The sequence below is a fragment of the Aquarana catesbeiana genome, linkage group LG03 (genome assembly GCF_042186555.1).
Source record: "Aquarana catesbeiana isolate 2022-GZ linkage group LG03, ASM4218655v1, whole genome shotgun sequence".
Taxonomy (NCBI): domain Eukaryota; kingdom Metazoa; phylum Chordata; class Amphibia; order Anura; family Ranidae; genus Aquarana; species Aquarana catesbeiana.
This window is the reverse complement of record NC_133326.1, coordinates 674,738,868-674,810,956: the sequence shown is the minus strand read 5'-3', so window position 1 is coordinate 674,810,956 and position 72,089 is coordinate 674,738,868. Positions and strand designations below refer to the sequence as shown.

The 72,089-nt window shown below is 43.5% G+C and overlaps 1 protein-coding gene across 1 annotated transcript; it reads right to left on the bottom strand.

Annotated features, from left to right (window-relative positions):
* Positions 1–19,219: 19,219 nt before the first annotated feature.
* Positions 19,220–69,102, bottom strand: LOC141134085 (alpha-2,8-sialyltransferase 8E-like). The gene is made up of 9 exons (XM_073623671.1): positions 69,015–69,102; positions 64,254–64,547; positions 62,200–62,746; positions 44,538–44,618; positions 41,005–41,091; positions 35,127–35,271; positions 34,185–34,297; positions 21,753–21,839; positions 19,220–19,848 (listed from the first exon to the last, which is right to left on the bottom strand). Exons 1-9 carry the CDS (start codon positions 69,100–69,102, stop codon positions 19,389–19,391), a joined length of 1,902 nt encoding a protein of 633 aa, XP_073479772.1. The 3' UTR covers positions 19,220–19,388.
* Between the last annotated feature and the right edge of the window lie 2,987 nt (positions 69,103–72,089).

Below are 72,089 nucleotides of genomic sequence, written 5' to 3'. Positions count from 1 at the left end.
AGCCACTTGCCCTCAACATGGGGGGGTTGGTGCTTTGGGGCAGGGGGGGCCCTGCGCCCCCCTCCCCAAAGCACCTTGTCCCCATGTTGATGAAGACAAGGGCCTCTTCCCGACAACCCTAGTCGTTGGTTGTCGGGGTCTGCAGGCGGGGGGCTTATCGGAATCTGGGAGCCCCCTTTAATAAGATCCCGGCCCCCCACCCTATGTGAATGAGTATTGGGTACATCGTACCCCTACCCATTCACCTGGGGGAAAAGCCTTGTTTGCCTTGTTTTTCATTGCGTGCGGCCGTCTAGGATTGCTTTTTTTCCTCCACATACGAAAACTGTTTACTGTTAGGGGTACCCACAACTTTTGGAAATTTTATCAAGGGGTCATGGCACTAGAAGGGTTGAGAACCACTGCCCTAGAGGGTTAAGGTAGTGCTGTAAAATAATGGTGGCCACACAAAATATTGACACTTTGGGCCCAATTTGGACATTTTCACTTAAGGGTTGACCAGGACATTTTGATGATAGGCAACTCCTATCCTCATATTGATTAGTGGTTCCAAATTAACAATAACTACTGCAGTAGGGGCGAGGAGCGAGTGCCCCCCCCTGACCATACCAAGCCACATGCCCTCAACATGAGGGGGTTAGTGCTTTTGGGGCAGGGGGGGCCTGCACCTTGTCCCCATGTTGATGAAGACAAGGGCCTCTTCCCGACAACCCTGGTCGTTGGTTGTCAGGGTCTGCAGGCGGGGGGCTTATCGGAATCTGGGAGCCCCCCTTAATAAGATCCCGGCCCCCCACCCTATGTGAATGAGTATGGGGGTCTGTTCTGACTTCTCCATGCTCTCTGGCCTCTTCTCCCGCTGCCTTCTCCTGGTCTCCGGTTCTTCTCCCACGCCATTTTTTTCAATACCGAAGGGTCTGGTATTGTCTCGGGGAGGGGGGGGGGACCTCACGCATATTTTTAAAAAAATGTTCACAGGGTTCCCCCTTCAAGATGCTCAGCACACAAGTCGCACTGCAAGTCGGATCCACTTGATCCGACTTATGGTGCGAACTCTATTCAAATCGTTCGGCTCCCATAGGGAACCATTGATTTTGAATAGAGACAGAAATGCCAGACGAGGCTTAACACCGCGTTAAGCCTTGTTAATTCGCATTTAACACCTTTTGCTGGCGTCTGATGTTTTTACAGCTCTAGCGCTGGAGCCTCAGAACGCACTGGTTCTGTTTTTTTTTTTTTGCAGCTTAAAAACGGCTATGCCATTTACAGCTCAAAAACGCCATGGTGGGCATGAGGCTATAGACTAACACGGAGAGGCATTTTTAAGCTGCAAAAAAACGCTCAAAAAAAGCGGCTGTAAAAACATCCGTGTGTATGAGGCCTAAATATCTCTTAACACTCCACAAGTCACCTGGCTTTAGTTTTAGATCCTTCCAAACTTTTAGGATCTGGAATTGGGGAGAAAACACATAAATGAGTTTGTCAAAAACCTTAAAAGATCAGCAACATTCTCTGTGAGATCCGAATGGAGGACTTCAGCTGCTGAGACAAAATATAAGCAAGTGAGTAACACACTCCCAAACCAAATCCCATAGGGAGAGCGTCCAACATTCCCCTTAGGGGCTTGATAAAGTATAAGAAAACATTCAGGCAAAAGTTTTCTAGTTTCTTACTCTATTTTTTCCTCTACATTGTAGACAGTAGAGGGTGTAAAAATAAAAACCTCAAAACTTCTTGTAAGGACTCGCCTATAAAAATGATTTCCTCTGTTACTCTCTGTAGATTCTGCACTCTGAACTTACAAACTACTTCTGATAACACTTTTTACTGTGGCCTTTGCAGTAGCATTTGCCACTGGACATCCAGAAAACATGTCCATACAGACAAAATGCATACTTGTAAGATCCTAACTTGGGCATCTGTATATATATTTTTGTAATCTCTGGAAGGGATGTTCAGCTTTTGGTAACACCTTTGGTAACAGGTAAAACAAGAAGTGGTATGTTATAAAAACATCTGTGGAGAACCCTGGCTCTGTCCCATGCTCATTTACTAAGGCAGCCATAACTGCTTGTGACTGATGACACGGTCCATGTGTCAAGCTGGAGTGAAAAGAGTGGCTGGCAGACATAAATGATCACCTTTTCCAAAGTCCTATTTCATAAGAAGTTGCCCCCTGTGGACCACTTGTTCTTCTCGTTCTGGGGTCCTTAAAGTTGAATTATTAATTCCAGCTATACTAGGCCGGAACTAGGGTGGAATCTGTGAGTTGCACAGACCCAGCAATTTTTAATGTTAGTATGGCTACCTCAGCAAGAACCTGGAAGGCTGAAAACAGCCAATCAAATTAACTTAGCATGCTTGATTGGTTTACCTGCCGAACTAAAAACAAACTTCTGGCCCTTCAAATGGAACCAAAAGCTCTCTATATCTCGACTATCTATATAAATATATACTCTTTTTATAGCTCACAGGCTTTGCTAAAACATGGAGCTCTGCTTCTTGAGCTGGGCAAAAAGGATCCAATGACTTTGAATACAGAGTATCCTTCTGGGTGATAAACTGCATACTCAGTATAAAACCGGGAATAACTCTACAAAAATGAAATATCTGGGTCTTCAGGGAGTGTGTCCTGCACTGGGCTCAGAGCAGCTGATTCCTACACCATCAATTTAACACGTGTGACTTCCTTTGTCTCCAGCCTCCTCCAATAGAGGCAATAAGGTGGCTGGATTCAAATGTACGCATTTTTCATTGTTAGATTTGTACATAAACAAACTCAAATTTTGAACCTTTCATTAGACAAACATTTAGTTAGCTGTATATTTGCTGCGCAGAATGTCGGACCATTAAAAATTAAATATTTGACCAAAATAATGTCTGTAACTTTGTCTAATAGCACCTTTGCATAAAGCTACAGCTCTGATATATCGGGATGAACCCTTCATTACTGGGTCCAGCTTGCATAAATATATTACAATGGCTTGTTTTCTATCATGCTGTTTGTGTAAGAACTCCAGTTTCATGTTGCAAAAGACAACTTTTTCCTGGCAATATTATAATAAACGATAACAATACCCTGCGGTCATGCAGAGATGCCCATAAATCCAAAATATTCCTCTGCTTATACCACTGCACTCACAAGGAAAAGGGGCACATCATTTCACAATCCACACATTCTGCTTTGGATTTAAAAAAATAAATAAATAAAAAGAAAAGGACCAAGAATCTGTATGATGGACCAGAAAGCATCAAAAACTAAAACTATAAAACAACTGGCTGCAGGTGGCATCTATCCTAACAGGGTGTGTGGACTTGTTGTGATGGGTCTGTCATATTTAACCACTTGAGCCCCGGACCATTATGCTGCCTAAGGACCAGAGGTCTTTTTCCAATTTGGCACTGCGTCGCTTTAACTGCTAATTGCGCGGTCATGCAATGCTGTACCTAAATGAAATTTGAGTCCTTTTCTTCCCACAAATAGAGCTTTCTTTTGATGGTATTTGATCACCTCTGCAGTTTTTATTTTTTGCGCTATAAACGGAAAAAGACCGAAAATTTTGAAAAAAAATGATATTTTCTACTTTTTGTTATAAAAAAAATCCAATAAACTAAATTTTAGTCATACATTTAGGCCAAAATGTATTCGGCCACATGTCTTTGGTAAAAAAAATGTCAATAAGCATATATTTATTGGTTTGCGCAAAAGTTATAGCGTCTACAAACTAGGGTACATTTTCTGTAATTTACACAGCTTTTAGTTTATGACTGCCTATGTCATTTCTTGAGGTGCTAAAATGGCAGGGCAGTACAAACCCCCCCAAATGACCCCATTTTGGAAAGTAGACACCCCAAGGAAATTGCTGAGAGGCATGTTGAACCCATTGAATTTTTTTTTTTGTCCCAAGTGATTGAATAATGACAAAAAAAAAAAAATATTTACAAAAAGTTGTCACTAAATGATATATTGCTCACACAGGCCATGGGCCTATGTGGAATTGCACCCCAAAATACATTCAGCTGCTTCTCCTGAGTACGGGGATACCACATGTGTGGGACTTTTTGGGAGCTTAGCCGCGTACGGGGCCCCGAAAACCAAGCACTGCCTTCAGGATTTCTAAGGGTGTAAATTTTTGATTTCACTCTTCACTGCCTATCACAGTTTCAGAGGCCATGGAATGCCCAGGTGGCACAAACCCCCCCCCAAATGACCCCATTTTGGAAAGTAGACACCCCAAGCTATTTGCTAAGAGGCATATTGAGTCCATGGAATATTTTATATTTTGACACAAGTTGCGGGAAAGTGACACTTTTTTTTTTTTTTTTGCACAAAGTTGTCACTAAATGATATATTGCTCACACAGGCCATGGGCATATGTGGAATTGCACCCCAAAATACATTTAGCTGCTTCTCCTGAGTACGGGGATACCACATGTGTGGGACTTTTTGGGAGCCTAGCCGCGTACGGGGCCCCGAAAACCAAGCACCGCCTTCAGGATTTCCAAGGGTGAAAATTTTTGATTTCACTCTTCACTGCCTATCACAGTTTCGGAGGCCATGGAATGCCCAGGTGGCACAAACCCCCCCCAAATGACCCCATTTTGGAAAGTAGACACCCCAAGCTATTTGCTGAGAGGCATGGTGAGTATTTTTCAGCTCTCATTTGTTTTTGAAAATGAAGAAAGACAAGAAAAAACTTTTTTTTTTTTCTTTTTTCAATTTTCAAAACTTTGTGACAAAAAGTGAGGTCTGCAAAATACTCACTATACCTCTCAGCAAATAGCTTGGGGTGTCTACTTTCCAAAATGGGGTCATTTGGAGGGGTTTTTTGCCACCTGGGCTTTCCATGGCCTCCGAAACTGTGATAGGCAGTGAAGAGTGAAATCAAAAATTTACGGCCTTAGAAATCCTGAAGGCGGTGCTTGGTTTTCGGGGTCCCGTACGCGGCTAGGCTCCCAAAAAGTCCCACACATGTGGTATCCCCATACTCAGGAGAAGCAGCAGAATGTATTTTGGGGTGTAATTTCATATATTCCCATGGCATGTTTGAGCAATATATCATTTAGTGACAACTTTGTGCAAAAAAAAAAAAAAAAAATTTGTCTCTTTCCCGCAACTTTTCCAAAATGGGGTCATTTGGGGGGGTTCTGAACTGTCCTGGCATTTTATGCACAACATTTAGAAGCTTATGTCACACATCACCAACTCTTCTAACCACTTGAAGACAAAGCCCTTTCTGACACTCATTGTTTACATGAAAAAGTTATTTTTTTTTGCAAAAAAATTACTTTGAACCCCCAAACATTATATATTTTTTTAAAGCAAATGCCCTACAGATTAAAATGGTGGGTGTTTCATTTTTTTTTTTCACACAGTATTTGCGCAGCGATTTTTCAAACGCATTTTTTGGGGAAAAAACACACTTTTTTAAATTTTAATGCACTAAAACACACTATATTGCCCAAATGTTTGATGAAATAAAAAAGATGATCTTAGGCCGAGTACATGGATACCAAACATGACATGCTTTAAAATTGCGCACAAACGTGCAGTGGCAACAAAATAAATGCATTTTTAAAAGCCTTTAAAAGCCTTTACAGGTTACCACTTTAGATTTACAGAGGAGGTCTACTGCAAAAATTACTGCCCTCGATCTGACCTTCGCGGCGATACCTCACATGCATGGTGCAATTGCTGTTTACGTTTGACGACAGACCGCCGTTTGCGTTCGCCTTAGCGCGAGAGCAGGGGGCGACAGGGGTGCTTTTTTTTTTTTTTTTTTTTTTTTTTCTTTATTATTTTTTTGCTTTTTTATCTTATTTTTAAACTGTTCCTTTCATTTTTTTTTTTTTTTTAATCATTTTTATTGTTATCTCGGGGAATGCAAATATCCCCTATGATAGCAATAGGTAGTGACAGGTACTCTTTTTTGAAAAAATTGGGGTCTATTAGACCCTAGATCTCTCCTCTGCCCTCAAAGCATCTGATGACACCAAGATCGGTGTGATAAAATGCTTCCCCAATTTCCCAATGGCGCTATTTACATCCGGCGAAATCTAAGTCATAAAATGATCGTAGCTTCCGGTTTCTTAGGCCATAGAGATGTTTGGAGCCACTCTGGTCTCTGATCAGCTCTATGGTCAGCTGGCTGAATCACCGGCTGCATTCTCAGGTTCCCTGTTGAGACAGGAGAGCCAGAGAAAAACACGGAAGACAGTGTGGGGGGGGGCATTCCCTCCCACGGCTTGTAAAAGCAGTCTAGAGGCTAATTAGCCACTAGGATTGCTTTTACATGAAAGCCGACCGCTGGCTGAAAAGAATGATACCAAGATGATACCTAAACCTGCAGGCATCATTCTGGTATAACCATTCAAAGTCGTGAATGGCGTACCTGAAGACAAAAAAATGGTTAACAATGGTTAACAATAAAGCACAGTAAACAGTAAAGTATAAATAATTACATACCTGAAAAACAAACATGATAAAACATAATAACAATAACAATAACAATAAAACATTGCAGAATAGAATACAGTAAAAAAAGAGCAGAACAATAGAGAGAGAGAATAGAGAGAGAGAACAATAAAACGACAACTATTTTTTTTTATTTTATATATATATATTTTTTTTTACACTTTTTTTGTAACTAACTTTTATAACTGTAACCGGTTCCAGGTTCGGGTCTCTCAAAATGCGATGGCATCTTGGGAGACCCTGTGAAAGTGTGCCTAGTCTGTGGAATGCTGTACCCTACGCTAATACTCAACTAGTGCATGGTAGCGTTCAAAACATTCACCAATGCAAAGACCAGGATTGTCAGGACAGGAGGGACAATAATAGCGGGTGTCACGCCTATATCCGCGCTTGCTGCAGACACGACATCTTTTTGGGGGGGTTCGTTGGGTAGGGGTACTCGGGAGGACATAAAAATGCCTCTCATGCAGCCGACTGCATTTGGTTGGGGATGTGAATGGGGGAAGTACGGGCGCTGCAGAAGCGGTGTGTTCCCAATTAGGATTGGCGAATGCAGCAGGAAGGGCACTATGGGCATGACGGGCCTGTGTTTGTCTTCTTGGTGGCAGCGGGACACTACTTGTGCTTGCCACCTCACCAGCTTGAACTGCACTTATAGGACTCGCCACGTCACCAAGTGTTACTGCAGCGCTGGTTTGACTACGACCGGGGTGTACTAGGCCGCTGGTGCTTGCCAGTTCAATAAAAAGCTTCCAAAAAAACTGTTAGCGATCGCAGGGATCAGGCCTGACTCTGCAAACGCTGCAGTTATGCGTTTAGTGTTTTGTAAGTGACAGTGATCGATCGATACTGCACTTGGGTGGGCTGGGCTGGGCCGGGCGGAGGGGCAAAACGCAGGTGCTAGCAGGTATCTGGGCTGATCCCGCTAACACTGTGTTTTTGGGAACCCTAAACTGCTGGGGACGCTAGTATAGATCTGATCGGATCAGATATTGATCCGTTCAGATACTATACCACTAAAGGAGGCGTATGCTGTGTGCGTGGGTGTTAGTGGTACTGGCGCTAACCTGACGCTGCCTGGGGCCGGTGCTTGCTAGTTCACCAAAATGCTACCAAAAAAACTGTTAGCGATCGCAGGGATCAGGCCTGACTCTGCGAACGCTGCAGTTATGCGTTTAGTGCCTTGTAAGTGACAGTGATCGATCGATACTGCACTTGGGTGGACTGGGCTGGGCTGGGCCGGGCGGAGGGGCACAACGCAGGTGCTAGCAGGTATCTGGGTTGATCCCGCTAACACTGCGTTTTTGGGAACCCTAAACTGCTGGGGACGCTAGTATAGATCTGATCGGACCAGATATTGATCCGTTCAGATACTATACCACTAAGGGAGGTGTATGGTACGTGCGTGGGTGTCAGTGGTACTGGCGCTAATCTGGCGCAGCCTGGGGCTGGTGCTTGCCAGCTCACCAAAATGCTACCAAAAAAACTGTTAGCGATCGCAGGGATCAGGCCTGACTCTGCGAACGCTGCAGTTATGCGTTTAGTGTTTTGTAAGTGACAGTGATCGATCGATACTGCACTTGGGTGGGCCGGGCGGAGGGACAAAACGCAGGTGCTAGCAGGTATCTGGGCTGATCCCACTAACACTGTGTTTTTGGGAACCCTAAACTGCTGGGGACGCTAGTATAGATCTGATCGGATCAGATATTGATCCGTTCAGATACTATACCACTAAGGGAGGCGTATGCTGCGTGCGTGGGTGTTAGCGGTACTGGCGCTAATCTGACGCTGCCTGGGGCGACGCATATCACCGCCGGGTGACCGGGGGGCTAAACCTTTATTCGGTAATAAACGGCGGGTGCCCTGACACTATAAAAAATAAACAAACTAACCAGCGTCACCCGTAACAGTTATACGGTGATCAGTGGTGAAAGGGTTAACTAGGGGGCAATCAAGGGGTTAAAACATTTATTAGATAGTATATGGGAGTCCCTGTCGCTATAAAACGCTGACGGCGAACCTAAATATTTACCTCACTAACTAGCGTCACCAGCGACACTAATACAGCGATCAGAAAAATGATCGCTTAGTGACACTGGTGACAGGGGGTGATCAAGGGGTTAAAACTTTATTAGGGGGGGTTAGGGGGGTATCCTAGACCTACAGGGGGGTAATACTAACTGTCCCAACACTGTAACTGTCACAAACTGACACCAATGCAGTAATCAGAAAAAAAAAAACAAAAAAACAAAAAACTGCTGGTGTCAGTTTGTGACAGGGGGGGGGTGATTGGGGGGGGATCGGGGGGGCGATCGGGGGGGGGGATCGGGGTGTTTTGTGTGCCTGGCATGTTCTACTGTGTGTGTGTGTGTTGTGCACTCACTCACTTGTCTTCTCTCCTCGGGCCGGAACGGAAATTACCGAGCCGAGGAGAGATGACATAATTTCCTTTGCTGCTGTTTAGCATACAGCAGCAAAGGAATGTTCTCATTGGCCGGCGGCGATCGCGAGGGGGGGGCCATGAACGGATGGCCTCCCCCTCATCTCCGATCGCCGTGGGAGAAAAGACGACCGCCTCGGGCACCGGGGGGGGGGTCCGATCGGACCCCCCACCCGCGGAAGGCAAATCACGTACATGTACGTGATTTTGCCTGTCCGTGCCACCTTGCCGACGTAAATCGGCGTGAGGCGGTCGTCAAGTGGTTAAATTTTATTCATCATTACTCTCACATCATGGACCGCACATCAAGTTATTATCAGACCTTAAGATTTAATTTTTGTAGAAAAACTTCTTATGTATCCCATCCATCTTGGCTTTGTTAAATATTATGGCAGCTGTATTCCAAATAACAACCTCATCTTAATCTTTTTTTCTCTCAATAAGGGCTTATTGTATAAATGTAAAATTACAAAATTGTTATCTTAATCTAAACTAATCCCATTTTTAAAAATTTCCCCAATAACCTGGATTTCATTTCCAACCAAAGGTTGTCTAAACCAGTTTCAATATATCTATATTATTAATAAAATTGTTAAACTCATATTAGAAATGAATACTCAAATGATAATTTCCATATCACCCACTAATATATATCCACAGATAAATTTCCTTAAAGGGGGACATATTACTTAATTTTACTTAATTTCCCTTTTTTAAATGCACTGTTTCCACTATCAAAGGATATTCAATTTGTGTAATACACAGTTAAATGTAACCTTCATTTTACCATGTTTGAAAAACAGGTTCAAAAATAATTGTGATCACATTGTTTATCATTAGATTCGTTAACCCGGCACATTTTGTTAATAAATGTTTTGTCTAAAAAAAACGGAATGGTCATGGTGTCCTTCCAGCTTATCACTGACCTCTTATACCAACCACATTCTTTCATGAGAGCACAAAGGAGGGGGTCACAGGGTGTTACAGGGTGTACTCACTTTGTTTGCCAGCAGTTTAGACATTAATGGCTGTGTGTTGAGTTATTTTGAGGGGACAGCAAATTTACACTGTTATACAAGCTGAACACTCACTACTTTACATTGTAGCAAAGTATCATTTCTTCAGTGTTGTCTATAATAAAATAAAAATATTTACAAAAATGTGAGGGGCGTGCTCACTTTTGTGAGATACTGTATATATATCCTATGCTGTTCAAATCATCATTTCTTTTAAACAGAAAATACCACTTTTGGCCACTAGATGAGGAGGTAATTATGGTAAGAAATTCCTATGAGATTTGCCTCCATCTAGAGGCCAAATGCAGTATTTTCCATTTAAATCAATGAATTACATTCAAAGAGCACAGGATATACATTCTGTATTAGTAATACGTAAAGTACAGTACAGTTTACAGGTTGTGGAGGTCAGGAGTATGTAATATACAGTGTACATACTCCTGACTGTAATACTCTGTATGGCACATACTTCTGACTGAGCTGTATGTTATGTACTTATGGACACTGCACTCTGTAGGCTGTAAATTACATCACATAGTCTTTGCTACTGCACTTTGTACTGTAAAGTGTACATTTCATACTGGTGCTGCAGTCTGTGCCCATGCTAACCAGTCCCGTCATAGTGATGTCATTATGGCACTGCAGCCTTCAGGACCAGAAAGGTTCCTGCTACTGGACAGCCAATAGAAAGCATTCATGTAAACTAAGCAGAGACTAGAAAACCCAGAGATGGAACCTTCCACTCTGCAATGAAAAGAGAGGAGACTTGGAACTCAATGTATTACGTGACCATGGATTTAGTTATGTAAACAGAGCATTTAGATTTAGGAATATAAAAGCAGGTCCATTAGCTTGATGCCCAAAGATCATCTTTAATGCCCAACTCCAACTTGCCTCCCCCTAGGTCCCTGAACATCCACCTACATCTACATTTTAATAAAATAATGTATACATACCCTAATTACCTCTTTTTATTTCCTAATTCCAGCGTCCTTTGGCTGGTCACATGATGAGCATGGTTCGTCCTCTATCCAAGTAGTAGGGCTGTCCTTACAGCAGCATAGAGCAGCGCCTACATTTTGAGTTGTCACCAGAACAGTTATAGAGGGGAAATTTTCCAGTGGGGATACTTATTCCAGGGATTATTGTCTAAGTGGGTATTCCTCTTAGTTCCTATTGTGTTTACAGGACAGGAGATGAAGGGAAATTATTCCTCTTAGGTCCTGTTGCGTTTACAGGACAGGAGATGAAGGGAAATCTCCCCAATGGAGCACAGATGGCAAAAAATCTGATTGGGTTTTCACTCTTCCCTACTTTATCCAAAATCAGAAAAAAAAGGTTTGGGCTTTAGATGTAGTTTACTTTAGTCAGAATCCCCTTTAGATTGGAGTTCCCACTTAAATTAGTGTCCCTTCTTACATTAGTTCCCTCATACATCCCCTTAGATCAGTCTCTCATTACACTAGAGTCCTACATAGGAGTCCCCTCTTATATCTGAGCCCATTTTTAGATTGGAGTCCTCCTTAGATCATTTGGTAGGTGATTGGAAGGAGTTGCGAGAGAGCAGGCAGCTGACAGGAATCCTCAATAAGTGCACAGTGGGCCCCATCCCCCTTGGGGCCCGTGTGTGCTGCATTGCACCCATAGAGGATACGCCACTCATCCTGACATGTTTTGAGCTGGACACAGTGTTTTCTCAAATAATTCTTTGAGGTAGCGCTGTGCCTGGTGCAAAATATGTCAGGATAGAAGTTGCTCCTGCTGGCTGTTTTAATAAAGGAAGAATATTATTTTGCATCTCTGTGTGATATTCTTGTTGATGGTACAATTTAAGAAAATCTCACATGATTAAAGTACCTGTTTAGCTTTACAAACTTCACCCAGCACCCCTCCCTAGCCCTCCACCCCCATACACACAGCTGTGTCTTTGCCCCAACCCCCCCCCCCCACCACATGTCTGTACTTACTGTACCTCTTCTGATGCCTTTGGCCCTCCCCACGGTCTGTGGCCTGCCATGTAAAGATCTAGAGTGGGGTTGCCTAATGTCCCATAAACCCAAATGGGATATACTCATAAAAACTGGAGCAAACTTCAATAACAGTTTCTGAGACCTCATTGTGCAGGTGTGCAAAGCCGGCGCTAGATTTTTACTGGGCTAAAGATGGTGCAGGAGGCCACATCTGGCAAGGGAGGTAAGCGCAGACTTGTAGAATCACAATAGTGAGAGTGATATCTAGAAATTTACAAGTGTGTGGACAACCTCTACATTTTTGGAGAGTGAATGTTTCAGAAATTCATGGATAGGTGAATGTCTATTAGACAGTGCAAGTGTATCTCATTGGAAGAAACATCCAAAAAAAGAAAAAATAAAAACAAAAATTAAACAATATATAAAAAAGGCTAAACCCAAGTGAATGGAAAGTCTGGGATATTACAACAACATATCCATGCAGACATATAGATGCAAATCCGCATGTATGGCGTGGCTGTAAAAAACAGAAATTATAAACACAGGAATATGATGGAATGGCTGATGGACATATACATAATAAAAAGTCTATGCGAATTGACAGTTCTTGGAGGTACAAGATGTTCAAAACTTGTGTGTATGTCTTTCACCGCAAGGTATACAGTATGCCAGCATCCAGGGCCAAATCTTCTTACAAAACACACACTTCAACTGGGAGAAATGAAATGCCCTTACCAGAGATGTTGGACTCACTGGCCATTGGCAGTGAGTCATATAGGCTTGTACTGTCTAAGCGGTATAGTTAAAGTCGATTCCAATCCCGGAGAGGTGCTGGATAGGCAGGAAGGACCTCACAGCTTTAACGCTCCTAGAAGGGATGAAGGTGGGCCCAATGCTCCTGTTCTCGTTTTTCTTGATCAAGTTTCTTATCCGGATATGGGCTGGGGTCTTACATCAGGTTCCACTCGCTGAGCGGCAACCCCCCACCTGGTCTGGGGCGCACGTGCGACCGGTGAACCGCTCTCGCTGCAATTGGACACAGCGGGAGCCAATTAGCAAGCCCACCGGCCTCCTGCGATTGCTCCAGGGTTTGGAGCTCACTGGTGGCACGTGCGCCCCAGACCAGGTGGGGGGTTGCCCCTGAGCGAGTGGAACCTGATGTAAGACCCCAGCCCATATCCGGATAAGAAACTTGATCAAGAAAAATGAGAACAGGAGCATCGGGCCCCCCTTCATCCCTTCTAGGAGCGTTAAAGCCGTGAGGTCCTTCCTGCCTATCCAGCACCTCTCCGGGATTGGAATCAACTTTAACTCTACCGCTTAGACAGTACAAGCCTATATGACTCACCGCCAACGGCCAGTGAGTCCAACATCTCTGGTAAGGGCATTTCATTTCTCCCAGTTGAAGTGTGTGTTTTGTAAGAAGATTTGGCCCTGGATGCTGGCATACCGTATACCTTGCGGTGAAAGACATACACACAAGTTTTGAACATCTTGTACCTCCAAGAACTGTCAATTCATATAGACTTTTTATTATGTATATGTCCATCAGCCATTTCATCATATTCCTGTGTTTATAATTTCTGTTTTTTACAGCCACTCCATACATGCAGATTTGCATCTATATGTCTGCATGGATATGTTGTTGTAATATCCCAGACTTTCCATTCACTTGGGTTTAGCCTTTTTTATATATTGTTTAATTTTTGTTTTTATTTTTTCCTTTTTTGGATGTTTCTTCCAATGAGATACACTTGCACTGTCTAATAGACATTCACCTATCTGTGAATTTCTGAAACATTCACTCTCCATTGTTAGTACAAAAATGTAGAGGTTGTCCACACACTTGTGAATTTCTAGATATCACTCTCACTATTGTGATTCTACACCCCTCATGTAGATTTTTATCACAGTTATAGCGCTACACTTTATTAGTCTTATTGTTAGTGTTGGCTGCTTTTGTATTTGTATTTTAAGTTGGCGCAGCAGTTCCCTTCATCTAAGTGCAGACTTGTGCGTGGGGTGATACAACTGAGCAATAAGGGGGCTGGGGATGCAAAGGGGTTGTGCTTCATAAATAATACATATAGGGTGAAGGTTGGCAGAATGTATATCAAATATGCTTTACTAAATGGCATATATGGTGAATGTTTTGAGACTATAAAGGTAATATGCTTTCTGAAGGGAATATGGGGTGAATGTTTGGAGATGATAAATTCATCAAACAGTGTCCCAACTTAATTTTCACACATATACAGTGCCTTGAAAAAGTATTCATACCTCTTGAAATTTTCCACATTTTGTCATGTTACAATCAAAAATGTAAATGTATTTTATTGGGATTTTATGTGCTAGACCAACACAAAGTGGCACATAATTGTGAAGTGGAAGGAAAATGATAAATGTGGCGTTGTATTCAGCCCCCTTTACTCTGATACCCCTAACTAAAATCTAGTAGAACCAATTGCCTTCAGGAGTAGAGTTACCACCTCATCCCTTTAAAACCGATCACGTATTAGTTACACAGGTTCTGTGGCTGAATAAGGTGGTAATTAAACTCACTTGGTGCCTTATCTGCATTAAATTAGCCTCAGAACCTGTGCAATTCATATGTGTTCGGGTTTAAAGGGAGAAGGTGGCAACTCTATTCAGAAGTCACCTAATTAATAAATCGAGTCCACCTGTGTGTAATTTAATCTCAGTATAAATACAGCTGTTCTGTGAAGCCCTCCAGAGGTTTGTTAGAGAACCTTAGGGAACAAAGAGCATCATGAAGGCCAAGGAACACACCAAACAGGTCTGGGATAAAGTTGTGGAAAAGTTTAAAGCAGGGTTAGGTTATAGAAAAATATCCCAAGCTTTGAACATCTCACAGAGCACTGTTCAATCATCCGAAAATGGAAAGAGTATGGCACAACTGCAAACCTACCAAGACATGGCCGTCCACCTAAACTGACAGGCCGGGCAAGGAGAGCATTAATTAGCATTCTGGATTGGATCGATAGAATGCATTAAGGTGAAAAAACTTAAGGCTGTAGTACCACTTTAAAGGATGTTTAAGAAATATGCTTTTATATTCCGGCGGGAATGTTGCTTATTAAATACTCAGCAAATTTAGGTTGAATTTCCGTTAAAACCTTTATAAATGCACCCTTCGTTTTTTCAACTTTATATGTAATATTTGCATTATCAGTTAATGTGATTGCACTTTGATTGTGACCATGCATTTTTTTTTCAAACCATATCATTTATGAAAAAACATAAAACAAGTTAAAAAAAAAAGTTTAGGAACTGTAGAATAACACAGGACATTCTAGGACCTTCTCTGGAGACCACAGCCTTATATTCTTGAGGTCACCATATATTTACAGGGGCCACATCTGGCTGTCTAGTGGATTCAGTAGAAACAAAGGACTTTGGTATGAGCACTTTCAGACCTCCTGTGCACAAGGCTAAATGTGAATTATAGTTTTTAACTTAGACTGTTGTAAATAAATAAGACAGATTAGACTGCATGCATTACGTAGCACACTATGTAATTTCATAAACTGGATAGAAGTAATGAATGATTCACTTAAGACTCGCCCTGCTTAGACATATTGTAAGTGAATTAAGAGCTTGTTTGATTAAATTTGACGGCAGGGATGAGAAATCATTACATTTACAGTTTAAGATTAGGAACTAAAACAATGATATGTGTTCTCAGCGCCACACAACTTATCCCACATATCACAAAGCAAAAGGAAGTGAGGGCTATTGCAACTAAAAAAACACTAAAGCCTGGTATGTATGGACAGGTACAGTCATGGCCAAAAATATTTGCACCAATGCATTTCCGTCAGATAATGAATCAATTCGCCCAGAAAATGTTTGCAACTACAAATGTTTAGGCATTCTCATATTTATTTATATTGTTTGTATTGGTATGACACAAAAAAGTACAGAAACAAAAAGCCAAATCTGACACATTCCATGCAAAACTCCAAAAATGGACCGCACAAAATTATTAGTTGGCCTGTACAGAGCAAAGAAACAGCGCCAAAGCGTCATGTTTCCACCTTTGTGCTTGACTGTAGGGATGGTGTTCTTGGGGTCATAGTCCGCGTTTTTCTTCCTCCAAACACAAGGAGTCGAGTTAGTGCCAAAGAGCCCATTTTTGGTCTCATCTGATCACAGCACTTTCTCCCAATCCTTCTCTGAATTATTTAGATGTTCATTGGCATGACAGTACATGTGCCTTCTTGAGGAGGGGCACTCGCCGTGTTTGGAGGAAGAAAAATGCTGACTATGACCCTAAGGACACCATCCCTACTTGATTATCTAAAGGGGTTGAATTTTTGCTCGACAAGACATTTTGACCTATTTGGGACGTTACTTGATGTTAATAGATTTGCACGCAGTTTAACACTGAAGAAACATTTTAATGAGTCACAAATGGTTGAGAGCACCACACCTAATTCCCCTGATCCAGGTGAGTCACTTCCTTCCCCGCGATTATTTTTTGTGGTTTGTGCTTTACAACATCTGGTTGACTTAGCTGCTGAATCCAGTCCTTGCCTTGATGATTTTTTTTTTTTTTGAAAGGCCAGTGGCGTGTGAAACACACCCAAAAACTCCACCCAGTGCCAAAAAAAGTGCACACACATAAAGAGTGAAACACCCTGATCCCCCAGGGCGTTAGGCTCCTGACGGGGACTGAGGTACTTCACTAGGTCCATCTGGCGGTTCACCCTTTTTGTTTTTTTGACACCATCCCTACAGTCAAGCATGATGTGGAAACATGATGCTTTGGGGCTGCTTCTCTGCTAAAAGGTACAGACTGACTTTGCCACATTGAGGGACCAATGGACAGGGCCATGTATTCTAAAATCTTGGATGAGAACCTTCTTCCCTCAGCCAGAACACTGAAGATGAGTCATGGATGGGTCTTCCAGCATGACAATGACCCACAATATACAAGCAACAAAGGAGTGGCTCAAGAAGAAGCACATTGAGGTCATAGAGTGGCCTAGTAAGTTTAAGACCTTAATCCTATAGAAAATTTATGGAGGGAGCTGAAACTTCGAGTTGCCAAGCGACAGCCAAGAAACCTTAAGGATTTAGAGAAGATCTGTAAAAAAAGAGTGGACAAAAATCCCTCCTGAGATGTGTGCAAACCTGGTTACCAACTACAAGAAACGTCTTACCTCTGTGCTTGCCAGCAAGGGTTTCTCCACCAAGTACTAAGTCCATGTTTTGTTTGGGGATCAAATACTTATTTTATTCACTGAACTGCAACTCAATTTATAATATTTGTATTGTGTTTTTTCTGGATTTTTCGTTGATATTCTGTCTCTATCATTTCAAATACACCTATGATAAAAATTATAGACCCTTTGTTTCTTTGTAAGTGGGTAAACTTACAAAATCTGTAGGGGATCAAGTAATTATTTTCCCCACTGTAAAATAATTTCCACATGATATTGCAATTATTTCGAGCCTATTCCTATTAATCTGAACCATCCTGAAGTTTGTAAACTTATTTTGTGAAGATCCCCTCACATTTACTTCCTTGAACTCAGTGACATGTAGTTACTATGACCTGTGAGTAGGCACTGCTGTGTCACACATTTCACAGAGCCTGCCTTCTGGAGGTGCTGAAAGGAGGAGTTTCAGGAGGCGGAGTCAGTACAGGAATCACTATTGGCAGGCAGCAAGGCCCCATTGGATATGTAGTCCTTAGAAATCGAGAAGCTGCAAAGCATGCAGGGAATCCAGGAAGTCATGGAAAGCAATGGTAAGCAGACAGGCAGAACTCACAACATGAAAGGAGATTTGCCAAGCAGCCTTATATTGGATTGTCAAATATAAATTATTGTATGTTATTTGCACTGTTCTTACAATGCTGATGTTATAACATGTAAGTGTATTTTGTGGCCATGCAACTTCTTTTATTCCCACAGTGCTAGATATGTCTGTTAGTGCTTGTGTGACCCATAGATTCCTCGGTCACTATGGCAACAGAGCTGAAGCCTCCATTGCTGTGGCAACAGGCTCACTTGCTTAGAAGCCCTAGCAGCAGGGCTACACTCTTCAACGCCATGGCAACAAGTTAGGTCACTATCAGGGTCAGGTCTCATAACACGGTCCTAATGGAAAGGGACTAGGTTCTCCTAGTTTGCCATGGCAGCCAATGGATTCTTCAGTTGCCATGGCAACCGAAGGAATCCCTCAGTCTGCACATAAATGGGGCTAATCTTTTGCCACCATGACAACCAATGGACCATTTTATCTCCATGGGAATCAGAGGGATTCCTCAGTGGCCATGGCAACTGATGTATCCTATAGTCAACATGCCAGTGGAGAGGATCTCTAGATTGACGTTGCAACCATTAGTCAACACGGCAACAGGGTGTATCTTAACTGCTAGACTGCCATGGCAACAGGGATGGAGTGGATACCTATGTCATGGCAAACAGCACAACAGAGTGTGCCTTAACCACTAGATCATCATGACAACTGATGAATTCCATGGTCAACACACCAATAGAAAGGATCTCAAGGATGAAGTAGCAATCCTTGGTCACCATGGCAAAGGAGTGTAGCTCAACCAGTAGATCACCGGGATGGATACCTTGGTCACAATAGAAATAGTAGCAAATACATCTGTCATTGCAAACAGAATCTTTTTTGAGAATGGGACATACATTTGTAAAATGGTGCCCAATGTACAGGAGATGAGCTCAATGCACAGGAGTGAGTAACTTGCTACCTTATAATACCCCAAGCAGCAGATTGGTATTGCATTTTAGGATTACAAGGTCTAGGACATCCCAGAACATACAAAACTATTTTTTTTTGTTTGGATAGAGCGTTGATGGGTTAGGCCATGTTCACACAGTGTATACAATAACATACGCCTATCAAGGGCCGTGTTTATGCAAACGGAGATGCACAGGTGTTTCGTGCATCCCTTTGCAGGCAGTCCTTCTGATGTCTATTGGTACACAGAGGCTGCATGGACAACATCGCTGTGTCCCAAATTCACATCCATATGGGTTGTGAAAACACTTGTACCCACACAAATGTCATAGTGGGACACAGCAACTGTGTCCATGTAGCTGCGGTGTCCCAACAAGCATCAGTGGGCTGCCTTCACAAGGATGCATGAAACACCTGTGCATCCCTGTGCGGGTAAACACGGCCCTGCACAGGTGCCCCTTTTTGAAAATGTTGTTCTGGAGTCCATATTTTTGATCATAAGGGTAGCTGTAATAGTTAGGTATCCACAAACCTTTGGTCATATAGTGCATCAGCAAAATGTTATGATGGATCCTTAGGAAAAAGAGGCATTGACAATGCCCCTTTTATAAATTTTCTAGTTAAAATGGTGAAAAACAATGAAACAGTTGGGTATACAATGTAAATAGATTTAATGACACGTGACTGCAACTGCAAATCAAAGCATATACAAGTATTCAAATGAAATTTTGAACTCCAAATATCAAAATTTAACACTTCCCAACTTGCAGATAGAGCGCTCCCTTTGAATGCATCTTCGTATAGATATAGAACTCATCAGGCATGGAATGAAAGCCAGGTTTGGGATGTATGTTATCATAATAGTGGTGTGGGATAACATTCCCCTCTGGGTCCCTAGGAAATGGCCAAAACCCATAGAGGGTCACCTTGTTGCAAAGTTCACTAGCAGCACTTACTAACATAGATCCTGAAGATAGGCGCCTGGCCTTAACGCCCATCTTTTTCCAGTGGCTGGAAAGGTTCTTGAGATACTCCGGATGGAAAAACACAACTTTGTTTTCCAAATCAAAGTCTTCTACAGAGTACAAAACTCGGAAAGAAACATCTGTATTGTCGACATAAGAGAAGGCTGGCAATATGATCATTGCAGAACCGTAATCTTTGACAAGGTCGATGAAATGCTTCCTTCTTCCATAGAGCCGTCCAAACCTTCAACGATGAAGAAGCCAGTCAATAAGAGGACCGAAGTTTATTAACTTTACAAATGAAAAAGAAATGGAAATCCCTCACCCCATCCACATCCACTCCCAAAAAATAGACTGGCTTGATCACTTCAGTCAACAAGAGCTACTGTACCAGTCCATTGCTATTAAAAGTAAGTATTCTTAAATTTGTCATGGCAATGGGCTAGTTTGTCACCATGGTAATAAGGCCAATCCTCTGCTGCCATACTAATGGATTCAAACTCTACATTGCCTTCAGTCACCATGGCAATGTGCCTGATTGCTCAGTTATCATGGCAACAGGCCTAATTGCTCAGATGATAAGCCACTTGGGTTGCACCAATTGGTTCAGTACATTTGTTGCTATGGCAAGAGACTAGGTTTTAGTATCACTATGACATTGAGGCGGATCCTTTGGTCATGCTGGAAATGGGGCCAAACTCACTGTCACCATGGCAATATATAGATCCATCCATCACTGTGGCAGTTGGGTGGATCTTGTGCTTGTCATGACAAGAGGGTGTATTTTGCCCATGGTCGCCATAGAAGCATAAATTAATTCTTCTATTTCAATGGTGGAACTCTCAGTCTCTAATGCAAGGAGAGCCAAACCGTCTCTTGCCATGGCTATGCGATTAAACCCTCCAACATACTTACCATGCTCACATACTAATAATGATTAACCATGTCTATTGAGCCATGTCAACTTTATACACACCTTTCCTACTTTTTGCTGTGACAAACACCGTGTGCCCCCTATCAATAGTGTCAATGGCAGAATGGCCCTCTATCATTGATATCAATGAAGATAGGACTTCTTTCACTGGTGCCAGTGAAGGAAGGGCCCCTTATTATTGGCGTCAGTGACAGAAGGGCCCCATATCATTGGTATCTTTGGGAGAAGGATACCTATCATTGGTGCCAGTGGAAGAAGAGTCCTATATTTAATGCCAGTGGGAAAAGGGCCTTATATATTCTATGTCAGTTGGTCGAAGGGACCACTATCACTGGTATCAGTAAGAGAAAGGCCCCTATTATTACAGTTTTTGTGGGAGAAGGGCCCCTGTCATTGGTGTCAGTGGGAAAAGGGCCCCCTATGATTAGTGTCAGTGGGGAAAGGGTCCTCTATTACTGATGTCAGAGGGAGAAGGACACCCTACGATTGGTGTCAGTGGAAAAAGGGTCCTTGTAAATGGTGCCAGTAGGAGATGTTTCCCCTATAATTGGTGTCAGTGGGGTAAGGGTCCCTTATGATTTGTGTCAGTGGAAACAAGGCTTCACTGATATGGGGGGCCCTGTCATTAATACCAGTAGGAGAAGGGTCCTTATCCACTGGTGCTCAGTGGTTACTGACCAAAAACAGACAGAGCAAAATGCTGATGCTGGTATTGACTCTTCTTAGTGACATCAGCGCCAGATCTATGCAGACACCCTTGGGGCTTAGATGCCAGCACTGAATGGAAGTACTCCAGCTGGTGTCCAGTCACTGAGGTCCTGGAACCGATAACTGGCATAGGCAACTTCAACCTGTACTAGACCCGAGGCCTCAGTGCAAATGAATAGGTGATACTTCCACCTGAGCTTCTCTCCCAGTTTTCCATAATCAGCTCCCGCCCTGCCTCCCCTTACTTACCCTTCTAGCCCCCCTTCCTAGCTGAATAATTGGACAGTATTACATACAAGTAAATTATGATGCACTCCAAAGACCAAAATTATTTGAATACACACATTTACAGATGTTTACATATGAATAATATATTTTTACTTAAAAGAGACACTTAGGTCTAGCAGTCAATCGTTAGACCTAGGTGGTGGGGGAACAATGTTACAGTATATCTTAAAAAGGGGCATTTTCTTTCAAAACACCTATGTTAAAGAAAAGAATCTCACTTTTCTACCAGAATACTTGGGTTGGCACTGATGAGATGGGTCTTTGTGCCAACGTCTTTAGCCAGTTTCAGAGGCGGCAGATTAAGCCTGTAACAACAGATTAGAGAAAAAAAGTAAAAATTATGTAAATTACTTAATGGCATTTTACTGCTTCTGCAACTATTTTTTTCCTGGAACTGATAACAAATGGTCAGGCAATGAGCAAAGTTCAACAATTTATGGCAAACCTATGTGACCAGGCTATAGCCATTTCAAACACTAAGTTTAATAATAAATAGGCAGTATAGATAGTTTCAGTTGTGCTCATAAGTTTACATACCCTGGCAGAATTCATAATTTCTTGGCCATTTTTCAGATAATATGAATGATAACACAAAAACTTTTCTTTTACTCTTTCATGGTTAGTGTTTGGCTGAAGCCATTTATTATCAATCAACTGTGTTTACTCTTTTTAAATCATAATCACAACAGAAACTATCCAAATGACCCTGATCAAAAGTTTACATACCCTGGTGATTTTGGCCTGATAACATGCACACAAGTTGACACAAAGGGGTTTGAATGGCTATTAAAGGTAACCACCCTCACCGGTGATCTGTTTGCTTGTAATTAGTGTGTGTGTATAAAAGGTCAATGACCCTTGCATCTTTCATCCAGTGCTGCACTGACGTTTCTGGATTCTTAGTCATGGGGAAAGCAAAAGAATTGTCAAAGGATCTGCAGGAAAAAGGTAGTTGAACTATATAAAACAGGAAAGGGATATAAAAAGAAATTGAGAATGCCAATCAGCAGTGTTCAAACTCTAATCAAGAAGTGGAAAATGAGGGGTTCTGTTGAAACCAAACCACGGTCAGGTAGACTAACTAAAATTTCAGCCACAACTGCCAGGAAAGTTGTTCGGGATGCAAAGTAAAACCCACAAATAACTTCAGGTGAGATACAGGACTCTCTGAAAACATGTGGTGTGGCTGTTTCAAGATGCACAATAATGCCCTGTATACACGATCGGAATTTCCGTCAGAAAAAAACTTGGATGGTTTTTCCGACGGAATTCCGCTCAAGCTTGCCTTGCATACACACGGTCACACAAAAGTTCTCTGAACTTTCGACCGTCAAGAACGTAGTGACATACAACACTACGACGAGCTGAGAAAATGAAGTTCAATGCTTCCGAGCATGCGTCATAATGTTTCCGAGAATGCGTAGTTTTTTGCGCGTCCGAATTGCATACAGACTAACGCATTTTCGAATAGGAACTTTTTCCGACCAAAAAATAGAGAACCTGCTCTCAATCTTTTGCTGGCTGGAATTCCGCCAGCAAAAGTACGATGGAGCATACACATGGTCGGAATTTCTGACCAAAAGCTCACATCCGACTTTTGCTGGCGCAATTTCTGATTTTGTGTATGGGGCTTTAGGAGGCACTTGAAGAAAGATGTGCTGCATGGTCGAGTTGCCAGAAGAAAGCCATTACTACACAAATACCACAAATTATCCCACTTACAATACGCCAAACAGCACAGAGACAAGCCTCAAACCTTCTGGCACAAAGTCATTTGGAGTGATGAGACCAAAATGAGCTTTTTGGCCACAACCATAAACGCTTCATTTGAAGAGGAGTCAACAAGGCCTATGATGAAAGGTACACCATTCCTACTGTGAAACATGGAGGTGGATCGCTGATGTTTTGGGGATGTGTGAGCTACAAAGGCACAGGAAATTTGGTCAAAATTGATGGCAAGATGAATGCAGTATGTTATCAAAAAATACTGGAGCAACATTCGCATTCATCGGCCAGGAAGCTGAGCATGGGACGTACTTGGACATTCCAACATGACAATTATCCAAAACACAAGGCCAAGTCAACCTGTCATTGCCTACAGCAGAATAAAGTAAAGTTTCTGGAGTGGCATCTCGGTCTCCTGACCTCAATATCATTGAACCACTCTGGGGAGATCTTAAAAACGTGCAGTTCATGCAAGACAGCCCAAGAATTTACAGGAACTGGAGGCTTTTTGCCAAGAGAAATGGGCAGCTTTACCATCTGAGAAGATAAAGAGCCTCATTCACAAATACCACAAAAGACTTCAAGCTGTCATTGATGTTAAAAGGGGCAATACAAGGTATTAAGAACTGGGGTTTGTAAACTTTTGATCAGGGTCATTTGGGTAGTTTATGTTGTCATTATGATTTAAAAAAAGTAAACACAGTTGATTGATAATAAATGGCTTCGGCCAAACACTAACCATGAATGAAAGAAATGTTTTTGTGTTATCATGCATATTCTCTGAAAAATGGCCAAAAGATCATAAATTCTGTCAGGGTATGTAAACTTTATTATAACTGTATATGACTTATTTTTATTTTTAAAACCCGTGCTAGTATATTTATTGCTGCCTGTATTCTGTTGGGGAAGTGTCACTTCCTATTCCAAAAAACACATAAGGAAATAAGAGGTAAACACTAAAAAGTAGAGCTGCACGATTCTGGCCAAAATGAGAATCACAAATTTTTTGCTTAGGATAAAAAAATCACGATTCTCATGGGCGTAAAATCTTTCACATTATACAAAAAAATTGGGCTAACTTTACTGGTTAGTTTTTTTTTAATTCATTAAAGTGTAATTTTTTCCCAAAAAATTACATTTGAACAACTGCTGCGCAAATACAGTGTGACATAAAGAATTGCAACAGCCACCATTTTCTTCTCTAGGGTCTCTACTAAAAAATATAATAGATAAAATAGTGTAGCGCTGGACTAAAAATACGCATATAATGATATATGCAAGTGGACGGGGCCCATAAATGTGTAAATAAAGTGACTAGTGAATAAAGACCATATAACATTCAGTCTAAAATGATCAAGTGCATGTATAGTGACACTAAAGATTAATCAAGTGCACCTGCATATATTTAAAAAACAAGAAGTGATATGAGAGTAAATGTAAAAGTGGCAAACTTCAGGTGAATAAAATGAACCAATGTGACAGCAAAATGAATGAAAAATATATTATATCAACACAAGACATCTAATCACTAATAGTGCTAATAAATCCTAATGCTTAGTGATCGCACATGAAAAGGAAATTAAAATGAATATATAAACAGTCCCAAAAAAATCAAAAGAACAGGTCCCAAAGCGTAGTGACACTCCAACACAGAATCTGGTTCAGTGTTCCACCGCAGCTGTTGCCCACCACCAAGGGAAAAAAGGTTGGAGGCTTACCGGACAGCCTGCGACCACCCTTATTCAGGGGGGTCAAAACAGGCTCAGTAGAAATATGTGGGTCCAGATGATATCCTCACCAATAATCTCCAGGTGTTCTCCAGGTATCTTTTATGGCAAGCCAAGAGGGGCTTCCAAACGGGGTGCAGCTAGGACTTGACCACAAGATGCAGCAAAGAATTGGCCACAAATAACCCCAGAAAAAGAAAAAGATACTCCAATAGTGCAGAACGATCTGGCCAGTTTTTTAAAAGTTTATACAAACAACTAGATTTAACCACTTGAGCCCCGGACCATTATGCTGCCTAAGGACCAGAGGTCTTTTTCCAATTTGGCACTGCGTCGCTTTAACTGCTAATTGCGCGGTTATGCAATGCTGTACCCAAACGAAATTTGCGTCCTTTTCTTCCCACAAATAGAGCTTTCTTTTGATGGTATTTGATCACTTCTGCAGTTTTTATTTTTTGCGCTATAAACGGAAAAAGACCGAAAATTTTGAAAAAAAATGATATTTTCTACTTTTTGTTATAAAAAAAATCCAATAAACTCAATTTTAGTCATACATTTAGGCCAAAATGTATTCGGCCACATGTCTTTGGTAAAAAAAATGTCAATAAGCGTATATTTATTGGTTTGCGCAAAAGTTATAGCGTCTACAAACTAGGGTACATTTTCTGGAATTTACACAGCTTTTAGTTTATGACTGCCTATGTCATTTCTTGAGGTGCTAAAATGGCAGGGCAGTACAAAACCCCCCCAAATGACCCCATTTTGGAAAGTAGACACCCCAAGGAAATTGCTGATAGGCATGTTGAACCCATTGAATATTTATTTTTTTTGTCCCAAGTGATTGAATAATGACAAAAAAAAAAAAATATTTACAAAAAGTTGTCACTAAATGATATATTGCTCACACAGGCCATGGGCCTATGTGGAATTGCACCCCAAAATATATTCAGCTACTTCTCCTGAGTACGGGGATACCACATGTGTGGGACTTTTTGGGAGCCTAGCCGCGTATGGGACCCCGAAAACCAATCACCGCCTTCAGGATTTCTAAGGGTGTAACTTTTTGATTTCACTCTTCACTGCCTATCACAGTTTCGGAGGCCATGGAATGCCCAGGTGGCACAACCCCCCCCCAAATGACCCCATTTTGGAAAGTAGACACCCCAAGCTATTTGCTGAGAGGCATATTGAGTCCATGGAATATTTTATATTTTGACACAAGTTGCGGGAAAGTGACACTTTTTTTTTTTTTTTTGCACAAAGTTGTCACTAAATGATATATTGCTCACACAGGCCATGGGCCTATGTGGAATTGCACCCCAAAATACATTTAGCTGCTTCTCCTGAGTATGGGGATACCACATGTGTGGGACTTTTTGGGAGCCTAGCCGCGTACGGGGCCCCGAAAACCAATCACCGCCTTCAGCGTTTTTAAGGGCGTGAATTTTTGATTTTACTCTTCACTGCCTAACACCGTTTCGGAGGCCATGGAATGCCCAGGTGGCACAAACCCCCCCCAAATGACCCCATTTTGGAAAGTAGACACCCCAAGCTATTTGCTGAGAGGCATGGTGAGTATTTTGCAGCTCTCATTTGTTTTTGAAAATGAAGAAAGACAAGAAAAAACTTTTTTTTTTTTTCTTTTTTCAAATTTCAAAACTTTGTGACAAAAAGTGAGGTCTGCAAAATACTCACTATACCTCTCAGCAAATAGCTTGGGGTGTCTACTTTCCAAAATGGGGTCATTTGGGGGGGTTTTGTGCCACCTGGGCATTCCATGGCCTCCGAAACTGTGATAGGCAGTGAAGAGTGAAATCAAAAATTCACGCCCCTTAGAAAGCCTGAAGGCGGTGCTTGGTTTTCGGGGTCCCGTACACGGCTAGGCTCCCAAAAAGTCTCACACATGTGGTATCCCCGTACTCAGGAGAAGCAGCAGAATGTATTTTGGGGTGTAATTTCACATATTCCCATGGCATGTTTGAGCAATATATCATTTAGTGACAACTTTGTGCAAAAAAAAAAAAAAAAAAAAAAAAATTTGTCTCTTTCCCGCAACTTGTGTCGCAATATAAAATATTCCATGGACTCGACATGCCTCTCAGCAAATAGCTTGGGGTGTCTACTTTCCAAAATGGGGTCATTTGGGGGGGTTTTGAACTGTCCTGGCATTTTATGCACAACATTTAGAAGCTTATGTCACACATCACCCACTCTTCTAACCACTTGAAGACAAAGCCCTTTCTGACACTTATTTTTTACATGAAAAAGTTTTTTTTTTTTTGCAAGAAAATTACTTTGAACCCCCAAACATTATATATTTTTTTAAAGCAAATGCCCTACAGATTAAAATGGTGGGTGTTTCATTTTTTTTTTTCACACAGTATTTGCGCAGCGATTTTTCAAACGCATTTTTTGGGGAAAAAACACACTTTTTTAAATTTTAATGCACTAAAACACACTATATTGCCCAAATGTTTGATGAAATAAAAAAGATGATCTTAGACCGAGTACATGGATACCAAACATGACATGCTTTACAATTGCGCACAAACGTGCAGTGGCAACAAAATAAATACATTTTTAAAAGCCTTTAAAAGCCTTTACAGGTTACCACTTTAGATCTACAGAGGAGGTCTACTGCAAAAATTACTGCCCTCGATCTGACCTTCGCGGCGATACCTCACATGCATGGTGCAATTGCTGTTTACGTTTGACGACAGACCGCCGCTTGCGTTCGCCTTAGCGCAAGAGCAGGGGGCGACAGGGGTGCTTTTTTTTTTTTTTTTCTTTATTATTTTTTTGCTTTTTTATCTTATTTTTAAACTGTTCCTTTCATTTTTTTTTTTTTTAAATCATTTTTATTGTTATCTCGGGGAATGTAAATATCCCCTATGATAGCAATAGGTAGTGACAGGTACTCTTTTTTGAAAAAATTGGGGTCTATTAGACCCTAGATCTCTCCTCTGCCCTCAAAGCATCTGACCACACCAAGATCGGTGTGATAAAATGCTTCCCCAATTTCCCAATGGCGCTATTTACATCCGGCGAAATCTAAGTCATAAAATGCTCGTAGCTTCCGGTTTCTTAGGCCATAGAGATGTTTGGAGCCACTCTTGTCTCTGATCAGCTCTATGGTCAGCTGGCTGAATCACCGGCTGCATTCTCAGGTTCCGTGTTGAGACAGGAGAGCCAGAGAAAAACACGGAAGACGGTGGGGGGGGGGGGGCATTCCCTCCCACGGCTTGTAAAGGCAGTCTAGAGGCTAATTAGCCGCTAGGATTGCTTTTACATGAAAGCCGACCGCTGGCTGAAAAGAATGATACCAAGATGATACCTAAACCTGCAGGCATCATTCTGGTATAACCACTCAAAGTTGTGAATGGCGTACCTGAAGACAAAAAAATGGTTAACAATAAAGCACAGTAAACAATAAAGTATAAATAATTACATACCTGAAAAACAAACATGATAAAACATAATAACAATAACAATAACAATAACAACACTGCAGAATAGAATACAGTAAAAAAAGAGCAGAACAATAGAGAGAGAGAATAGAGAGAGAGAACAATAAAACGACAACTATTTTTTTTTATTTTATATATATTTTTTTTTTTTTTACACTTTTTTTGTAACTAACTTTTATAACTGTAACCGGTTCCAGGTTCGGGTCTCTCAAAATGCGATGGCATCTTGGGAGACCCTGTGAAAGTGTGCCTAGTCTGTGCAATGCTGTACCCTACGCTAATACTCAACTAGTGTATGGTAGCGTTCAAAACATTCACCAATGCAAAGACCAGGATTGTCAGGACAGAAGGGACAATAATAGCGGGTGTCACGCCTATATCCGCGTTTGCTGCAGACACAACATCTTTTTGGGGGGGGTTCGTTGGGTAGGGGTACTCGGGAGCACATAAAAATGCCTCTCATGCAGCCGACTGCATTTCGTTGGGGGATGTGAATGGGGGAAGTACGGGCGCTGCAGAAGTGGTGGGTTCCCAATTAGGATTGGCGAATGCAGCAGGAAGGGCACTATGGGCACGACGGGCCTGTGTTTGTCTTTTTGGTGGCAGCGGGACACTACTTGTGCTTGTCACCTCACCAGCTTGAACTGCACTTATGGGACTCGCCACGTCACCAAGTGTTACTGCAGTGCTGGTTTGACTACGACCGGGGTGTACTAGGCCGCTGGTGCTTGCCAGTTCAATAAAAAGCTTCCAAAAAAACTGTTAGCGATCGCAGGGATCAGGCCTGACTCTGCGAACGCTGCAGTTATGTGTTTAGTGTTTTGTAAGTGACAGTGATCGATCGATACTGCACTTGGGTGGGCTGGACTGGGCCGGGCGGAGGGGCAAAACGCAGGTGCTAGCAGGTATCTGGGTTGATCCCGCTAACACTGCGTTTTTGGGAACCCTAAACTGCTGGGGACGCTAGTATAGATCTGATCTGATCGGATCAGATATTGATCCGTTCAGATACTATACCACTAAAGGAGGCGTATGCTGCGTGCGTGGGTGTTAGCGGTACTGGCGCTAACCTGACGCTGCCTGGGGCCGGTGCTTGCTAGTTCACCAAAATGCTACCAAAAAAACTGTTAGCGATCGCAGGGATCAGGCCTGACTCTGCGAACGCTGCAGTTATGCGTTTAGTGCCTTGTAAGTGTCAGTGATCGATCGATACTGCACTTGGGTGGGCTGGGCTGGGCCGGGCGGAGGGGCACAACGCAGGTGCTAGCAGGTATCTGGGCTGATCCCGCTAACACTGCGTTTTTGGGAACCCTAAACTGCTGGGGACGCTAGTATAGATCTGATCGGATCAGATATTGATCCGATCAGATACTATACCACTAAGGGAGGTGTACGGTGCGTGCGTGGGTGTTAGCGGTACTGGCGCTAACCTGACGCTGCCTGGTGCTTGCTTGCCAGTTCACCAAAATGCTACCAAAAAAACTGTTAGCGATCGCAGGGATCAGGCCTGACTCTGCGAACGCTGCAGTTATGCGTTTAGTGTTTTGTAAGTGACAGTGATCGATCGATACTGCACTTGGGTGGACTGGGCGGAGGGGCAAAACGCAGGTGCTAGCGGGTATCTGGGCTGATCCCGCTAACACTGTGTTTTTGGGAACCCTAAACTGCTGGGGACGCTAGTATAGATCTGATCAGATCAGATATTGATCCGATCAGATACTATACCACTAAGGGAGGCGCATGCTGCGTGCGTGGGTGTTAGCGGTACTGGCGCTAATCTGACGCTGCCTGGGGCGACGCATATCACCGCCGGGCGATCAGGGGGCTAAACCTTTATTAGGTAATAAACGGCGGGTGCCCTGACACTATAAAAAATAAACGAACTAACCTGCGTCACCCGTAACGGTTATACGGTGATCAGTGGTGAAAGGGTTAACTAGGGGGCAATCAAGGGGTTAAAACATTTATTAGGTAGTATATGGGGGTCCCTGTCACTATAAAACGCTGACGGCGAACCTAAATATTTACCTCACTAACTAGCGTCACCAGCGACACTAATACAGCGATCAGAAAAATGATCGCTTAGCAACACTGGTGACAGGGGGTGATCAAGGGGTTAAAACTTTATTAGGGGGGGTTAGGGGGGTACCCTAGACCTAAAGGGGGGTAATATTCACTGTCCCAACACTGTAACTGTCACAAACTGACACTATGCAGTAATCAGAAAAAAAAAAAAAAAAAACCTGCTGGTGTCAGTTTGTGACAGGGGGGGGGGGTGATTGGGGGGGGATCGGGGGGCGATCGGGGGGGGGATCGGGGTGTTTTGTATGCCTGGCATGTTCTACTGTGTGTGTAGTGTGTTGTGCACTCACATTGATGTCTTCTCCCCTCGGCGCTGGAACGGAAAATACCGAGCCGAGGGGAGATGACATCATTTCCTTTGCTGCTGTTTAGCATACAGCAGCAAAGGAGTGTTCCCATTGGCCGGCGGCGATCGCGAGGGGGGGGCCACGAACGGATGGCCTCCCCCTCATCTCGGATCGCCGGGGAACAGAACGGGACCGCTTCGGGCACCGGGGGGGGGTCCGATCGGACCCCCCACCCGCGAGAGGCAAATCACGTACATGTACGTGATTTTGCCTGCCCGTGCCGCCTTGCCGACGTAAATCGGCGTTAGGCGGTCCTTAAGTGGTTAAAAAGCAAAGTTTTTTTTTTTTTTTTTTTTTTTTTCTCCCCGTCAGAACTTTGCTTTTTAAATCTAGTTGTTTGTATAAACTTTTAATAAACTGGCCAGATCGTTCTGCACTATTGGAGTATCTTTTTCTTTTTCTGGGGTTATTTGTGGCCAATTCTTTGCTGCATCTTGTGGTCAAGTCCTAGCTGCACCCCGTTTGGAAGCCCCTCTTGGCTTGCCATAAAAGATACCTGGAGAACACCTGGAGATTATTGGTGAGGATATCATCTGGACCCACATATTTCTACTGAGCCTGTTTTGACCCCCCTGAATAAGGGTGGTCGCAGGCTGTCCGGTAAGCCTCCAACCTTTTTTCCCTTGGTGGTGGGCAACAGCTGCGGTGGAACACTGAACCAGATTCTGTGTTGGAGTGTCACTACGCTTTGGGACCTGTTCTTTTGATTTTTTTGGGACTGTTTATATATTCATTTTAATTTCCTTTTCATGTGCGATCACTAAGCATTAGGATTTATTAGCACTATTAGTGATTAGATGTCTTGTGTTGATATAATATATTTTTCATTCATTTTGCTGTCACATTGGTTCATTTTATTCACCTGAAGTTTGCCACTTTTACATTTACTCTCATATCACTTCTTGTTTTTTAAATATATGCAGGTGCACTTGATTAATCTTTAGTGTCACTATACATGCACTTGATCATTTTAGACTGAATGTTATATGGTCTTTATTCACTAGTCACTTTATTTACACATTTATGGGCCCCGTCCACTTGCATATATCATTATATGCGTATTTTTAGTCCAGCTCTACACTATTTTATCTATTGTTCATTTTGTGTGCCCTTGTATTGGGGTTATTGTGTTTTAGCTGCAGGACTCACTTCACGTTTTTCAGTTTTTAAATTGAACACCGAGCGCAATTTCTCCCCCCCTCCCCTTTCCTTTTTGCCACATATATATATATAGTTCTGCGTGCAAGCTCGCGGGGAACTTAATTTTTTTTTTATTGTTTTTTTTTTTATTTCTTTAACAAATTTTTTTTTAGGAGAGAGAGAGAAATTGATAGAGACGAGAGAAATTGATAGAGATTGATAAAGATAGATTGATAGAGAGAGACTGATTGATTGAGAGCGATTGAGAGATTGATTGAGAGCGATTAATGAGTGACGTCAGACATTTCACGTTGGCTCCGACGGCTTCCCCTCTGCTCCGCCTCCTAAACAGGGAAAAAGGCAACATCCCGGGGACACCATCGATCGGTGCGCGGCACGTGCTTTGCAGCTCACTCACATTCTTACAACAAATGGTCAGAATCGCTCAAATCCGGAGTTGTGATCGTGATAACGATTCTCCGTGATTAATCGTACAGCTCTACTTCAAAGTGAGGGGAATTCACCTCTTATCCCAAGTTCTGTTTTTGCCATCTATGTCCCCTTGGGGAGATTTTCTTTTACTTTCTGCCTCAAGACACAACAGAAAGTAATAAAGATCTTTCCAAAGAAAGGCAAATTCTCTTTTAGACCATTGCCACCAGGACAGCTGCCCTCATTGTAACATTTCTTTTACTGTTCTACTGACAGTTCTAGTGGTCCTAGTGACAATGGTCAACCAGACAAATGAAAGGGGGAGGTGGATCATCAATAAAAACTATTTCTGACAATTTCTAACCCTTCCACACTCCATCCAAAACCTCAAAAAAAAAAAAAAAAGAAGAAGATTAATGCCCTGTATACACAAGCGGACTTTTCGACCGGACTGGACCGAATCCGGCAGACAATCCGACCGTGTGTGGGCTTCATCGGACCTTCAGCAGACTGTTTCTGTCCAAAATCTGACAGACTTTAGATTTGGAACATGTTTCAAATCTTTACGTCGGAACTCCACCGGACTCAGTTCCTATAGAGAAATCCGGTCGTCTGTATGCTAGTCCGACGGACGAAAACTGACGCTAGGGCAGCTATTGGCTACTGGCTATGAACTTCCTTATTTTAGTCCGGTCGTACGTCATCACGTACAAATCCGTCGGACTTTGGTGTGATCATGTGTAGGCAAATCCGTTCGTTCAAAAGTCCGCCGTAAGTCCGTCAAAAGTCCGTCGAAAGTCCGTCAGAAAGACCGTTGGACCTTTGTTACCGAAAAGTCTGCCCGTGTGTACAGGGCATTTGACTATACATATACTTCAAATCAAATTAAAAAAAATTCAACAAAAAAGTCTATATAATGATAAAAATTAAGACTGGACATTTACATTCCTTCACAGCAGTTGTATGTATGCTTAGCACAGCTGAACTATAACAATCTTGCCTATGAAAATTCAAGAATAGAGAAGGACTGGGCACTCCGAATGATGCTTATCTCTGTAGGATTGTGGTGAAGAGAGTAATGACAATTGAACCAAGTTTTTAAATCTTAGTTGTCTTCCCAGTAGACATATGTGGTTAACCTGGATGTGGGTTTATCTCTCAAATATTCAGATCATGTGACTGTTGCATTAATATGTCATTAGTTTCAATATATGAGATAGCACTGGACCTTCTAGAGAGGTGTTCTTTGTGGCTGCTGAACTCAGAAGGGTTTTTTGAGTCTGTTGATGCCAGGCCGATGACGCATGGCCTCATTCAATGTATCCTCTTCAGTCAATGTATCCTCCTACAAATCTACCACAGACAGAGCCATCTTTCCAAGCCACAGTCCCAAAAGAAGGCATTTGCATTGGAGATTCTATATATATTATATATAGGTACCAAAAAAGAAGACATTTTAATGACCAGAAGCACTCTACGACTTTTCTTTAATGGCATTTCTCACTCACCAAAAAGAAGTATGGCAGTTGCCATCATGGAGTTGGCTTTACACGGTCAGACTTCCCATGTTCCCATGTGATCAATGCTCGGCCATAATGGGGCAAGCTATTCATTGGTTGGAGGTAGACCACATAACCCAGGCTGAGAATCTGCCATGGTCCACTGCACATTCTAATGCTGTATAATGTACAATCTACCAATCTACCTACCTAGCACTGTCCATTGCTCACCTGAACACAAAATCCATTCTGTCAATATCTTCCCCACAGAGACTGTTCTGTAAAATGCCACCATTACCAACCACAGCACAGGTCTTGAAGGGCTTCCTGAGGAATGGAGAAATCTAAAAACACATAGAAAGAATTAATGGGAATCTGTAATGACTTTAAAATGTATAAATATATTATATATATATATATATATATATATATATATATATATATATATATATATTACTGTATATATCACAGCCCCTACAGTTCTCTCCCCTCCTGGGGTATCTAAAGTTTCTTTGCTGGATAAACTCCACCCCCCACCTCCCTACAACACCTTTTATGTAGCATCCACGGAAGGACCGGAGGAGAATACTCTGGTGAGCCAGTGGAGGCTGCTGACCTCACAAAATGGTAATATTCTGCAGGAGTTTTAGGGTTTTTGGATGTCTACACAAGGGAGCTTTTTACAGGTAAACAACATGCATAAAATACAAAAATACACATCTTATTAGAAGACTGTTGTTGAAATGAATGGTTTGGCGAGATGGCCTCTTAGCTGCTGCTGTACACTATAAATTGTAAAGCTGGCCATATACTATTAGATTTTCGACCAAACGCTCATAAGAACATTTGTATGGGAATTCTCAGTACGATCGATGATTTGACAAATGTTGCTCAAAAGGTGAGTGTATGTTAACTATCAAAGCTGGGTTAATCTTCAAAAGGTGTTCTTTGAGATAACAACAACAACTCTGGGAAAGGTTTGAAACGTCTTAGACCCCAACCTTCAGCATGAGCCCACAGCTAAAACCGGTCATATGGACCTCCTTTAGTATGTTCTATTGTGTAGACAACTTTAACAAATATTAACAAATTTGTTAAAATAAACAGTTAATATAAATGTAATAAATATTAAAAAAAATATATCAAATAAGTAATACATGATGACCGACTTACCTTTGGCAGCATTCTAAAAATCTCCTTTGTTATTGCAATTTTTTTGCCAGGGTTTGTCTCGTACTTCAGTTTTTGTCCAAGAGGAGCATTGTCCTGGGTGACCACTAACATGTGTCGTGCATTGCAGCAATTTCCTAATGCCAATCTGTCAAAGAGTCACAGTTTATAACAGCCAAGGTAGCTGTGTAATTCACAGTTTATTATCCATGTCATAATCAATCATATATCTTCCCCATATAATGTTCTTAAAAACAAGGGGGCTTCTAGAGGAACGTCCTAAAAATGTGCCATCCCTCTGAAACATGGGTGCCTAAATCTATTCTTTTAGATGTTTATAGAGTGGAGAATAAGGATGAGTGAAGTTGTGAGTTTGTCATTTTGGCCAAATGCACTGAAGCCAATTGAGAAGGCAAAATTATGTTTTTTTGGTTATTTTTAAAGAATTTAGGATTAAGCTGGCAAAAATAATGTTACAAAATTATATTTAAACTATCCTGAACATATTATTGTGCCAGAATGGCCACCCATTAACTGAGAACATGATGCCAGGAACCCTAACTCTAAGCCTAAAGCTAACTCTAAAGCTTTCCGCAATCCTAACCCTAATACCAACACTAATGCTGACCCTTTCTACTTCATATATTTTGGGAAGTTTTTTTTTTTTTTTTTAAATGTGAAATGTTATTATGTACCATAGCTCCAAGCTAGTTTTAACCCAATTATAGTTAACCATAGTCATCATAAATATTGTTTTTAAGTTAGAATAATGAGAGTTATTCCTATTCTGGTATAACAGTTTTTCATTAACCTATAACTAATAGAATATTTAAAGATACGTTACTATAACTTATTCATATACGTTATTTTAATTTATACAGTAATAAGTTTAGCCATATTTGATTTTGTCATATGAACCTTTTGTTCTTTTACTTGTGTGTTGTAACCCTGATGATGAGGGGATCATCAGAGCCCCCAAAATGCATTGGCTGTTTTATCCTACCCTATTATAAATAATTTATATTCTACTTGTACTCTATGATTACTGGTTTGTCACACCTATTACACAGTAACAGTAACTCTAAAGCCAAATATAACACTAACTTAATGATAACCATAATGCTAATCCTAATGCTTTGTTTATTTACAAAACCATATGATTACCATGTGAGCACTGATATGATAATCATCTCATAACTTATTAACTTAAATTAGCCAATAAAGTATATCACTTAACCATAAACTTTCTAAGACTAAATTTAGCTGTTGTTTTTTGGTGAAACCACTCTGCTCATTCGCAGGGCAGCCATCTAAAATTTGGGGCCCCTTACACAGCTTTAGACCTGCCCCCCCCCCCCCCCGGCCTGACCACCAACATTTTCCATGGCCCACCCACTGGCTGTCCCACTGACCATCCCACAGAATCTGACAGCCCCATATATACAGCAAAAAGACAGCCCAATCCAGCAAAGAGCTGGACCAATCCAGTAGAGACATCCCCATATATTCAGCAAAGAGACATCCCAATCCAGCAAAGAGACATCCCCATATAGCAAAAGAACAGCCCAATCCAGAAAAGAGACATCCCCATCCAGCAAAGGGATATTCCCATATATTCAACAAAGAGACATCCCAATCTAGACCTGCCCCCCCCTCCCGGCCTGACCACCAACATTTTCCATGGCCCGCCCACTGGCTGTCCCACTGGCCATCCCACAGAATCCGACAGCCCCATATATTCAGCAAAGAGACAGCCCAATGCAGCAAAGAGCCGGCCCAATCCAGCAGAGACATCCCCATATATTCAGCAAAGAGGCATCCCAATCCAGCAAAGAGACATCACCATATAGCAGAAGGACAGCCCAATCCAGCAAAGAGACATCCCCATCCAGCAAAGGGATATCATATTCAACAAAGAGACATCCCAATCTAGCAAAGAGACAGCTTAACCCAGCAGAGACATCCCCATGTATACAGCAAAGAAACATCCTAATCCAGCAAACAAACATCCCCATGTAGCAAAGAGACATCCCCATATAGCAAAGAGACAGCCCAATCCAGCAAAGAGACATCCCCATCCAGAAAAGAGATCGCCCAATCCAACAAAGCGATAGTCACAGCCCAATCCAACAAACAAACAGTTACAGCACAGGCCCACATCCAGCAACATTGTCAATTTATCAAAAATATAACAACTAGTCTCCGGTCCACAGTGAGCAGTCAATCAGAAAGGCTACAGGCAGTAAATAAAAAAAAAAGGCGCCTCTAAGTGCAGAATTAAAACTTTTAATACCCCTAAACAAGATTAAAAACACTTACAGAATCAAGGATAAGAAGAGGCATAACATGGATGTATGAAGCAGGTGATCCGGCATCAGGAGGTCCCAGTGTATCACAGCTTTACAGGGATAATGATATGCAGCAGCAGAAGGTCCCAGGATAACCAGCAGGTGAACACCCCAGGCTCTGGGAACACTGGTGAAGCAATCGCGTCGTCTGAATCAGCGTGGAGCATGAATCCTGGAAATGACGTCAGCGGGAGGGGACAACAACCAGCATGGACCGCAAACAGGAAATATGTAATCAAAATGGGACACGTTTCGGAACTACTGATTGGTTCCTTCTTCAAGCCAATGACAACAGGTTTGTAGAAGCTGAGCTTCTTATAGTTTAAGGGCAGAGCTGTGGGTGGGGCTATGGGCAGTGATAAGGGAAGAAAAACAATGCTGCAGCAGCCCAGGAAGTAGTGTGATCCAAGACATATACAGCAGAACATTACAAAAGTACATATAAGGAAAGGAACTTGAAATCAATGAAAAAATATAAAATGGAACAAAACGGTCAAACCGTACATTGCTCCCCAATAGCAGAAGCCACTAAAAATTAATTGTTTAAAAGACGATCACTAGATCAATATTTGGGGATAACAAAGAGAATAAAGTACATAGGTATACATGCGCGTGCATGCATGCGCGCACAAGAAATAACCACAGATGCAAAAAAAAAAAAAAAAAAATGCAAAAACCGCATAGATGCAAAAAAAGCATAGATGAAAAAAAAAAAAAAAGCGCACACAAACGTCCGTTGGATGAATCATTATGCGCACACGCATACACACACACACACACACACACACACACACATGCACACATCCTATAGGAATAACAAAATACAATTGGCCAATGGAGGATATACCTAAGGGGAATATGGGCACTGCATAATGAGCATACATATGAAAATGAGGATGTAATGGTGAATGAAGTTCTAAAGTATGGTACTGATTTCAAAATCCTCATTTAACCCTCCAGGGGCCAAAACATTCAAAGAGGAAATCCAATACATCTCTCTGTGGCAAAGCTTTCGGAAACGCTCAGCTGGGGGGAGGTCTCTAGACCATTAGTGGATTTGTTATGGTATTCGAGATAGTGCCTAGGGACACTATGAGTGTCTAATTCATCAGTAATGAAATCGCCGTTTCATTACTGATGGATTAGACACTCATAATCAAATACCAGATAGACACACACATCTCGAATACCATAACAAATCCACTGATGGTCTAATGGTTTGGGTTATTGAGGCGATGCCTAGAGACCTCCCCCCAGCTGAGCGTTTCTGAAAGCTTTGCCACAGAGAGATGTATTGGATTTCCTCTTTGAATGTTTTGGCCCCTGGAGGGTTAAATGAGGATTTTGAAATCAGTGCCATACTTTAGAACTTCATTCACCATTACATCCTCATTTTCATATGTATGCTCATTATACAGGGCCCATATTCCCCTTAGGTATGTCCTCCATTGGTCAATTGTATTCTGTTTTTCTTATAGGATTTGTACATGTGTGTGTGTTTATGCGTGTGCGCATAATGATTCATCCAACAGACGTTTGTGTGCGCTTTTTTTTTTATTATTTATTTTTTTTCATCTATGCGGTTTTTTTGCATCTATGCGTTTTTTTTGCGTTTGTGGTTATTTCTTGTGCGCGCATGCATGCACACGCATGTATACCTATGTACTTTATTCTGTTTGTTATCCCCAAATATTAATCCAGTGATAGTCTTTTAAACGATTAATTTTTATTGGCATCTGCTATTGAGGAGCAATGTACGGTTTGACTGTTTTGTTCCGTTTTATATTTTTTCATTGATTTCAAGTTCCTTTCCTTATATGTACTTTTGTAATGTTCTGCTGTATATGTCTTGCCGTTTTTCGTGTGCGGGCTGCATCCCGCGCTGTCTTTATGTGTACTGTGCAGTTCTATGCCCATGGATCACACTACTTCCTGGGCTGCTGCAGCATTGTTTTTCTTCCCTTATCACCGCCCATAGCCCCACCCACAGCTCCAGCTTAGACTATAAGAAGCTCAGCTTCTACAAATCTGTTGTCATTGGCTTGAAGAAGGAACCAATCAGTAGTTCCGAAACGTGTCTCATTTTGCTGGTTGTTGTCCCCTTCCGCTGACATCATTTCCAGGATTCATGCTCCACGCTGACTAAGACAACACGATTGCTTCACCAGTGTTCCCAGAGCCTGGGGTGTTCACCTGCTGGTTATCCTGGGACCTTCTGCTGCTGCATATCATTATCCCTGGAAAGCTGTGATACACTGGGACCTCCTGATGCCGGATCACCTGCTTCATACATCCATGTTATGCCTCTTCTTATCCTTGATTCTGTAAGTGTTTTTAATCTTGTTTGGGGATATTAAAAGTTTGAATTCTGCACTTAGAGGTGCCTTTTTTCTTTTATTTGTTTTCTATTAGAGATTGCTCCCCTCTTTGAGTGCAGCCCTAAGTGTTTGAAGACCACTTCATCCATCCAATAAAGACACTATCTGCCTGGTCCTGACACTCTGAGCGCCCTTGACATACGTTTTATCAGGCTACAGGCAGTGCAGCTCTTCCGCATGGCTGAGCTGTGACTGGCGCCCAAACCAGCATTCAGTCTGCCGGGAGAGGCGGAGTGCAGATGATATTACTCCCCCTTCCCCTCTATCAGGCTGCAGCTGGAACAAAGTAAGCTGAATTGGCTTATTCCATGTCCGCCTTACTAAAACAATAGTATACAGAGAGTGCTTCTCCCTCACTGACGCCATTCTGGAACGTTCTGCCAGAAAAAAAGCCCTGGTGTTACATTACCGTAAGGTAATAGCTGGTTGGTTTAGGGGCCCGGGCCCGTACCAACGAGTTGTACTTGCTACTAAACAGCTGCAACAACTCCTGTTGCTCTTTTAATTATTAATAATCGTTTTCACGTCAGCAAGCCAGTCGTGTGATGCACCGGGTATTCATCTTTGCCTCTCATCTAGCTTGTGGCTGTCCTCTACTGGTCTCCACTGCTCTCTGCATGAATACACTATGAATGAAGGGCAAAATGTGCACACTATGTGGCCACACTATGAATGAAGGGCGCCCCTTTAGGGGGCGGGGCCATGAACCTCATTCAGTGTTCATAGTACGTTCTTAGCATAGGCGTGCACAGGGGGTGTGCCGGGTGTGCCCAGGCACACCCTAATCACACCATACGGCGCAGATTCCCCCTGCTGATGTTTCACCAAAGCCACTCAATGGGGCTCCTAAAAAAAAAATTGTCAAAAATATTACAAAAATAGAATAATAAAAAACTACTGACACCAACCTCTGCCCTACTAACACATCCATATTTTAATACATTTTAAAATGTTTTTTTACATTTATTTATAAGGGTGTGTGTGTGTGTGTGTGTGTGTGTATATTACACATACATACATACATACATACATACGCACACGCACGCGTGTTTGAGCTTTGGGGTGCACACCCTAATGCAATAGGCTGCGCACACCTATGGTTCTTAGTCTTCAGGAAAGAAGTTTTAGCGGGAAAACATTACAGGGAATACTCACTTAAGCCTATTATGTTCAGACTCGTTGTATTGCCATGGACAATGCCTCAGTTCATTAACAAACCTCTTGAAGTCATTGGTTTTAACTCTATGTGGAAAGAAGAAAATAAAAGGAACCTGTTACCCGTATACAACACTTGTAATGTTTAGAGGAACTCGAGAAAGAGTAAAAAATATTTTAAAAGTCTATATTATATCAGGCATACTTTTCCAATCTTGTGAGCAGTGCCGGGACAAGGTCCTGTGGCACCCAAGGCAAGGATTCCCCACAAGCACTTTAATATATTGCTACACAAAAAAATGCCAATTAAAATAGTAAAAAAAAAAAAAAAAGTAAATAAATAAATGAATAAGAGTTCATTTAAAATGTAACTAGATATTTTAGGGTTAAAAATCTATATATTAAACCCCGAAATGAAAAACTGACCATATTGCAGCTTGTCAGTTCTTAGATGTGGTGGTTGCATTTGTTTTCTTTTTTAAAGCTTTTTCCCCTTTAGATTAACATGTTGATCCTGCCAGTAAATTTGCTGTTTTTCAATTTCCTTTAACAGAACAAGCTGTTCAGGAAAAGTGTCAGTTAAAGGGTTGAGGCAAACCATTCACCTTTGGCAGAGGTGCTTACAATGAACAGCTTTTTATTCATTTAAGTAAAACCTTTATCACAAAAGGAAAAAAAAAAACATGTTGTTGTTACTGCTGCAAAAGTGTCCACTGGAGTTTAGCGTTAAAGTATATGTGAACCCTCACCTTGTAAAACAACCCACTCAGTTTAAAATAGAAATGAAAGGCAAAACATGTAAAAAAAAAAAAAAAAAATATAAATACTTTTTCACCTTTTTTTTTGTAAGTGATCACATACCCTCTGTTCTCAGCTGCAGAGAATTTCTCATACAAGTACATGGTACAGCAGCCACATATCAGGAATATGAAATGTTGGGTTTACATATTTTTTAATTTTGTTAGTCAAGTCCATGTAAATTTTCGAAAACTCTCCTCCCGCCAGACTAATGCCCCGTACACACGGTTGGATTTTCCGATGGAAAATGTCCGATCGTAGCGTGTTGTCGGAAATTCCGACCGTGTGTGGGCTCCATCGGACATTTTCCACCGGAAGTTTTAGAGCAGGATATAAAATTTTCCGACAACAAAATCCGTTGTCGGAAATTCCGATCGTGTGTACACAAATCCGACGGACAAAGTGCCACGCATGCTCAGAATAAATAAAGAGATGAAAGCTATTGGCCACTGCCCCGTTTATAGTCCCGACGTACGTGTTTTACGTCACCGCGTTCAGAATGATCGGATTTTCCGACAACTTTGTGTGACCGTGTGTATGCAAGACAAGTTTGAGCCAACATACGTCGGAAAAAATCCTAGGATTTTGTTGTCGGAATGTCCGAACAAAGTCCGACCGTGTGTACGGGGCATTACAATGCTGTCCAAGGGTGTCTTCATTGCTCCCCTATTCGGAATGGAGACACCCTAAGACAGGAAATTTGTTACTGGTCAGATCTCCAGGTGAAACTAAATAAAAAAAGCCTATAAAAAACAAATGCAGCCATCACATTTAAAAAAATGGTAAGCTGCAATATACTGTATTACATTTTTGTTTTTGGGTTTAATACAGCTTTAACTATAAATTTTATCCTGCCATATGTCCCTTTTATAAAGGCATTAGAATTATGTTTCTGGTACAAAGCTTTTTTTTTTTTTAATTAAGTGCTACAAATACGAAGAAACAACTTTTGTGAGACAAAAAAACAAATACGAAGAAACTCAAATTTTAATGCTTACATAAGGATGATAAAAAAAAAGAAAATGACTATTAAGGGAAAGGAAGAGAATGGGTTAATAATGTTGTTTAACTGCTTGCCAACAGCCCTATAGCAGATTTATTGCTACGAAAAAGTATATATAAAAATGTAGAAATTGTAAAAACAGAAGGTATAAAAATTAGTATAATTATAATAAATTCATATATAAATGATCATAGAATAAATGATTAAACCAAATGTTAAAGTGGTTGTATACCTATTTTTAAACTTTTACAGTACCTACAGGTAAGCCTATAATAAGGCTTACCTGTAGGTAAAAAAAAATATCTCCTAAACCTGTACGGTTTAGGAGATATTCCCCTCACAATGAGCCGCTGACTGCAGCGGCGTGTGCGCACAGGGGATTCTCGGCTGAAAGCCCGGCAAACTCCGGACCTTGCCGGAAAGAAGTCTCCCGTGCGCACGCGCGGGAGTGACGACTTCGCGGCTCCGGCCACTCACAGCGTCAGGGCCGCGATACCCGGAAGACATTTCCCCTCGGCGTGGACCGGGTGAGATGCCGGCGCCTTGTTCTAAGGCAAGTATCTCATAATGAGCTAGTATGCGGTGCATACTAGCTCATTATGCCTTTTGCCTTACAGGTGTAGGGAAAGAAAAAAAATTCAGCGGGTTTACTACCGCTTTAATGGCTTAAAAAAAATAAAATAAAAATAATAAAATAAAATATATGTTAAAATATATAGGTTAAAATAATGTAACCATATTATATCAAAGCAGATTCTAAAGATGAATAGGATCAGTAAACTAAATGTTATATCTATATCTGGACTACAAGGGTTGTTTTGGCTCATATAATAATATACAATATAATAATATAACATACATATATACCGTATTTATCGGCGTATAACATGCACTTTTTTCCCCTTAAAATCAGGGGAAAATCGCGGGTGCGTGTTATACGCCGATCCCCTGCGATCCTGACCTGTCAGAATTAAAAAATCGCTGACCGCGATTTGAAAATGGCGCCGCCGGCGCCGAAATACACAGTGCCGGTCCTCGGCTCTTCTCGGCGGCTTTCGGTTTCACTCGAGCGCCGCCCGAACCTAGCCGAGTATACTCGGCTAGTTTCGGATAGCTCCGCTCACCGTCCGAGTGGAACCCGAAAGTAAACGAGAGCCGCTGAGAAGAGCCGAGGACCGGCTCTGTGTATTTCGGCGCCGGCGGCGCCATTTCAAATCGCGGTCGGCGATTTTGAAGCTCACAGGCTTCAGCAAGACTGCACTGGGGCAAGGCTGGACTGGGGCAAGGCTGGACTGGACACTGGGGAAGGCTGCACTGACATGGCTGCACTGACATGGCTGCACTGACATGGCTGCACTAGCAAGGCTGCACTGACATGGCTGCACTGACATGGATGCACTAGCAAGGCTGCACTGACATGGCTGCACTGGCAAGGCTGCACTGACATGGCTGCACTGGCAAGGCTGCACTGACAAGGCTGCACTGACAAGGCTGCACTGGGCAAGGCTGCACTGAGAAGGCTGCAATGATGGGCATTTAAATGTAAGTTTTTTTCCCTTCAACTTCCCTCCTAAAAGTTTTTTTTCCTTAAAATTCCCTCCTAAATTGAGGTGCGTGTTATACGCCGGTGCGTGTTATACGCCGATAAATACGGTATTAAGTACAAACTAAAATTGCACTCACAGAAGCAAAGTGATGATATTGTTATTTGAGAAATGACTTCATTACTTACGATTTCAATGGCATTTTTGAAATAATATTTCTCACATTCTCACAGTTAGAAATCGAGGTGTTTAGAAGAGGCTTTCTCCTCCTGAAATTGTTAAAAAAAAAAAAAAAAAAAAAAAAAAAAAACTGCAAAGTTGTGTTAAAATGTATTTTCAAGCCAAACTTTTTTTCTTGGATTTGGATTGAGAAGGGATATGGTTAAACCCCTGTCAGGCTACTTGACAGCTACAGCATGAATGTCTAGTTCTGGGAGGCTGTCATATGATGGCCTTTCTGTGATCACACCTGCCGCGCGCCTGCGGCGGGGCACGGGCGGCACACTCTGTGATCGCAGTGCCCTCTGGACACTGCTGATCACAGATTGAGGTAAAGAGCAAATCAGTGGCTCTACCACGTGATCATCTGTGTCCAATCACAGCTGATCACGGATGTAAACAGAAGCCGGTTATTGGCACTCCTTTCCTCACGCTGACAGAGTGAGGAGAGGAGAAGAGGGCCGATAACTGGCTTATGTAAAAGGGACATGTACACTGATTATCAGTGTCCTGGCTTTCAGTGCAGTCCCAACCGTGCCCACCAGTGCTGCCAATCAGTGCCCATCAGTGTCACCTATCAGTGCTGCCCATCAGTGCCACCTATCAGTGCCCATCAATGTCACCTATCAGTGCAGTCCCAACAGTGCCCACCAGTGCTGCCAATTTGTGCCCACCAGTGCTGCCAATCAGTGCCCATCAGTGTCACCTATCAGTGCCGCCCATCAGTGCCACCTATCAGTGCCCATCAATGTCACCTATCAGTGCAGCCTCATCAGTGCCTCAACATCAGTGCCCACCAGTTTTTATTTTTTGCGCTATTAACAAAAAAAGAGCGACAATTTTGAAAAAAAAAAAATATATATTTTTTACTTTCTGCTATAAAACAAATAAAAAAATGTAAAAATTTGAATTTCTTCATCAATTTAGGCCAATATGTGTATATTGATTGGTTTGCGCAAAAGTTATTGAGTCTACAAACTATGGGATATTTTTATGGAACTTTATTTATTTATTTCTTTACTAGTAATGGCGGCCATCAGTGATTTTTAGCATGACTGCAACATTGCGGCGGACAAATTGGACCAGTGACATTTTTTTTGGGGACCAGTGACATTACAGTGATCAGTTATGCCCCGTACATACGGTCGGGAGCTTTTTGTCGGAAATTCCGACCGTGTGTAGGCTCCATCGGACATTTTCCATCGCAATTTCCGTCGCACAGAATTTGAGATCTGGATCTCAAATTTTCCGACAACAAAATCCAACAAAATCGTGTGTACACAATTCCGACGCACAAAGTGCCACGCATGCTCAGAATCAAGCAGAAGAGCCGCACTGGCTATTGAACTTAATTAAAAGCCAGCAGCTGCAGTATGTGTAGCTGCTGGTTTTTAATTTTTGCAGCGGTGGGCGGACCTCCACTTTAAGTGTGTCCCCCGGGAGTGTTTTCTAACTGTGTGGGGGATGGACTGACTGGGACAACACAAAGATCTGTCTTCCTGCTTAGCAGGAAGACAAGATCTCTGTGCCCTCCCCTGTCAGAACGATGACCTGCCTTGTTTACATAAGCAGATCCCTGTTCTGCCTCTGTGGAGAATGATTGTGGGTGGCCAGTGGACATCACGTCCACCAGACCCGCTCATTGGCTCCACCTCTGGCCAATCGGCGCTCGCCCACATGGGCTAGTGCACGAAACAATGTACAGGTACGTATATTCGCGCAGCCATGCCACCTGGCCGCAGTTCAACTGCGGATGGCGGTCGGCAAGTAGTTAACCACTTGCACTTAAATGCCCTTCCTGCCCAGACCTTTTTTCAGCTATCAGCGCTGTCACTCTTTGAAGGACAATTGCGTGGTCGTGCTACAGTTTACCTAAATTACATTTTTATCATTTTTTTCACACAGATAGAGCTTTCTTTTGGTGGTATTTATTTATTTTTTTGCTAAATAAAAAAAAAAAAGGACCAAAAATTTTGAGAAAAAAAAAACAAAACTGTTTCATAGTTTGTTATAAAATTTTGAAAACAGGTAATTTTTCTCCTTCACTGATGAGCACTGATAGGCTGCGCTGATGGGCACTGATAGGCAGCACTGATGGGCACTGATAGGTGGCACTGATGGTTGGCACTGATGGGAGGCACTGAAGGGCAATGATAGGTGGCACTAATAAGCGGCACTGATAGGTGGCACTGATGGGTGGCACTAATAGCCACTGGTAGGTGACACTGATAGGCAGCACTGATCTGTGGTACTGATTATGAGACACTGATGGGCATTGATTGGCAGCACAGGTGGGCATTGATGGGTGGCACTGCGGGCACTGGTAGGTGGCACTGGTGGGTACTGATAGGTGGCACTGGTAGGTGGTACAGTGGGCACTGGCAGCTGAGACTGGTGGGCACAGAAAATGCAGCCGTGACTTTCTGTGTGAGGGACCGATGTCCCTTTGACAGAAGCCGGTGACTGGGAAATAAAACGAATACCGAGCTTCTGTTTACATCACGTGCTCAGCGATCATTGGCTGACAGCTGATCACGTGGTAAGGGGTCGAGATCGACCCCTTACTCGGATCTGTGATCAGCCGAGTCTCATAGACTCGGCGATCACAGAGCTCGCCGCGCGCGACCCGCAGGGTCGTGCAGCCAGCGCTTGCTCAGGAGGAAGTCCATGGACGCCCTCCCGGCAATTAAGACCCGCACTGTAGCTGTCTTTCAGGTATAGCGCGGGCGGCAGGTAGTTAAAGTGACAGTGCACAAACAACAATAAAATGCACATACAAACACAAACCCCCCCCCACAAAATGATATAAATGATTCTTCTATAAACATACCGAAAACACCACACCCTCTAAATCAAGAAAAAAAATAATTTTTTTTTTTTTTTTTTACAATTTTGACAAATTTTGCCTAAGCAGTTCAATAGTGATATCAAATTTCAGTAGGTATGCCCTTGAACAGATAAAAAAACAATAAATAAATAAAAATCAGGATTGCCTGCCATCTCCATAGGGGTTAATTGCACACAAGCAGTGACATCATTACCAAAAGTTGATGGTCTTCCTCTGCTGCAGGTTGATGTAGAAGCCATGGATAACCAGCACTAAGAGGATGTAGAGGCACCATCTACGCAGCATACTGTACAAAGGAACATGCAAAGTACTGGGTCGTCTTCTACAGGACCTTGCTGGAAATATTTCCTCCAAGAGACGACTTGTTCCCGGGCTGTGGGAATCTTACATGTAGACTTGTGTGCAGGTTTCATCTGGTTACTCAGTGCAAAAATATTTCATTCTCAATTGTTAGGGCAAGAAATTATATAAGTTCACTGGACCGGTAGAAGGTGTGCCAAGGGTTGGGAAGCCAAAGAACTTTTTCTTCATTTATTAGTAGAGCATACCACAATAATAGAAGCAAGCCAGACTGTTCTGCACAGATACACTATTTTGTCGAATCTATTGGGACACCTGCCTTTATACACACATGACTTTTAATGGCATCCCAGTCTTATGCCCCGTACACACGGTCGGATTTTCCGACAGGAAAATGTGTGATAGGACCTTGTTGTCGGAAATTCCGACCGTGTGTAGGCTCCATCACACATTTTCCATCGGATTTTCCGACACACAAAGTTTGAGAGCAGGTTATAAAAATTTTCCGACAACAAAATCCGTTGTCGGAAATTCCGATCGTGTGTACACAAATCCGACGCACAAAGTGCCACGCATGCTCAGAATAAATAAAGAGATGAAAGCTATTGGCCACTGCCCCGTTTATAGTCCCGACGTACGTGTTTTACGTCACCGCGTTCAGAATGATCGGATTTTCCGACAACTTTGTGTGACCGTGTGTATGCAAGACAAGTTTGAGCCAACATCAGTCCGTAGTCAGGGGTAATAGCTGTACTGGCTTATTGCCAACTCTTGTGGCTCCCCCTGCAGCTCTCCTTCTTTTTATTCTGGCTGCACTGCAGGGGGATTGGTATTTGCGTCCCCACCCCCCCCTGCTGTGTGGGCCTCCCTGTGTGCCCCCCTCCTCTGCAGCATTACCAGCTTCCCTCTTCTTCTCTCCTGCCAACAGCTGCTGAGGGCACACAGGGGGATGTTTCAGGATAGAGAGGAGGGGGGGGGTGTGTGTGGTAAATATGTCCTATTTACTGGCACCTTCCTTTCCTGAATTAACACACTGAGCGGTTAGCACCGATCACTCACTGTGTCCATTCATCACTGAACCATAGTAAATTGTGGTTACTATGCTTCTGTCTGTGAATGCACAGGGAGCCTCAGAGCGTTTCCCTTTCATTCACTATCCAGTGCAGCTGAGGCTGCAGAGAAAGGTACTCGGGGGAAGCTCTGTCCTCAGTCCCTTTCCCTGTCCCAAATGTGAGACATTAGGGATCTGTTTAGACCACTGATGCTTCACCAAAGCCCCTCCAATAAGGCTGTTAAAAAAATGTAAAACCAAAAAAAAGGAGGGGGGGGGGGCCTGTCAGGTAGGCTGTATGGTACCCCATGATTTCTAACAGAAGCCCTGCTCTCCAGCATCCATGACACCAGTGAGATCTGCACTCCAACACAGACAGCTCACACTCCAGTATCCATGACGCCGGTGAGATCTGCACCCCAACACACACAGCTCACTCTCCAGTATCCATGGTACTAGTGAGATCTGCACCCCAACACACACAGCTCACTCTCCAGTATCCATGACGCCGGTGAGATCTGCACCCCAACACACACAGCTCACACTCCAATATCCATGACGCCGGTGAGATCTGCACCCCAACACACACAGCTCACTCTCCAGTATCCATGGTACTAGTGAGATCTGCACCCCAATACACACAGCTCACTGTCCAGTATCCATGACGCCGGTGAGATCTGCACCCCAACACACACAGCTCACTCTCCAGTATCCATGGTACTAGTGAGATCTGCACCCCAACACACACAGCTCACTCTCCAGTATCCATGACGCCGGTGAGATCTGCACCCCAACACACACAGCTCACACTCCAATATCCATGACGCCGGTGAGATCTGCACCCCAACACACACAGCTCACTCTCCAGTATCCATGGTACTAGTGAGATCTGCACCCCAACACACACAGCTCACTCTCCAGTATCCATGACGCCGGTAAGATCTGCACCCCAACACACACAGCTCACTCTCCATTATCCATGATGCTGGTGAGATCTGCACCCCAACACACACAGCTCACTCTCAGTATCCATGACACCGGTGAGATCTGCACCCCAACACACACAGCTCACTCTCCAGCATCCATGGTACTAGTGAGATCTGCACTCCAACACACACAGCTCACTCCCCAGCATCCATGGTACTAGTGAGATCTGCACCCCAACACACACAGCTCACACTCCAGTATCCATGACGCCAGTGAGATCTGCACCCCAACACACACAGCTCACTCTCCAGCATCCATGGTACTAGTGAGATCTGCACCCCAACACACACAGCTCACACTCCAGTATCCATGACGCCAGTGAGATCTGCACCCCAACACACACAGCTCACTCTCCAGTATCCATGACGCCGGTGAGATCTGCACCAAAACACACACAGCTCACTCTCAGTATCCATGACGCCGGTGAGATCTGCACCCCAACACACACAGCTCACTCTCCAGTATCCATGGTACTAGTGAGATCTGCACCCCAACACACACAGCTCACTCTCCAGTATCCATGACGCCGGTGAGATCTGCACCCCAACACACACAGCTCACTCTCCAGTATCCATGGTACTAGTGAGATCTGCACCCCAATACGCACAGCTCACTCTCCAGTATCCATGACGCCGGTGAGATCTGCACCCCAACACACACAGCTCACTCTCCATTATCCATGACGTCGGTGAGATCTGCACCCCAACACACACAGCTCACTCTCAGTATCCATGACACCGGTGAGATCTGCACCCCAACACACACAGCTCACTCTCAGTATCCATGACGCCGGTGAGATCTGCACCCCAACACACACAGCTCACTCTCCAGTATCCATGGTACTAGTGAGATCTGCACCCCAACACACACAGCTCACTCTCCAGTATCCATGGTACTAGTGAGATCTGCACCCCAATACACACAGCTTACTCTCCAGTATCCATGACATCGGTAAGATCTGCACCCCAACATACTAGCTGACTCTCCAGCATCCATGACACTAGTGAGATCTGCACCCCAACACACACAACTCACTCTCCAGTATCCACGACGCCGGTGAGATCTGCACCCCAACACACACAGCTCACTCTCCAGTATCCATGGTACTAGTGAGATCTGCACTCCAACACACGCAGCTCACTCCCCAGCATCCATGACACTAGTGAGATCTGCACCCCAACACACACAGCTCACTCTCCAGCATCCATGGTACTAGTGAGATCTGCACTCCAACACAGACAGCTCACTCCCCAGCATCCATGACACTAGTGAGATCTGCACCCCAACACACACACAGCTCACTCCCCAGAATCCATGACTCCGGTGAGATCTGCACCCCAACACACAGCTCACTCTCCAGCATCTATGACTCCGATGAGATCTGCACCCCAACACACACAGCTGACTCTCCAGCATCCATGCCACTAGTGAGATCTGCACCCCAACACACAGCTCACTCTCCAGCATCCATGACACTAGTAAGATCTGCACCCCAACACACAAAGTTGACTCCACAGTATCCAAGACATCAGTGAGATCTGCACCCCAACATTCACAGCTCACTCCCCGGTATCCATGACACCCGTGAGGTCTGTCCCCGAACACACACACAGCTCAGTCCTCAGTATCCATGACACCTGTGAGTTCTGTCCCCAAACCTCCCAACATTTTGAGATGGGAATGAGGGATACTTACTAACAAATGTATGTAGGCATAGGACACGCCCCCTGCCACACCCCCTTAAAGGAGAATTAACCAAAAGAAAAAGGTTAATTAAATCCACAAGGACTTTTTTTTTTACCACTACTATTCCTTTATATTATCTTTTAAAATGTACAAATGCAGCCATTTAGAAATTGGATGAAAAGTTTAGCACTGGGAAACACTTTTTGAAAGATAAAAAGTGCATTTTATATACAACTCTTTAGATCAGACCAAAATGAGGGACAAATGAGGAGGAAAGAGGGACAGAGGGACATTGCCACGACAATGTCCACGACACCCGTGAGGTCTGTCCCCCAACACACACAGCTCACTCCTCAGCATCTATGACACCAGTGAAATCTGCACCCCAACACACATGTGCAAGTTTGAGGCAACATCCGTCGGAAAAAATCCATGGATTTTGTTGCCGGAATGTCTGATCGTGTGTACGGGGCATAACAGGCAATGACACTGTGCAGTCTCCTGCATCTTAGCAACCAAAAATGCTGTGCGGCCGCCTGCATCCTAGCAATCATTGACACAGTGTGATGCAGGTGACTGCGCTATTGAAACCAATGATGCTGTGTGGCATGTTGGGTCATAGCAGTCAGGGAAGCTGTGCTGCTGCCTGCATGCTAATAAACCACTAATACTGTGCACTGTGTCATTGGTTGCTAGGACGCAGAATGTTCTTGGTTACTAGGTGGCTGTCAGCATCTTAACATGAAACCAGTGGGAAATTGTCATTTAGTGGCAGTAGTGATTCCAGCTCTCTGGAATGACATATTAAAATTCCAAAGTGACATTGTATGCATTCAAGCATTTTGCTATGAACAAAGCGCCAAAATCCTCCCACCACAAATTCCCTCATATATTTGTATCCAACAACATCAAGAAAAAGTAATATTGGCAATAAAAGATTCTGTTTCCTTCCAACCTCTAAATGTCAAGACTGATTCCCAAGGTCAGTACATTATTCTGGCAGCAACCATAGAAAACACAGACTTTACTATTGTCAATATTTATGCCCCGAACAAAAACCCTCATTAATTTATTAAGAAAATTGTAACAAAGTAAAGTAAAATGCAAAAGGTCAACTCTTAGTTTGCGGAGACTTCAATGCGCTGATGGATCCAGATATAGACACCTCCAATCAAGGACACACCAAAAGAATGGGACTAAATAAGATATTTTCTAATGAAGATTTGGATGATCCCTGGAGGTGTCTGCACTCCACCGAAAGGGACAATACATTTATTCCCATGTCCACAAATCCTACTCATGGATAGATTATTTTATCATGGAAAAAGTATTACTTCAGAACATATCTAAAGCTCAAATCCACAACATTTCTTGGTCTGATCATGCTCCAACAACAATAGAAATTAATAAAGGATTTCCCTGCACCAACAACCAAGCATGGAGGAATAATACCTACATACTTTTCCAAGAGAAACATTTGTCCGGGATAAAAGAAAACCTTATAGAAATTTTTGTATTTAATGATACTGGTTTGATAACACGTACCACACTATGGCGTGCTCATAAAGCATTTGTTAGGGGTCTTTTAATACAGATAGCAGCTAGGGGAAAAAAAGAAAATCCTTTGAATTAAATAAACCACTAAAAGACATTACTGAAACTGAAGAACAACACAAAAAATATTTTTATGATATGAAATTACCACAACAACTCAACAATCTAAGAACGGAACTGAGATATGGGGTGATAGATAACCATGACAAATACATGAAGCAAATGAAACTGAATTACTATTCTCAAGGTAATAAAGCAGGTAAACTTTTAGCTAGCCAACTACGCCAACGTCAAAATAAAAACAAAAATTAAGTTAGTTCACTACAAATCAAATGAAGCACTTTACAACCCCAAAGAAATAGCTGATTTCTTCTCAAAATATTATGAATCTCTATATAACCTTTAATTAGATCAATCCACCCCACAACCTTCATCCCAAAATATAGCTGACCATCTAAAAAATATCAACCTGCCAAAAATAGACCTGGAAGATCTACAACAAATCAACAACCCAATCTCATTACAAGAAACTCTCAAAGTTATAAAATCCCTCTCTAAAAACAAAACCCCAGGCATAGATGGACTCTCAGGAGAATATTTCCAAGCATTTAGTGAAATACTATCGCCTCATCTGACCAAAATGTTCAATCAAACAGCATTATCTAGCCAATTCCCAAAAGAGATTTTAGAAGCATTAATAATTACCATCCCAAAACCTGATAAAGAACCAACATCACCCATAAATTACAGACCTATATCATTACTAAATGTAGACATAAAAATGTATGCTAAGATTATAGCCAATCGTTTAATAAATATAACATCATATCTCATTGGGCCAGATCAAGTAGAATTTGTTAAAGCAGACAAGCCCCTGATGGCACTAGAAGAATGGTGAATCTAATCAAGCATATTGAAAATAACAAAGCACCCGCTCTTTTGTTAGCTTTAGATGCTGAATAGGCATTCGATAGAATGCTTTGTCAATATATCTCCAAAACATTAGAAAAATTTGGCATGAAAGGATTCATACACTCAGCTATTATGTCATTATATTCCCAACCCTCAGCAAAAGTGCTTTCCTCGGGATTAATCTCCAAAAGCTTCAATTTATCCAATGGCACTAGACAAGGATGCCCACTTTCCCCAATAATATTTTCCATAGCCATAGAGCCATTAGCTGAATATATATGCACTAATCCGGACATCAATGGCATAAAAATAGGACAATATGATCACAAACTGGGCCTTTTTGCAGATGACATCATCTTAATAACCTTGACAAACCACAACGTATCTCTTTATAATGTTCAGAAATTATTAGACCAATATAGTAACGTGTCCTATTATAAAATTAATCAAAATAAATGTTATATCCTACCCATGAACCTCCACAAAGACCAAACGGAAAAACCTTGTGAGAAATACAGATATAATTGGGACGAGACAACTATAACATATCTAGGTATAAAACTTACATATCCTTCTTCAAAACTATATGATGTCAATTTTCCAAAACTCCTAGAATAAACTAATAATGACCTACACCAAATCCAAAAAGCTCAACTTTCATTGGTCGGGAAAATAGCAGCATTTAAGATGCAAATATTAACCAAAATACTATATTAATTTTGCACTCTTACAATTCCATTACCCTCCAAATTCTTTAAACAAATGAACACTAAATTAAAAAATTACATATGGAATGGAAAAAAAACAAGAGTAGCATTCTCAATACTGCCAACAAAGACCTAGGAGGAATGGGACTGCCAGACATTAGAAACTATCATTATGCTTCTTTATTAGACCAAATGAAATATTGGTTTACCTCTCCTAATGATAAACTATGGTTAAATATCAAAAAAGAAATTACTATAGGTCATGACCTATTTGCCCCTTCTATGGCGAAGCATGTAATAACCAAAAAAATATTTGTTTCAAACCTCCTATTAAATCAACTTTAATAGCTTGGAAACATATCTAAAACGAGAAATGAAAACTAAAATAGCATTGCCCACAAGAATAATAGGCTATTGTAAAATACGTCAATCAACAAAAGAATGGACCAAACAAGGCTTCCAAACTTATAATTGCCTACCAGCACACTTCAAGAACATAGTGGAAGGAAAATTCAGCAAATGCGCATATCTAAAAAATATAATCTTTTCTGACAAAATTGATATCCCAACAGAAATATGGCAAAATTTCACACACCACAAATTTCAAAAAGTAAGAGGTATTAGGCTTTTCTACAACCTTCTCTCCCCTACTTCCCTAGAAGAAAAAAATCCCAACATGTTAAAATGGGAAAAGGACCTTTTTACAAACCTTTACATGGGAACAATGGCATAAAGCCCTATTGATCACTAGTACAGCATCCTCATGTATGGAACATTGGGATAATTCACAAAAAAATCTTAACAGGTGGTACCTGACACCTTATAGATTTTCCAAAATATTCCCTTCCACCTCTTCCATCTGCTGGAGGTGTGAGGAATTAGTGGGAAACCTATACCATATTCTTTGGTCATGCAAGTCTTTCAAGTTTTTGGAACTCGGTTTCCTCCTTTATTGCAGAACTTACAGGTAGTTTGACAGAACTGACATCAGCAACAGCATTATTAGAATTAAATCTAGATATATACCCACATTGCTATAGAACAATAGTATCACTTGTACAAGAGGGGTAATGGTTTAACTGAACTTTTGGTAACAGTGAAAGCTCAGTAGAATGAGTCCCTCAGTAAAACAGTTAAGACAGTTGGCAACAACAAGATACTATATATGTACAATGGAATACCACTTGAACATACCCTGAAAGGATAAGCAAAGTTAAGCATAGATCCTGACAATACTTCTAGAAAGAGAAACTCAGGCTGGTCTGTTCAACCTTTATCCTAACGTGAGTTGGAGCTAAACAAGGATGGTATAAAGGGCCCTTTAAGCAATAATGACAGAATGTCCCCGTTGCAGATCTGATGGTCTTCACAGGCAGTCGGAGCTCGTTAACTGTATCCAAAAAGGTGTAGTAACAGAGTGGTAGTATATCTTGCGCTTACTGCAGCTAAAGATGCCTATTTATAGTGTTCGGATAGAAGTGCAGTGAAGTGTTCCCAAAGTAAAGCTGTCTGTACACAGTGTCCCAGTAAACAACCAAGGAAAGACTTGCAAAGGTGGGCAATTGCCCTCTCACCAACGACCAGGCTGATCAAGCGCCTTTCAGATAACGACTCCCAAATAGACGTCCTGGCTGCGGACCCGCTTGTGATGATCACCTGAATGCGGAACACGAAGCGTGGGTTCGTGTTCCGCATAAATGGTCAAGTTGGTGCTGGTCAGATTTCCGATGAACAGCAGGCAGTGCTGGACCCCTTCTCAGGCAGCCAGGAATGTTGTACCTAGCATGGTAGGCCATGATCTTGCTCCCCCTGCACGGAGAGATCCATCACCTATGAGACCCGGGAAGAAGAGAGCCTGGGGCTGGCCTCTGGTTTCTTTTATAGCCCTTCCCAGCAATCTCCCTGATGGTAGTAAAGATCCCTGGGATATGTAGTTCGGGTGTATAGCCATGCAGGGGACTAGCCATCTGGTGGAACTACCAATCCCACAATTCCTTTGGTTGGGCTCCCAGATATGATGTTAGTCCAGTAACGCTGAGCACTAGAGGGTTAATATGATATATAGATAGGGCAGCGAATAGCTGTTCATTACAATTGTAGTCCATATTGTTAAATATGGTTTTCTACGGGTCATGTTCACATCTGTGCATTTTATGGAAAGGGTCAGGGACCAGCAGGTTGTGTTTTTTGTATGAAAAAGGAAAAGTGGGAGGAGAGTCTCATAGGAGAACCCTCAATGATTGGACAAATTAGTCCGGTACCTCATCCTTGAAAATAGATTGCACAAAAAACCCTAACTACCAAACTAGAAGGACTATAACGATACCAATGAAGTAAAAAGGTATCAAAATATTTATTAATACAAGATTAAAATATTGTAGACATATTGTAGACAAGAAAAATGTACAATTACCACAAACATAATATCAAAAAAAGCAATAAAAAGCTCTTCTTAGTGCTGATTCTCACCAACCCCACTGAAGTAGGGGATGAGAGACTTGCTGTAGCCTTGACGCAGATTGCGTTTCACGGGACATAGCTTGCTTCTTCAGGAAAATGTATCGCAGTCAAACACTAGAATAAGAAATATTGTAAACATCAATTCCATCTCATTCTATCAATCGGTATAATGGCTCAATGATTTGTTGCCACATACCTCAAAGTTTATACAAAAGCATATCAATGGAGTCAAAATATATGGTCTTCATACAGTCAGCCCCTGCCAACTTCTGGTCACATGGGATAGTCCACACACAGCTCTTTGAAGGAGACCAAGCTCCTATTTATCATTTCATGTTAATATCTGAAATTATATCTCATATGGATATCCTGATAACAAATGTAACAAGACCCATCTACATAACACTGTGTATAGAATAATAGGGCGGAAGGATATTTTGGTATGGGGCCCCTTTTGATTACAAACTACATCCCTAATCCCCAGGTTAGAAATATATGTCTATTAAAGTCACTTATCCTGCCTATGGTTATTGGCAGTAATAAGGAAAACACCCACCCTCCGTAACATGCACATAGCAAGAGTATCCCAAAGTGGGATATATGTGTGAGTATGACTAAAGTAAAACACTTACCCAAAATTCCTGATGTTCAATACATTGCCACGTGTGAGATGGAATATGCTATGAGGAATGTGGTGCAGGATGGCCAGACAAGGGTCCACCAGTGACAGTCCCTTATGCCAAAATTGCTTCTCAACTCCCTCACATAATCAAGAGACCTATATAGGGCAGGGGGCGGAGCCTATCCGATGGCGTGCACAGCTGCCAATTAGTGTTTCCAGGTGAAGAGAGACAAAGTTGGCACCATCTCACCATAGCAGGCGCACCGCGCATGCACAGGCATTGCGTCATAGACAATGGGCTGCATCACGTCCTCTATGTCATACCCTATGCGGCAAATCAGCACATCACAGGGGCAACACACCTCCTACCCTACTACGCCAATCATCTGCCGGCGGAAAGGGAAAAGCATCTCGAACCCTCCCTGCTTAAGAAGACGGACAGCTCCGTCAACCAATCAGATGGGAGGTCCAAGGAACACAGACTATGGGGCAGGAAAAGAGAAAAACCCGGCAACAAAACATGCAAACATGTCTCTATACTGGTTCAGCACATTAACAGGAGAACCCTATGATTGCCAACCTAAAATATTTCCACATTTATGTATCACACAGACATGTCATAAATTCGGAAAATAAGTAAAAAGGTTTATAGTTTATACAATGGCATGCTCATAGATAAAATATAAGAGCCTAATTGTGTGACTTACAGACCTACCCATATCCATCAGAAGGCAGCAGCTGACCGTTTACATATTAAAGACTATATACATATAATAACGACATATTAATTCAGCCATAGACATGAACAAGAAGGGACTAAACAAAATACATAACTACAAAATTACACAACATATAATCCATACTTCCCCCCTCCTTTCCTCTAGACTCAAAAATGTGTATTGAAAAACGCATAGTGCACCTGGAATATGCATCGACTGCAACCTGCACAGGTGTGAACCAGGCCTCACCGTGGTTTAACCACTAGCGGATCAGCCGCCGCATTTATACTTGGTTCCACTGGGCAAATTGCCGTAGCTGTACACCGCTTCTTTAAGACGTGACAGTAGGCGAGCGCGTGTCCCCGTAGCCAATGTGCGTGCCCAGCGGGCACGATGACCACCGGGCACCCGCGATCGCTCGTGACAGAGAGAATTGATAGGGCCTATCAATTTCTCTACTGGGCCCCCTGCGCTATTTTCTTCTGGTCCCCCTGTACTGTTCTCTCCTAGCCCCCCTGTAATGTTCCCTCCTGGCCCCCTGTACTATACAGTCACCTCCTGCCCCCCCCCCAGTACTATACAGTTCCCTTCTGGCCCCCCTGTACTGTTCCCTCCTGGACACCCTGTACTGTTCTCTCCTGCCCCCCGTACTGTTCTCTCCTGGCTCCCCTGTACTGTTCCCTCATGGCCCCCCTGTACGATACAGTCACCTCCTGCCCCCCTCCACGTACTAAACAGTTCCCTCCTGGCCCCCCAGTACTATACAATTCCCTCCTGGCCTCTCTGTATTGTTCTCTCCTGCACCCCATACTGTTCTCTCCTACCACCTGTACTGTTCTCTCCTGCCCCCCCCTGTACTGTACTCCCCTGGCCCCCCTGTACTATACAGTTCCCTTTAGCCCTCCCTGTACTATTCCCTGCTGGCCTCCCTGTACTGTTCTCTTCTGCCACCCCCCGTACTTTTCTCTCTTGTCCCCCTTTACTGTTTTTTTCCTGCCTCCCTGTACGATACAGTTCCCTCCTGACCCCCCCTGTACTGTTTCCTCCTGGCCTCCCTGTAATGTTCTCTCCTGCCCCTCATACTTTTCTCTCCTGCCCCCCTGAACTATTCTCTCCTGACCCCCCTGTACTGTACTCCCCTGGCCCCCCTGTACTATACAGTTCCCTCCTGCTCCCTCTGTACTGTTCCCTTCTGGCCTCCCTGTAGTATCCCCTCCTGGCCCCCCCTATACTGTTCTCTCCTGCCCCACTGTACTGTTCTCTCCTGGCCCCCCATACTGTTCCCTCCTGCCCCCCTGTACTGTTCCCTTCTGGCCCCCCTGTACTGTTCCCTCCTGGCCTCCCTGTACATCCATAATGGTACTAGTCTAAGGCAGTGATGGCGAACCTTGGCACCTCAGATGTTTTGGAAGTACATTTCCCATGATGCTCATGCACTTTGCAGTGTGGTTGAGCATCATAGGAAATGTAATACCTAAACATCTGGGGTGCCAAGGTTCGCTATCATTGGTCTACGGGCTCTTGGAGGTCTACCTAAGGTAAGCTTTTATAGATAAATAAAAAGCACAAATATGTTGAATGCACACATATAGTCTTCTGGGATATTTTTGTTGAAATGAATGGTCTGTTGATAGGGTCTTTTTAATGATTTGTTAATTTAGCCAGTACTGATTACTCTCATTCACCTGGACTTGTTCTTCCATGATGAAGATTTGTCACAGCTTATCCAAGTAGTTTCCTCAGCTCTGATGAGGACCAAGAACATACCCCAGGATTCGTATTTCCAGGGTCAATCAGTCACCTTTATTAGACCATTGTTTCATGAAATGAGTCTGGGCATAATTTCAGGGCCCAGGTCTGAGCCTATGAACTTTGTTATGTCTGGCGATGTTTATTCTTGTTGAGCCATCTGGAATGCTGGACAGCTCCCTACACAATTCCTTGAATGATCATGCCTTGAACCTTGTTTCTCTTGAACCTTGCACCCTTTACTCCACCCATGAATTTCCTATTAAAACCATGCCTTTGCACTTCCTGTTTGCCAGACTATTGTGCTCCCTCCAGCTCATATCTCACTGTTGTCACTTCCACTGCCATCTGTATCTTCATTAGCGATCCTTGGGTTGTTCCTCGACGATGCTTCTGCTTAATCCCGATGTGCAACCACTCATTACCAAACTTTGGCTTGTTTACTGACTATGCCTCTGCTTATCTCTACCTGCTATATCTGCTATTGGTTGCTCACCTCCTGGTAGGGTGATCCTGAGGATCGTGACGTGGTAACTACACGATGCAAAACCCATCTCCACCATCAGGAGCTCTGGTGAACACCAGTTAGTACTTAGGCTTCGCACCACAGGTGAGTCTGTGTTATCAGCCAGAGTGACCTGCTTCTGTACTTATCTAGCTGGTCGGTGGGTGCCTCACTACTGTTATAGCTACTGGCCTCTGAGCCTGACTCCAGATCCTGACACTAAGGTCTCATGCACACTGGATGTTGTAAAAACCCCAGTAGCTTTACCTGTAGAATGCTGCGTTATAACTGCTAGTTTTTTTTAGCATTTTCAGAGTTTTTGCAATAGCGTTTTCAATCGTTTTTTAGTGTTTGCTTTTTTTTTAGCATTTTTTATTAAAACTATATTCCCACAAAAGCTCATGGCTCAAAAACACTCATAAATGCAGAATAGACACTTTTTTCAGCGTCTTTCAGCTTTTATCATGATTTTTCAGAGTTAGAACATTTTTACAGCTGAAAAACTCTTCTTCAAACCCACTAGTTCTGGGTTTTTTTCCAGCCATAAAACGCCCCTGCTAAAAAACACTGATAAAAGCCTATGTGTGCATGGACACATAGGATAACATGGGGATTTTACTGGCTGTAAAAAAAAATGCCTGAAGCCAAGTACAGCAACTGTAAATACATACAATGTGCATGAGGCCATAAGCTGAGTGATTTGTGCAAAAACTGGTTTTGTAGCAAAATTACTAATTTCACCTTTATGGTTTTGCTGAAAATAGCCTCTGATTTAGCTGCTTAGATGAAATTTACTTGAAAAAATATATGCATTAAAGAAAATTTATATATGTTACTTTTCATATTCTGTTACACGCTTCAGAGCAGATCCCCACATCTTAGAAACTCCCACCCTTTCCTCTTCCTTGCTGAGCAGGTGTTATCTCCAGCTGTTAGGCAAGCTGTCAAGCCATGTGATGATGTCAATATAGTGAGGGGGTGATCACAGCTGTATGTTCTTCTAAATGTTTCAAAATGTTTTTCAGCATGCCCAAAAAGGTGAAGGACCATGCACCACGTATGGGGGAACCAGGCTCAGAACCTTCTGTAAATCTGCTAGGTGAAGGGTAATTGACTGAGACTGTGATGGCATGACTGCTGAGGTGCAATGGGCCTAGGTCCCAATTAATGTAACACCATGGGATCAAATCCCCCACCACCCTTGCCCTTTTACCCCATTAAATAAAAACACTTACAACCATTAGGTTGGAAAGGGCAAGGCCACAGCTTTATTAAATACCAACACATAGCATGTGAACACATTTAACCAGTGCCAGTCACAGTCGTACTGTGAGCACCCAAATCCAAAAGGGGGATGTGGGGCCTGTCCTTATCATAAGTGCTGGACAGACAGCATACTTACAATTTTTCCTCAAGGGCATAGCCCATTAAAGCAACATTAAATGCTGGCAAGGTCAAGAAACCGCCATCCGCCCGTCAGTTAATAGCTGAAAAGCGCCCCACCGCAGCCAGCGCCTGTACCACACCTCACTGCAGGCCAAGGTTGAAGATGTCCAACCCAATGTCATTAAGTTGAAGACCATGCGGTCTCAACAGATCATCATTAGTACCCTCCAGATGCTTGTGACACATGACAAACCCACCGATTTGCCGAACAAACTTGGCAACCTGGTGCTTTAACTTTGCGACGGAAGCGTTCCAGCCGGGGTCAGGTATTTCCCTGGCCCACAGCAGGTGAGGCACGATTTCCAACCAGATGAGCACCAAATTGGTATAAACTGCATAGCATTGAGCAATGTCCCGCTTGATAGCAGAGATTAAGTACACCGAACGTGTATAACCCACATCTTTCCTTCCAGCGTGAAGAATCAAGATGATGGGGCCAGACACGTGGGACTGGAGGAGCAAACACTCTGGAAGGACCTGCTGCCAGCGTAAGCCACAAAGCCCAAGCCAGAGGATCCTGGCTAGATTATAGGTAAAACCCGAATTCTTCCCGTAGCTCCGAACTTCCGCCCGACGAGCGGCCCAGTAAATTAAGAAATCTTCAATGATCCAGACCATAGCCGGGTAACGATCTGAAATTTAAAACAACAGGTGTGGGCGGATGTACAAGAAAAAATGGGACGATTCCCACCTACTCAAACGCTGGAGTTCCATATCAGAGAAACACATGCCAGGAAGCCGCGGTGGCAGCGCCGATTCAAAAGGAGTGGGTCGCAAAGTCACGCGAAGGGAGGCCCAGTTTTTTGAGGCAGCAACGAAAAACCTGCAAAAATTGGAACCTGCTAAGAGAGGAGGAATCGGCGTGGACAAAGAAAATAGGGGACGGGGCCGTGCGGACAGGAAGGGGGAGGCCAAAGGAACAGGGCAGAATGGGCCCCCGCAAGGGCACAAAACAACCCTTCTGCCCTTTCCAAAGCTGTCGGTTTTTGATGTGCACAAAAAAACCGACATGCAGTGCTCAGAAAAGGTAACGTCCTCCGCCAGGATGCCGCCCGCCGAGGACGTGGATTTAGAAACCAGTTCGCTGATGCGAAAGGCCCCAGAAAAATGCCCATGAGAAAGCCGCTTGGAAGAGAAAGGTCTCGAACGGGGAAAAGCAAACGGACAGCAACAGGAAAAGGATACCGGAGAGAATAGTGAGGTATCTCTTCCGGGCGCCGGGAATCGGGGGAATGGGTCGCATGTCTCCAACCCCGAAGGACCTGACGGACAGGGAATGCTTTTGTGATGTCTTCCCACCCAAGGAGCTGAAACCAGAAGGCCAAAGCAGACATAGCCGACGAAACTGTGGAACCAGAAGAGCCTTTTTGTAGCAAATAAACAAGGTAAGAAAATAAAGCCACCCGTCTCTCCTGTGAAGACGAGATGGAAAACTCACCGCCTGACACCTGGACCCATCCGTCCCACACGTGACAGTACGATGCCCACGCTCGCGGTGACAGTGATACCCGGAGGAGGTCTAGCAAACATCGGAAACAAGGTTCCACAAGTAGGCCAGACAGGGGAGGCCCACCAGGGAAGCCGACGGGGCCAGGGCGCGCAAATGATCGAGCTGTAAACGAGAGAGAGCATCTGGAATATCATAAGCAGTTCCAGGGACATGCCTAGCTCTAAAACATACATTAAACTGCAAGCACTTTAAAACCAAAGAATGCAACAACGACATGACCGGAGGGGATCTGGCGAACAGTTGATTGACCACCTGCACGCTCATGTTATCGGACCAGAAAACCACTTGGCGATTGCGCAACCGCTCGCCCCACAGCTCAATGGCGACAATAATCGGAAAGAGCTCCAGAATTGTGAGGTTGCACAAAAGATCCATGCGAGCCCATGAGGCCGGCCAACATTCAGCAGACCACTCCCCCTGGAAAAAGGCACCGAAACCACAGGAGCCTGCTGCATCAGTGTATAGCTCCAGCTGTGAGTTTGGTACCTCCTCCAGCAACCAACATGACTGGTCATTGTAGGACTGGAGAAAGGATAGCAACATCCCCAAGTCATCCCGCATGGGCTTGGTGATACAGATATAATGGTGGGGAGCAGCCAGCCCCTTTGTGGCCCACGCCAGGCATGTACAAAAAGCCCTCCCCATGCGGATGACTCGACAGGCAAAGACCAAGTGACCCAGCAAAGATTGAAGCTGTTTCAACTGCAGTTTTTTAGCCCCTTTTGCCAAGCAGACCAGGGAGAGCTGCCTGGCCAGCTTGTCACTGGGCAGCCAGAAAACCATTGCAACTGTGTCGATTTCAATACCCAAGAAGGCCAGAACCATCACAGGGCCCTCAGTCTTGTCAGCTGACAGCAGGATGGCAAACCGCTCGCAGATGTCCTGAAAAACAGACAGGAGCTGCTGGCACTCACTGCTGTCAGCTGGGCAGACAAAGAGGAAGTCATCCAAATAGCGTAACACGCAATGCAAACCAGCCGCCTGGACAACTACCCATTCAAGGAAACTACTGAAGAGTTAAAAAAAATAACAGGAAATGGCACAGCCCATGAGAAGGCACATGTCAAAAAAGTAGCTTCCCTGAAAGTAGCATCCCAAAAGATGGAATCATTCTGGGTGAACCGGGAGGAGGCGGAAGGCGGACTCAATGTCCTGCTCAGGTGGAGTGCCTTGTCAAACGAGGCATAGTGGACCCTGGATTCCTCCTTGTTGATGCCATCATTGAGCGAGGAGCCAGAAGGATAGGAAAGGTGATGGATAAGGTGGAATTTTCCCTCAGCCCTTTTGGGGACCACACTGAGGGGGGAAACCCTCAGGTTGTGGAAAGGGGGAAGATCAAACGGGCCTGCCATGCACCCCAAATCCAATTCCTTCTGGAGTTTCTCGGCCACCACATACTCGAATTGAACAGCCGTTTTCAAATTAGGTGCCATGGTTGGCACATCCAAAGGAGTAAAGGGGATTCAAAAACCACGGTTCAAACTGTCCCTCAAGATCAAGGCCTCTCTATGAAGGGGGTACCAGTCTAGCCAGGGAAGCATCTCTGACACGATCACTGGGGTCCTCCAGTTTAGGAACGTCAGGCTTGGCCCCCGGCCGGGAAGGCGGTTGTTTTCCCTTTCGGAAGCACCGGCTGGCTGGGTGAGCGCCCCCGCAAAGTGAGCACTCGTGGTTAAAGCGGCACGCGGTGTACCACTTGCAGTGGCTCTCATTAAACAGCCAGCATAGACTTTTTTTGGAGGCAGCCGACGCTCCAAAAAGACAAAGGCCTACCACAAAAACCACAGGCTACCGTCCTTACAATCAAAACGGAACTCCTTCCTTGACGCCATCTTTTGACAAAGCTGGGTGTCGTAGTGGAACCAGCACTGGCCCCCGTACACTTTGTAGGCACCCCAAATGAGATCAGGATAGCAAAAGAGTGATGCAGCTAACTGCAGATAAAGCTTCCAAAGCACTCTGGCCTATGCACAGAACCCCTGCAGCCCGTTCCTGAACGTCTGAGGGAGCTGCTTAGATTTTTCACCCTGCGTAGCCACGTCGACCCGTTGATCATCTCACGGCCAGGGGGGACTAAAGCAAGGAAATCGAAAAATTTGCAACGCCAGATTCTATCCTTGACATCTTTCGACAGGTGCATGTCGGTAGGCGAAACTGCCCACAAAGCACCACCCGCGGAAGAGGCCGAACTGCATACCGGACCCGACACACCCGCGAGACAGGACCGATTTTACGAATGCATTCGCCCAGCGGGCCCGACACGGCAGCGTCACTAGACCTACCCCAAATCAAATTGCAATCATACTCACTGAGTCGCGGATGTGAAGCCAAAGAAGGGCAACCAACAGCAGGTCCAGGAGGAACGCCCAGTGCAGGATCATCCATGGGAGGAGCCAGCAGGGGGCCGCAACATCCATCACCTTGAGGAATGTTGACGGCTGGTGAGGCCAAAGGCTGCTGGCGGAAGGAAAGGTCCAGTGGTGGCGCACTGGCTACCGACCCTGAGGGGTCCGGGCGGCCTAGGACGGCAGCCAAGCAGCATCTGGAGCAACAGGGAATCTCGGATGGAGGACTCGCAGTGGGTGCAGCCCACATCCCGGGCGTGGCATGCACATCTCCCACCCTGTCTGGCACAGGGAGATGGTGCCGAGTAGGGGGCAAGGGCAAGGTCGCAGCGGCAGGCCTCCAATGGGAATCTCCCGCCCTGCCAGGCGCAGGAAGATGGTGGGACAAGGCAGTGGCAGCGGACATCTGGTAGGGAGCTCTAGCCCAGCCGGGCGCAGGGAGCTGCTGGTGGTCAGAGGTCCATGAAGAGGGGATGGGATTACCGGCCATCACCCGCCCAGCCAGGCGCAGGGAGATGTGGGAAGGCAGGGGTCTGAGGCAGGGGGTGAGGGGCACGATCAGCACTGCCATCCCCTATCCAGCCAGGTGCAGGGGGATGTGGGAAGGCAGGGGTCAGCAGCAGGGGGTGAGCGGCATGCGCAGCCCTGCCATCCCCCAGCCAGCTGGGTGCAGGGGGGTGCGGGAAGGCAGGGGTCAACGGCAGGGGGTGAGCAGCATGTACATCTATAACTTCCCCCACCCAGGCGGGTGCAGGGGGATGTGGTTGTACTGTGGACATGTCAGGAGCAGTGTGGACTGTGTCCCTATTTGAATCTCCCACCCAGCTGGGCACAGGGAGAGACGCTGGCGGGGACACGCCAGCTGATTCAAACAGCGTGGAGGAAGGAGGACGACGGGCGGCCCGTGCAGCAGCTCCGGGCTGCCATGCCCGGCATCTACCACGGGATGACCTCTGTGCGGTCCAACGCTCCTCCAGGCGCCGGTGGAGAGGGGGGGAACCAGGGACAGCGATAGCCGGCACCGGCGAGCGGCGAGTAGAGGCGGGAAGCACCACGGCTCCCGCCCGTGCCACCGGGTGGGCTCTCGCAGGGGGGGTATCCGGATGGGCCTGGGCGGACCGCCGGAGGACTCTGGGGCTTCGGGAGTGGGCCAGGCGAGAGGAGTCCCGACCCGCAGTGTGAACAGATGGGGGGGACCCACCGGGGAGAACTCCGGCGACGGACAGCAGCAGGGGGAGGCGGAGGGCAGGGAGAGCCGGGACCCGTAGTACCATGAGCTCCAGAGGAATGTGGGGGGATGGCAAGAGAGTAGGAAAGCCTGGAAGGGCTGGGGCTCAGATGGGAAGGCGGACGGGTGCGTCTCCTGGCCCTAGAAGCCAGAGGCCCGCAGGTGGCAGTGTAGCAGGAGGGGGGGGGAAATCTCAGGAGTGAGGAGGGAGAACAGCCGGTCAACCTGACCTTGGAGAGCCAGCTCGTGGACCCTGGACAACAGGAGGTCAAGTGTCCATGGCAGCGGGTGCAGGGTCCACAGCAGCTCTTCCATATCACCCATCCCATCCCCCGTGTTTCTCTTTTTTTTTTTTTCCAATTATTTTTATAAAATTTTTATACATATAAAAACATTCCATTTCAATTCAATTCAATCCCATAAAAAAATATATACAAGCGTATACAAAACATTCATAATAAACAGAACATAGAACATAATCAACATAACTAAGGACCTCATAATATAATCCATCACATTAGAGGTATTCCATCGTGTTAGAGGTATTCTATTATCCCACGCCGCCCAGCACCCCCCCCCCGCGATAGGACAAAACAGAAAAAAGGGAAAATAAAAAAATAAAAAAACTTCCATTGAGAACTACTGCAATAAAAGGTACCTAGTTACTATATAGCAACAGTGCCCTACCTTACTCCCCTAATTATAACATGGAATTCTCTTAATGAGATTCCTTCTTATAAAAATAAAACATAACTTATCCTATCCCTTTTTGTTAATTCATGAGAGGTAAAAATCTCAACTTTTACCACCTATTGAAAATTTCTCTTAAGAAGTGCCATTTCCGTGAAAAAAAAAAAGGAAAGAACCCCCCGTGAATTTTCCAAACCCCTTTTATTAATTTATAAACAGGAGAAATTCTCGATTTTTGCTTCCATCGAGAATTTCTGCAATAAAGTGTACCGAATTACTGTGTACCACCAAAAAGGGTGGGGGGGTTGGGCAAAGGCGGGGAACGGCGGAACACCTAATTACTTCCCATATAGTTCACATAAACCTGGGTTTGTCTAAATTCCAACCAGCTCCTCCAAGTACTAACAAATTTTATTTCAGAATTATTTTGCATATGTATTAATTCTTCCATTAACCTAATTTTATCTACCTCCCTAAACCAATCCTTTATTGTCGGGATTACCTTTGATTTCCATTGTTTCGGGATTAATGCCTTTGCTACATTCAGCAGAAATTGAATAATTGCTGCTCTATATTTCTTCCTTGGCATCCCTGTTACATGGAACAGACATTGCCAAGGATCAAATCCAATTTATTTTCCCACTGATTTTCTTTATCCAATCCAATACTTCCCTCCAATAGGGTTGAATTAAGGGACACTGCCACCATATATGTGCGTGCGTTCCATCCTCCCCACATTCCCTCCAACATAAAGGGGACAGGTCTGGACTAATTTTATACAATTTTATTGGGATATAATATCACTTAATTAGTCATTAGTATTTCATTTCTTTCTCATCCTTGTGTCCATTGAAGATGAGTGAACATAGTCAAAGACTTTACTTCTCATTGTTTCAGGCAATAACTGATTGAGTTCCAGTTCCCACCCCTCCAAGGGACACAGGGATTCCTCATCTTAGGGCATCATTAACATCCTATATACATTGGAAATCCCCCCATCTATCTATTCCCCCTTGATCGACTAATCTTTCCCATGAATTTAGCTCACCAACTGAGCGAAGGGGTTTCGGAACAGATTCTACAAAATGTTGAAGTTGTCTATACCTCCATGTATCCCATGATGTTACCCCATATTTTCCTCGCAGTTCCAATAGTGAACAGAGGGCATTTCCATTCAGGACGTCCTTTAACCTCAAGTACTCCGAGGAAGTCCATTTTATCCTTACCTGGAGGGAAATAATTATTACCTGTCAACGGCATCAGGGGACTATTATACTGCCAAAATGTATTTTTAAAAAGTTTATCCCACACGCTCAGTGTTTCTATAGTAATGTGGGCCATCTCTCTAGAGGAACCTCTGTACTGCCTTGGAATCCAAATAATCTCGCTCAGGGCTGATTTACTCAGCTCTGCCTCTAATGACACCCATTTTTTGTACGGAGAACTATGCACCCAGTCCATGACTCTCCGCAGTACTGCCGCTGCGTGATATTTTTCCAAATCTGAAAGGAATAATCCTCCCTTTTCCTTTGGTCTATTCAAAATTTTATATGCAATACGATTGCTCCTATTATTCCATATAAACTTTTGTAATATCAGTCTGATCTCGCGTACACACGATCGGACTTCTCGTCAGAAAAAGACATGGCGGTTTTTCCGACGGGATTCTGCTCAAGTTTGCCTTGCATACACACGGTCACACCAAATTCTGACCGCCAAAAATGGGTTGACGTACAACACGCATGACGGGAGTACAAAAGGGAAGTTCAAAGCGAAGCGCGCCACCCTTTGGGCTCCTTCTACTAATCTCGTGTTTATCTCGTGTTAGAAAAAGTTTGGTGAGAGACGATTCGCGCTTTTCAGACTCAAGCTTTTCAGATCGTTTTACTGCTGTTCAGTTTGTGCTTGTGGGTTTGTATCCGCTTATCAGTGCGTGTAGACAGTTCGTATCTGTTTTTTCAGTGAGTCCTTGTCTGCTTGTTGCTGATTTTCAGCTCGCTCTTCAGAGGCCTTGCTGTTCTTCAGTGCGTTCTGTTAGTTCGTTCTGACCAGCCGACCGTATTGAAGCCATGTTGCAGGTACATGCTCGTCGTAGAGTTCATGCTGTGCGGGGGCTTGGTGTTGGGGTTTTAGCTTTGACACAAGCCCAGTCCATGAACAGGGTGGGGAGGAGTTCACGGACGAAGAATTGGTTGCTCCAGCGTAACCAATTCTCTCATATGCCTTTGCTCCGTGAGATCCGTGAGAATAATCCTGATGATTTCAGGAATTATCTCCGGATGACGGACCCCATTTTTCACCGTTTGCTGGCTTTGCTGTCCCGTTATATCAGCAGGCAGGACACATGCATGCGGCAAGCCACCACTCTGGAGCAGAGGCTTGTTGCCACGTTGCGGTACTTGGCGACTGGGAGAAGCCTGCAGGACCTCAAGTTCTCGACAGGCATCTCCCCCCCAGGCTCTGGGGATCATTATCCCAGAGACCTGTTCTGCTATCATTCAGGTCCTGCAGAAGGACTATATTAAGGTAAGTTTTCTCCTTTAACATCACATTATATGTATTTAATGTTTGCTAATATATTGTATTTCTTTCCTCATTCCCTAATTACCATGATTGTAATATGCTGTGAATGTCCCCTTTGTCCTCATGCATGCTGTAATCTTTTAATGCTCCTTTTTTGTCCTTCATGCATATTTGCCTTCACTAACCTCCCCAGCATGCCATCCTGGTCCCATATACACCTATAGCCTAGTCACTTAACAATGTATTTTGTCAGCTCCATTGTAGTGCTTTACCCTAAACACCCCCTAAAATGTGTGCAAATGTTTTTTCTGTCCTAAAATTCAGGCAGAGTGCCATAGGCTTCTTTTGGGAGTCCTAAAATCATTTGAACCCCCCCCCCCCCAACCGCTAAATCAACCATACCAATCCTCTATCTGCTGATTTTGCCAAACCCATACACACTATACCTACCTCTTTTGGGGTCATATTTATGGATGAATTCCCCAAAGCATGTAGTGAAAGGGCCTGCCTGAATACTTTCAAATGGTACTGTTTAAAGTTTTGTTCTCCTATTATTATCTTGATAGGTAATTGCAGAATGTAAAAAAGTGCTTCCATTTGTATAGTGTGTATTTATATTTATGTATTATTACACTTCTTACCTGTCCAGTGGGCTGCCAATAGTGTAAGTAATGAGGGGCTGGCCAAAGTAACACACATTATTTATGCATTCAGCTCTCAATGAAGTGGAGAGGGTTACCTGTCCTAAACATCCCCCCCCCTAAAATTTTTACAATGGGCCATCAGAGGGGTGGAGGAATCTGATAAGACCTTAGGCCTTAGATTTTTTTCCTTTAAATAATCCTTAAAATAAATGTTATACTGATGTTGGCCAAGAATGTTTGTGTCTAATCTGCTTGCAATGTTTACGTGCAAAATGACAAATTTTTTTTCTTGTTTCACTCCACAGTTTCCTTCAACGCCACAGGAATGGCAGACTGTGGCCTCCTACTTTGCCACCCGTTGGGACTTTCCCAACTGTGGAGGGGCAATCAATGGGAAGCATGTCCACATCGTCCCACCACCCCATTCGGGGTTATAGTATTATAATTACAAGGGGTTCAATAGTATCGTGTTGATGGCGGTGATGTCGGCGACATAATGCATTTGGGTGGCAAAAATATGAATGCAATCTATACACTGGGGGGAGAACCTCTGGGGGAATCTAGGATGGAAAAGAACCTGGGGGTCCTAGTAGATGATAGGCTCAGCAATGGCATGCAATGCCAAGCTGCTGCTAATAAGGCAAACAGAATATTGGCATGTATTAAAAGGGGGATCAACTGCAGAGATAAAACGATAATTCTCCCGCTCTACAAGACTCTGGTCCGACCGCACCTGGAGTATGCTGTCCAGTTCTGGGCACCAGTCCTCAGGAAGGATGTACTGGAAATGGAGCGAGTACAAAGAAGGGCAACAAAGCTAATAAAGGGTCTGGAGGATCTTAGTTATGAGGAAAGGTTGTGAGCATTGAACTTATTCTCTCTGGAGAAGAGACGCTTGAGAGGGGATATGATTTCAATTTACAAATACTGTACTGGTGACCCCACAATAGGGATAAAACTTTTCGCAGAAGAGAGTTTAATAAGACTTGGGGCCACTCATTACAATTAGAAGAAAAGAGGTTTAACCTTAAACTA

What these genes read in the sequence shown, in the direction of transcription:
- LOC141134085 (XM_073623671.1), bottom strand. Translation starts at nt 69,102, where the DNA reads ATGGACTTCCTCGGAGTACTTGAGGTTAAAGGACGTCCTGAATGGAAA. An exon ending in TCAAAAATGCCATTGAAATC is followed by an intron (nt 41,092 to 44,537) that starts GTAAGTAATGAA and finishes CTTTCCACATAG; the next exon opens with AGTTAAAACCAATGACTTCA. An exon ending in CCAAGTATTCTGGTAGAAAA is followed by an intron (nt 19,849 to 21,752) that starts GTGAGATTCTTT and finishes TCATCGTTGAAG; the next exon opens with GTTTGGACGGCTCTATGGAA.